At 46.3% G+C, this 72,089-nt stretch overlaps 1 protein-coding gene across 7 annotated transcripts; it reads left to right on the forward strand.

Annotated features, from left to right (window-relative positions):
• Positions 1-16,969: 16,969 nt before the first annotated feature.
• On the forward strand, positions 16,970-51,050 carry LOC135056550 (putative nuclease HARBI1). 7 transcript variants are annotated; one of them, XM_063961881.1, is made up of 4 exons: positions 16,970-17,469; positions 20,049-20,125; positions 28,079-28,474; positions 29,981-30,052. In XM_063961881.1, exons 1-3 carry the CDS (start codon positions 17,447-17,449, stop codon positions 28,471-28,473), a joined length of 495 nt encoding a protein of 164 aa, XP_063817951.1. In that variant the 5' UTR covers positions 16,970-17,446; the 3' UTR covers position 28,474; positions 29,981-30,052. The 7 variants fall into 7 exon arrangements, 1 of the variants encoding a protein (XP_063817951.1); XR_010244009.1 differs by lacking the exons at positions 28,079-28,474; positions 29,981-30,052 and adding exons at positions 39,942-39,990; positions 47,601-51,050 and having other exon boundaries at positions 17,085-17,469; XR_010244010.1 differs by lacking the exons at positions 16,970-17,469; positions 28,079-28,474; positions 29,981-30,052 and adding exons at positions 17,476-18,391; positions 39,942-39,990; positions 47,601-51,050.
• The last annotated feature ends 21,039 nt before the right edge of the window (positions 51,051-72,089 follow it).

The raw sequence follows: 72,089 nt of genomic DNA on the forward strand, positions 1-72,089 counted from the left end.
CAGTATATTATATTTATATATAAGCACTACGCAGCAGTACGGTAGGCCACGGCTGTACCTACCTCTGTGTCGTCACTCGTCGTCCATAAGTATAAGTAATACTATACTATCCATCCATCTACATTGTATACCTGTGGTGGTTTTTTTTTCTTTCTTCATACTAGTTTAGCAGTCTGCTGACACTGTCCACCAGGTCCGTTATACAGTATATTATATTTATATATAAGCACTAAGCAGCAGTACGGTAGGCCACGGCTGTACCTACCTCTGTATCGTCACTCGTCATCCATAAGTATAAGTAATACTATACTATCCATCCATGTACATTGTATACCTGTGGTGGTTTTTTTTTCTTTCTTCATACTAGTTTAGCAGTCTGCTGACACTGTCCACCAGGTCCGTTATACAGTATATTATATTTATATATAAGCACTAAGCAGCAGTACGGTAGGCCACGGCTGTACCTACCTCTGTGTCGTCACTCGTCGTCCATAAGTATAAGTATTACTATACCATCCATCCATCTACATTGTATACCTGTGGTGTTTTTTTTTTTTCTTCATACTAGTTTAGCAGTCTGCTGACACTGTCCACCAGGTCCGTTATACAGTATATTATATTTATATATAAGCACTAAGCAGCAGTACGGTAGGCCATGGCTGTACCTACCTCTGTGTCGTCACTCGTTGTCCATAAGTATAAGTAATACTATACTATCCATCCATCTACATTGTATACCTGTGGTGGTTTTTTTTTCTTTCTTCATACTAGTTTAGCAGTCTGCTGACACTGTCCACCAGGTCCGTTATACAGTATATTATATTTATATATAAGCACTAAGCAGCAGTACGGTAGGCCACGGCTGTACCTACCTCTGTGTCGTCACTCGTCGTCCATAAGTATAAGTAATACTATACTATCCATCCATCTACATTGTATACCTGTGGTGTTTTTTCTTTCTTTCTTCATACTAGTTTAGCAGTCTGCTGACACTGTCCACCAGGTCCGTTATACAGTATATTATATTTATATATAAGCACTAAGCAGCAGTACGGCAGGCCACGGCTGTACCTACCTCTGTGTCGACTCGTCACTCGTCGTCCATAAGTATAAGTAATACTATCCATCCATCTACATTGTATACCTGTGGTGTTTTTTTTTTTTCTTTCTTCATACTAGTTTAGCAGTCTGCTGCTGACACTGTCCACCAGGTCCGTTATACAGTATATTATATTTATATATAAGCACTAAGCAGCAGTACGGTAGGCCACGGCTGTACCTACCTCTGTGTCGTCACTCGTCGTCCATAAGTATAAGTAATACTATACTATCCATCCATCTACATTGTATACCTGTGGTGGTTTTTTTTTCTTTCTTCATACTAGTTTAGCAGTCTGCTGACACTGTCCACCAGGTCCGTTATACAGCATATTATATTTATATATAAGCACTAAGCAGCAGTACGGTAGGCCACGGCTGTACCTACCTCTGTGTCGACTCATCACTCGTCGTCCATAAGTATAAGTAATACTATCCATCCATCTACATTGTATACCTGTGGTGTTTTTTTTTTTCTTTCTTCATACTAGTTTAGCAGTCTGCTGCTGACACTGTCCACCAGGTCCGTTATACAGTATATTATATTTATATATAAGCACTAAGCAGCAGTACGGTAGGCCACGGCTGTACCTACCTCTGTGTCGTCACTCGTCGTCCATAAGTATAAGTAATACTATACTATCCATCCATCTACATTGCATACCTGTGGTTGCTTTTAGTTGTGCGCAAAATATGGAGAACAAAAATGTGGAGGTTAAAAAAATAGGGAAAGATCAAGATCCACTTCCACCTTGTGCTGAAGCTGCTGCCACTAGTCATGGCCGAGACGATGAAATGCCATCAACGTCGTCTGCCAAGGCCGATGCCCAATGTCATAGTACAGATCATGTAAAATTCAAAACACAAAAGATCAGTAAAAAAGTGACCCAAAAATCAAAATTAAAAGCTTCTGAGGAGAAGCGTAAACTTGCCAATATGCCATTTACGACACGGAGTGGCAAGGAACGGCTGAGGCCCTGGCCTATGTTCATGGCTAGTGGTTCAGCTTCACATGAGGATGGAAGCACTCATCCTCTCGCTAGAAAAAAGAAAAGACTTGCGGAAAAAGCACAGCAAAGAACTGTGCGTTCTTCGAAATCACAAATCCCCAAGGAGAGTCCAATTGTGTCGGTTGCGATGCCTGACCTTCCCAACACTGGACGGGAAGAGCTTGCGCCTTCCACCATTTGCACGCCCCCTGCAAGTGTTGAAAGCAGCACCCGCAGTCCAGTTCCTGATAGTGAAATTGAAGATGTCAGTGTTGAAGTACACCAGGATGAGGATATGGGTGTTGCTGGCGCTGGGGAGGAAATTGACAAGGAGGATTCTGATGGTGAGGTGGTTTGTTTAAGTCAGGCACCCGGGGAGACACCTGTTGTCCGTGGGAGGAATATGGCCATTGACATGCCTGGTGAAAATACCAAAAAAATCAGCTCTTCAGTGTGGAAGTATTTCAACAGAAATGCGGACAACAGGTGTCAAGCCGTGTGTTGCCTTTGTCAAGCTGTAATAAGTAGGGGTAAGGACATTAACCACCTCGGAACATCCTCCCTTATACGTCACCTGCAGCGCATTCATAATAAGTCAGTGACAAGTTCAAAAACTTTGGGCGACAGCGGAAGCAGTCCACTGACCAGTAAATACCTTCCTCTTGTAACCAAGCTCGCGCAAACCACACCACCAACTCCCTCAGTGTCAATTTCCTCCTTACCCAGGAAAGCCAATAGTCCTGCAGGCCATGTCACTGGCAAGTCTGACGAGTCCTCTCCTGCCTGGGATTCCTCCGATGCATCCTTGAGTGTAACGCCTACTGCTGCTGGCGCTGCTGTTGTTGCTGCTGGGAGTCGATCGTCATCCCAGAGGGGAAGTCGGAAGACCACTTGTACTACTTCCAGTAAGCAATTGACTGTCCAACAGTCCTTTGCGAGGATGATGAAATATCACAGCAGTCATCCTGTTGCAAAGCGGATAACTGAGGCCTTGACAACTATGTTGGTGTTAGACGTGCGTCCGGTATCCGCCGTTAGTTCACAGGGAACTAGACAATTTATTGAGGTAGTGTGCCCCCGTTACCAAATACCATCTAGGTTCCACTTCTCTAGGCAGGCGATACCGAGAATGTACACGGACGTCAGAAAAAGACTCCACAGTGTCCTAAAAAATGCAGTTGTACCCAATGTCCACTTAACCACGGACATGTGGACAAGTGGAGCAGGGCAGACTCAGGACTACATGACTGTGACAGCCCACTGGGTAGATGTATTGCCTCCCGCTGCAAGAACAGCAGCGGCGGCACCAGTAGCAGCATCTCGCAAACGCCAACTCGTTCCTAGGCAGGCTACGCTTTGTATCACCGCTTTCCAGAATACGCACACAGCTGAAAACCTCTTACGGCAACTGAGGAAGATCATCGCAAATGGCTTACCCCAATTGGACTCTCCTGGGGATTTGTGGCATCGGACAACGCCAGCAATATTGTGCGTGCATTACATCTGGGCAAATTCCAGCACGTCCCATGTTTTGCACATACCTTGAATTTGGTGGTGCAGAATTATTTAAAAAACGAGAGGGGCGTGCAAGAGATGCTGTCGGTGGCCAGAAGAATTGCGGGACACTTTCGGCGTGCAGGCACCGCGTACAGAAGACTGGAGCACCACCAAAAAAACCTGAACCTGCCCTGCCATCATCTGAAGCAAGAGGTGGTAACGAGGTGGAATTCAACCCTCTATATGCTTCAGAGGATGGAGGAGCAGCAAAAGGCCATTCAAGCCTATACATCTGCCCACGATATAGGCAAAGGAGGTGGAATGCACCTGTCTCAAGCGCAGTGGAGAATGATTTCAACGTTGTACAAGGTTCTGCTGCCCTTTGAACTTGCCACACGTGAAGTCAGTTCAGACACTGCCAGCCTGAGTCAGGTCATTCCCCTCATCAGGCTTTTGCAGAAGAAGCTGGAGACATTGAAGGAGGAGCTAAAACAGAGCGATTCCGCTAGGCATGTGGGACTTGTGGATGGAGCCCTTCATTCGCTTAACCAGGATTCACGGGTGGTCAATCTGTTGAAATCAGAGCACTACATTTTGGCCACCGTGCTCGATCCTAGTTTTAAAACCTACGTTGTATCTCTCTTTCTGGCAGACACAAGTCTGCAGGGGTTCAAAGACATGCTGATGAGAAAATTGTCAAGTCAAGCGGAACGTGACCCGGCAACAGCTCCTCCTTCACATTCTCCTGCAACTGGGGGTGCGAGGAAAAGGCTAAGAATTCCGAGCCCACCCACTGGCGGTGATGCAGGGCAGTCTGGAGCGAGTGCTGACATCTGGTCCGGACTGAAGGACCTGCCAATGATTACTGACATGTCGTCTACTGTCACTGCATATGATTCTCTCACCATTGAAAGAATGGTGGAGGATTATATGAGTGACCGCATCCAAGTGCCGTCAGACAGTCCGTACGTATACTGGCAGGAAAAAGAGGCAATTTGGATGCCCTTGCAGAAACTGGCTTTATTCTACCTAAGTTGCCCTCCCTCCAGTGTGTACTCCGAAAGAGTGTTTAGTGCCGCCGCTCACCTTGTCAGCAATCGGCGTACGAGGTTACTTCCAGAAAATGTGGAGAAGATGATGTTCATTAAAATGAATTAAAATCAATTCCTCCGTGGAGACTTTCATTAGCAGCAATTGCCTCCAGAAAGTGCACGGGGACCTGAGATGGTGGATTTCAGTGGGGATGAATTAATAATCTGTGAAAAGGGGGATGTACACAGTGAAAGGGGTGATGAATCGGACAATGATGATGAGGTGGACATCTTGCCTCTGTAGAGCCAGTTTGTGCAAGGAGAGATTGATTGCTTCTTTTTTGGTGGGGGCCCAAACCAACCAGTCATTTCAGTCACAGTCGTGTGGCAGATCCTGTCGCTGAAATGATGGGTTCGTTAATGTGTGCATGTCCTGTTTATACAACATAAGGGTGGGTGGGAGGGCCCAAGGACAATTCCATCTTGCACCTCTTTTTTCTTTCATTTTTCTTTGCATCATGTGCTGTTTGGGGACAATTTTTTGAAGTGCCATCCTGTCTGACACTGCAGTGCCACTCCTAGATGGGCCAGGTGTTTGTGTCGGCCACTTGGGTCGCTTAGCTTACTCACACAGCTACCTCATTGCGCCTCTTTTTTTCTTTGCGTCATGTGCTGTTTGGGGAGTATTTTTTTGAAGTGCCATCCTGCGTGACACTGCAGTGCCACTCCTAGATGGGCCAGGTGTTTGTGTCGGCCACTAGGGTCGCTTAGCTTAGTCACACAGCTACCTCATTGCGCCTCTTTTTTTCTTTGCATCATGTGCTGTTTGGGGACAATTTTTTTGAAGTGCCATCCTGCCTGACACTGCAGTGCCACTCCTAGATGGGCCAGGTGTTTGTGTCGGCCACTTGTGTCGCTTAGCTTAGCCATCCAGCGACCTCGGTGCAAATTTTAGGACTAAAAATAATATTGTGAGGTGTGAGGTGTTCAGAATAGACTGGAAATGAGTGGAAATTATGATTATTGAGGTTAATAATACTATGGGATCAAAATGACCCCCAAATTCTATGATTTAAGCTGTTTTTTAGGGTTTTTTGAAAAAAACACCCAAATCCAAAACACACCCGAATCCGACAAAAAATTTTAGTTGAGGTTTTGCCAAAACGCGTCCGAATCCAAAACACGGCCGCGGAACCGAACCCAAAACCAAAACACAAAACCCGAAAAATTTCCGGTGCACATCACTAGAAATGAGTGGAAATTGTGGTTATTGAGGTTAATAATACTATAGGATCAACATTACCCCCAAATTCTATGATTTAAGCTGTTTTTGAGGGTTTTTTGAAAAAAAAAAACACCCAAATCCAAAACACACCCGAATCCGACAAAAAATTTCAGGGAGGTTTTGCCAAAACGCGTCCGAATCCAAAACACGGTCACGGAACCGAATTCAAAACCAAAACACAAAACCAGAAAAATGTCCGGTGCACATCTCTACTTAATATATCTGCACCATAGTGAAATACTGTTTGAGAAAAAAATATTATTTAATATTTAATCTCTTTGCACTTACAAAGTATAAAAAAATGAAAGGTACATAAACATATAAAATAGGCACCCTATAGTTTCTTATGGCTACCAAAGAGCAAATTGCTGTAGCTCCTCCTTCGCATCCATTCCCTCCTACCAGTGGCACATTCAGGGGGGGTTTCTGAGTGCATATATGGGATTCAGTTAAAATGCCGGCTGTCGGCATCCCGGTGTTCGAGAGACCGACATGCCAGAAACCCGACAGCCGGTGAAATACCAACAAACGGAATCCCGATATCCACAGGGTATTCCCACTCGGTTAGTTGCTCCAAGCCACCAACCGAGTGGGAATTTAACCTGTGGAGAGCGAAGTGAGCAACCGGGCGTGCAGCAAGCCCGCGAGTGTTCTCGCCGCCTTGCTTCCGACAGACGGGATGCCACTGTCGGTATACTGACAGCCGGCATCCTGTGCGCTGGTAAAACATACTGATTTTATACATATATATATATATATATATATATATATATATATATATATATCAATATAACAAAGTGTCCCTGAGACTCCGGGCTTACATTCACCTGGCTCAGGTGCCCTCCCCTCAGATCTCCATCTGTAAATATAGTCCTTGTATGGGCGGCACTCAGAGACTGTAGAAATTAATTTAGATGAAAAAAGCCCTGCAGGGCAAATTTATTCGTGCATTCAGAGTGAGGACAGCACTGAGGACACCAGCTCATGTTTGCCGCTACTAAAAAACAAAAGCTGTTTAGAAAGACTCTGGAAATTCCTGCACGCTGGTTATAGGGAGTTTGGGAATTTCCTGTACCATTTTTATACCAAGTTTAGAATACTAACATTTAGATTATATTAGGTGTGCCTATATGGGAGTCTCCCCATTTTTTTTTTACAAATCTACTGCTAGGACATCGCTCTTACATGTAGAAAACACCCCCGAGGAAGTCTGTTTAGACTAAACATGTTGGGTGATTATCTTAGACATAGTGGGTGGACAGGCTGTCTTAGGAGCTCCTCCCCAGCTGGGGTGGACAGCAAGTCTTAAGAAGATCATATCTCCCATGAATGTCAAGATAAATGTAAGAGTCATACCAGTGGCGGAACTAGCGAGCGGTGGGCCCAGGTACGACAAAATGCTTTGCCCCCCCCCCCCCACATCACATCCAAGTCCACCCCCTCACCCCTGGAGAGGATCTGGTGAGGGGGACCTGCTCAGGGCCAGAGAAATGGATACCTAGCAACAGTGCCGTAACTAGACATTTTTGCACTGTGTGCAAGAAATGGCATCGGAGCCCCACCCCTGCTTGCAAAACAGGGGCAGTGCGCACCGTAGGCGCGCGCAAAAATACATAGTGGCGTGGCTTCGTGGGGAAGGGGTGTGGCCACAAAATAATACCAATTCATAAAACGGTGCATAGTAGTCTCCATTCTTCAAATTCCGCCGCACAGTAGCACCACTACACCAGGTAGAGACCCTTTTACACCTTACAGTGGACAGAATCCTCTTTTTACACATAACGGAAGACAGCGTCCCCTTTTTACACATTACGGCAGACAGCGTCCCCCTTTTTACACATTATGGCAGACAGCGTCCCCCTTTTTACACATTACGGCAGACAGCGTGCACTTTTTACACATAACGGCAGACAGCGTCCCCTTTTTACACATAACGGCAGACAGCGTGCCCTTGTTACACATAGCGGCAGACAGCGTACACTTTTTACACATAACGGCAGACAGCGTGCCCTTGCTAAACATAGCGGCAGACAGCGTACACTTTTTACACATAACGGCAGACAGCGTCCCCCTTTTTACACATTATGGCAGACAGCGTGCACTTTTTACACATAACAGCAGACAGCTGTCTGCCGCTATGTGTAACAAGGGCACGCTGTCTGCCGTTATGTGTAAAAAGGGGACGCTGTCTGCCGTTATGTGTAAAAAGTGCACGCTGTCTGACGTAATGTGTAAAAAGGGGGACGCTGTCTGCCGTAATGTGTAAAGAGAGGACGCTGTCTGCCGTAATGTGTAAAAAGAGGAATCTGTCCGCTGTAAGGTGTAAAAAGGTCTCTACCTGGTGTAGTGGTGCTACTGTGCGGCGTAATTTGAACAATGGAGACTACTGTGCACCGTTTTATGAACTGGTATTATTTTCTGGCCATACCCCTTCCCCACGAAGCCACGCCACTATGTATTTTTGCGCGCGCCTACGGCACGCACTGCCCCTGTTTTGCATGCAGGGGTGGGGCTCCGATGCCGTTTCTTGCACACAGTGCTAAAATGTCTAGTTATGGCACTGTTGCTAGGTATCCATTTCTCGGGCCCTGAGCAGGTCCCCCTCACCAGATCCTCTCCAGGGGTGAGGGGGTGGACTTGGATGGGATGGGGGGGGGCAAAGCATTTTGCCGCACCTGGGCCCACCGCTCGCTAGTTCCTCCACTGTACGTCTCACAAATGGACATTTGGCTCATCAGGGGGGGTTTCCAGGTACTCGGAACCCCCCCCCCCCTGTGTGCACTACTGACAGAAGCTGCTGCTTCTGCATGGAGATCTCTTCAGCAGAGCTCAGTCTCTTCACAGAAATGCTGGAAATTGTTGCTCCTTCTCCTACTCTTCACATGCTGCTGTGACATGGCCCCGGGTGTGTGTGTGTGTGTGTGTGTGTGTGTGTGTGTGTGTGTTTGTCTGTATGTATGTGTGTGTCATATGTAAATATTTATTTTAATTGACACCATACAGTATATTGTATAGAATTGAATGTATATATATATATATATATATATATATATATTATAAGGGCATGGTCATGCCCTTATATTAAGGCTGAATCGAACAAACGGAATTCTCCCATAGGGAACTTCTGAGATGGGGGTATGGTGTTTGAGGGGCTACCTCATAAAAATGATTGGACGTACTGAGCTGAAATTTGGCATGGACACGTAGAATCGTCACCCGGTGCTGCATGCCAAACTTCAGGGCAAAATTATAAAAAGTGAGGAATTGGGAGTAACCTAAATTTTCAACTGTCAGTTTTTTTTATGCGACTTCCTGTTTGGCTTTTGAGCATGGTTTTCCCATGCAGTCTATGAGAAGATTTTTGGGAAGGCATAACTCAGGATAGAGGACAAATAAAGACTTGGGGTTTATTTTATTAGATAGATCTTGTCCCAGTGTAGTGCCTTTAGGGGTTAAGGTTTTTCAGAAAGTTACAGGTTTCTTTTAATTTAGTAAATTATGCCCCATTATAGAGATAGGGAATTTCAATTTGATGCACCTGCGCAGTACATAGCCACCTGCAGGGGGTGTACAGTGGCTTCACCTGGGTGTACTAACATGGACTTTTTCCCCACCTCCTGTTTTTGTTGGTAAACTGGAGAGGAACTGCCTACACTTGGGTGATACAGTGGGGCAAGAGGGTGTTTTGGGGTTACTGGGGGCATAGTGTGACAATAATTAGCCCTGGCACGGCTCACATTAGTTTTATTGTTCGGTTTGAGCGGTGGCAGGTCCAGCTTCTACACCACGTGATCACTGCACAGTCAGCCAGGTGCAGGAAGATCAAAAGTGCTTAGCAGTGTGCAGTATTTACCCCGTTCATTTACATATATGGCTGTCATCATAGACGCAGCCTCACACTGCAGCCAAACTCTGGGTCCTCATCCGCCTCCTCTACATGTTCACAAGCAGCAAGAGCACTCCAATCCCCCCTCCAACCCACCTCTCTGCTCTCCCAATTCTCTGCCTCTCCTCTCTATGCTCCAAGCTAGTGCGGAAAAATCAGCGGTGCATTGCACCAATGCTCATGGCAGCGAGAGGGCCCACAGCTGGCGATACTGGCTGTACTAATAATGAATCTATGTGACTCATTATAGTACACTGCGCAGTCGCGCTGCGGTCCCGTAACCACAGAGGTGGCCGTCCACTTGGAGTAGGGGGAAGGGTGGGGGTGCCTGGGACACCCTTTGCAGTACCAATAAACATGCCCCGCCACCTTCCCCCCCTTCTTCTCCTGTACCATGCTATCCTTCAAGTGTGCTCTCCGTCTCTCCTGTCTGCAGGAATAGGCCCCACCCCCTTCTTCATTCAGCCCGCCCACTTCCTGCCCCGTACCTTGGTTTCTGCCATTCCTGATCTCTCCCATCTGTAGGAATAGGCCCCGTTCCCTTCTTCACTCAGCCCGACCCCTTCTTCCCCTTTACCTTACTTTCTCCTGAGTGTACTCTCTCCCTTCTGTAGGAATAAGCCCCGCTCCCTTCTTCACTCAGCACGCCCCCTCCCTGTGCCTTGCTCTCTCGATTGATTCTATAACGGAGTGGGAGAAGGGACCTTCTGATGTACCTAGGGGAGGAGACACGCCACCAGAGGGAGGAGCTATGGTCAAACAGGGTATCCGAAAAGTACCCTCGCAGGCTCGGTGGCTCGCTCAACTCCGCTTCACTCGTTACCTGATTACTAAAGGTAATAGTTGGTGGCGTGGATGGTAGAGCAACTGTCCCGCTGCCCTAGCTCCTCCCCCTTGTGTCGTGGCACCTCCCCCTGACGGAAAAGGTCCCTTAGGCCACTTGGATCTAGCATCAACCTTGCTCTCTCCTGTCTGCAAGAATAGACCCCACCCCTTCTTCACTTCAGCCCGCCCCATTTTTCCCCTGTACCTTGCTCTCTCCTGTCTGTGCTCTCTCCAGTCTGTAGGACTAGGCCCCACCCCCTTCTTACCCTCCACTGACTCTGCTGCTCTCTCCTGACAAGTGGACCAAGCCTGCCCCCTACACGCTGCTGGTGTCTTCATTGTTACTTAGTCTGGAGCTCCGTTGGGGAGAGAACCCACGTGAGCTAATTTAGAATGAGGAACTCGGATGTTTTAATTTTATTGTGAGTAGTGTAGTGTGGTGACATAGTATGTTGTATGGGAGTATAGTGTATTTATGAAGTGCAGCATATGGGGGGGCTATAGCGTAGTGATGTAGTGTGGCATATGGGGGGTGGTAGCGTAGTGATGTTCTGCGGCGTGAATGGGGTTATGATGTAGTGCATCGTGTAGAGGGGCTGTAGTGTAGTTAAAAAGACCAGGATCTCAGCGCTTACACTGTCAGAAATAATTAATCACAAAATAAATATTACTGCTGTGTGTGTGATGTGGTATGCATGGTGTGTGTGTGTGTGTGTGTGTGTGTGTGTGTGTGTGTGTGTGTGTGTGATGGTGGCATGCAGGCTGTGTGTGTGATGGTGGTATGCACGCTGTGTGTGTGAGATGGTGGTATGCACGCTGTGTTTGTGTGTGATGATGGTATGCACACTGTGTGTGATGGTGGTATGCATGCAGTGTGTGTGTGTTTGTGTGTGTGTGTGTGATGGTGGCATGCAGGCTGTGTGTGTGATGGTGGTATGCACGCTGTGTGTGTGAGATGGTGGTATGCACGCTGTGTTTGTGTGTGATGGTGATATGCACACTGTGTGTGATGGTGGTATGCATGCTGTGTGTGTAATGGTGGTATGCACAGTGTGTGTGTGTGTGTGTGTGTGTGTGTGTGCGTGTGTGTGTGTGTGTGTGTGTGTGTGTGGTGTGTGTGTGTGTGTGTGTGTGTGTGTGATGGTATGCACAGTGTGTGGGTGTGATGGTGATATGCACGCTGTGTGTGTGAGATGTGGTATGCGCGCTGTGTTTGTGTGTGATGGTGGTATGCACACTGTGTGTGATGGTGGTATGCTTGCTGTGTGTGTAATGGTGGTATGCACACTGTGTGTGTGTTTGTGTGTGATGGTGGTGGTATGCACACTGTGTGTGTGATGGTGGTATGCACAGTGTGTGTTTGTGTGATGGTGATATGCACGCTGTGTGTGTGATGGTGGTATGGACGCTGTAGTGTAGTTTAAAAGACCAGGATCTCAGCTCTTACACTGTCAGAAAATCATTAATCACAAAATATATATTACTGCTGTGTGTGTGATGTGGTATGTACGCTGTGTGTGTGTGATGGTGGTATGCACACGGTGCGTGTGATGGTGGTATGCAATTTGCGTGTGTGTGATGGTGGTATGCATGTTGCCTGTGTGTGATGGTGGTATGCACGCTGTGTGTGTGAGATGGTGGTATGCACGCTGTGTGTATGATGGTGGTATGCACGGTGTGTGTGTGAGATGGTGGTATGCATGTTGAGTGTGTGATGGTGGTATGCACGCTGTTTGTGTGTGATGGTGGTATGCATGCTGTGTGTCTGTGATGTGGTATGCACGCTGTGTGTGTGTGTGTGTGATGGTGGTATGCATGCTGTGTGTGTGATGGTGGTTTGCACACTGTGTGTGTGATGGTGGTATGCACGTAGTGTGTGTGTGATGGTGGTTTGCACGCTGTGTGTGATGGTGGTATGCATGGTGTGTGTGTGTGTGATGATGGTATGCATGCTGTGTGTGTGTGTGTGATGGTGGTTTGCATGCTGTGTGTGTGTGATGGTGGTATGCGTGCTGTGTGTGTGTGTGATGGTGGTATGTACGCTGTATGTGTGTGTGATGGTTGTATGCATGCTGTGTATGTGTGAAGGTGGTATGCATGCTGTGTGTGTGATGGTGGTATGCACGCTGTGTGTGTGATGGTGGTATGCATGCTTTGTGTGTAATGGAGGTATGCACACTGTGTGTGTGTGTGTGTGTGTGTGTGTGAAGGTGGTGGTATGCACGCTGTGTGTTTGTGTGATGGTGATATGCACGCTGTGTGTGTGATGGTGATATGCACACTGTGTGTGATGGTGGTATGCATGCTGTGTGTATAATGGTGGTATGCACACTGTGTGTGTGTGTGTGTGTGTGTGTGTGTGATGGTGGTGGTATGCACACTGTGTGTGATTGTGGTATGCACGCTGTGTGTTTGTGTGATGGTGATATGCACGCTGTGTGTGTGATGGTGGTATGGACGCTGTAGTGTAGTTTAAAAGACCAGGATCTCAGCTCTTACACTGTCAGAAAATCATTAAAAATATATATTACTGCTGTGTGTGTGATATGGTATGCACGCTGTGTGTGTGTGATGGTGGTATGCACACTGTGCGTGTGATGGTGGTATGCATGTTGCGTGTGTGTGATGGTGGTATGCATGCTGCGTGTGTGTGTGATGGTGGTATGCATGCTGTGTGTGTGAGATGGTGGTATGCACGCTGTGTGTGTGATGGTGGTATGCACGGTGTGTGTGTGTGTGTGAGATGGTGGTATGCATGTTGAGTGTGTGATGGTGGTATGCACGCTGTGTGTGTGATGGTGGTATGCATGCTGTGTGTCTGTGATGTGGTATGCACGCTGTGTGTGTGTGATGGTGGTATGCATGCTGTGTGTGTGATGGTGGATTGCACACTATGTGTTTGTGATGGTGGTATGCACGCAGTGTGTGTGATGCTGGTTTGCACGCTGTGTGTGATGGTGGTATGCATGGTGTGTGTGTGTGATGATGGTATGGCTGCTGTGTGTGTGTGATGGTGGTATGCATGCTGTGTGTGTGTAATGGTGGTATGCATGCTGTGTGTGTGTGTAATGGTGGTATGCGTGCTGTGTGTGTGTGTGTGTGTGTGTGTGTGTGTGTGATGGTGGTATGCACGCTGTATGTGTGTGTGTGTGATGGTTGTATGCATGCTGTGTATGTGTGAAGGTGGTATGCACGCTGTGTGTGATGGTGGTATGCATGCTGTGTGTGTGATGTTGGTATGCACGCTGTGTGTGTGATGGTGGTATGCATGCTGTGTGTGTGATGGTGGTATGCATGGTGTGTGTGTGTGTGTGTGTGTGTGTGTGTGTGATAGTGGTATGTACACTGTGTGTGTGATGGTGGAATGCATGCTGCATGTGTAATTGTGGTATGCATGCTGTCTTTGTGTGTAATCGTGATATGCATGCTGTGTGTGTGTGTGTGTGTGTGTGTGTGTGTGATGTGGTATGCACGCTGTGTGTGTGTGTGATGGTGGTATGCGTGCTGTGTGTGTGTGTGTGTGATGGTGGTATGCACGCTGTATGTGTGTGTGATGGTTGTATGCATGCTGTGTATGTGTGAAGGTGGTATGCATGCTGTGTGTGTGATGGTGGTATGCACGCTGTGTGTGTGATGGTGGTATACACGCTGTGTGTGTGATGGTGGAATGCATGCTGCGTGTGTAATTGTGGTATGCATGCTGTCTTTGTGTGTAATCATGATATGCATGCTGTGTGTGTGATGTGGTATGCACGCTGTGTGTGATGGTGGCATGCATGCTGCGTGTGTAATGGTGGTATGCACGCTGTGTTTGTGTGTGATGGTGGTATGCACACTGTGTGTGATGGTGGTATGCATGCTGTGTGTGTAATGGTGGTATGCACACTGTGTGTGATGGTGGTATGCATGCTGTGTGTGTAATGGTGGTATGCACACTGTGTGTGTGTGTGTGTGTGTGTGTGTGTGTGTGTGTGTGTGATGGTGGTGGTATGCACACTGTGTGTGTGATGGTGGTATGCATGCTGTGTGTGTAATGGTGGTACGCATGGTGTGTGTGTGTGTGTGTGTGTGTGTGTGTGTGTGTGTGTGGTGGTGGTATGCACACTGTTTGTGTGATGGTGGTATGCACGCTGTGTGTTTGTGTGATGGTGATATGCACGCTGTGTGTGTGATGGTGGTATGGACGCTGTAGTGTAGTTTAAAAGACCAGGACCTTTGTTGCGTGTGTGGTATGCACGCTGTGTGTGTGTGAGATGGTGGTATGCAGGCTGTGTGTGTGATGGTGGTATGCACGGTGTGTGTGTGAGATGGTGGTATGCATGTTGAGTGTGTGATGGTGGTATGCACACTGTGTGTGTGATGGTGGTATGCATGCTGTGTGTCTGTGATGTGGTATGCACGCTGTGTGTGTGGGTGATGGTGGTATGCATGCTGTGTGTGTGATGGTGGTTTGCACACTGTGTGTGTGATGGTGGTATGCACGCAGTGTGTGTGATGGTGGTTTGCACGCTGTGTGTGATGGTGGTATGCATGGTGTGTGTGTGTGATGATGGTATGCATGCTGTGTGTGTGTGTGATGGTGGTATGCATGCTGTGTGTGTGTGATGGTGGTTTGCATGCTGTGTGTGTGTGATGGTGGTATGCATGGTGTGTGTGTGTGTGTGTGTGTGTGTGTGTGTGTGTGTGTGTGTGATGGTGGTATGCACGCTGTATGTGTGTGTGATGGTTGTATGCATGCTGTGTATGTGTGAAGGTGGTATGCACGCTGTGTGTGTGATGGTGGTATGCACGCTGTGTGTGTGATGGTGGTATGCATGCACGCTGTGTGTGTGATGGTGGTATGCATGTTGTGTGTATGATGGTGGTATGCATGCTGTATGTGTGTGTGTGTGATAGTGGTATGTACACTGTGTGTGTGATGGTGGAATGCATGCTGGGTGTGTAATTGTGGTATGCATGCTGTCTTTGTGTGTAATCGTGATATGCATGCTGTGTGTGTGATGTGGTATGCACGCTGTGTGTGATGGTGGTATGCATGCTGCGTGTGTAATGGTGGTATGCACGCTGTATTTGTGTGTGATGGTGGTATGCACGCTGCGTGTGTAAAGGTGGTATGCATGCTGTGTGTATGTGATGGTGGTATGCACGCTGTGTGTGTGATGGTGATATGCACGCTGTGTGTGTGATGGTGATATGCACGTTGTGTGTGTGATGGTGGTATGCATGCTGCATCTGTAATATTGGTATGGACTCTGTGTTTGTGTGTAATGGTGGTATGCATGCTATGTGTGTGTTTGATGGTGGTATGCACGCTGTGTGTGTGATGGTGGTATGCATGCTGCATGTGTTATGGTGGTATGGATGCTGTGTTTGTGTGGGGTGTGGAATGGTATGCCGGCGACCGTGCTCCCGGCGGCCAGCATACTGTAGCCTGAAACCCGACCGCTGGCATAGCGATGCGCTATTTATTCTCCCTCCAGGGGTGTGTGGACCCCCACGAGGGAGAAAAACTGTCGGTATGCCGGCTGTCAGGATTCCGGCGCCAGTATACTGTGCGCCGGGATCCCGACAGACGGCAACCTGAAGACCACCCATTTGTGTGTAATGGTGGTATGCATGCTATGTGTGTGATGGTGGTATGCATGCTGTCTTTGTGTGTAATGGTGATATGCATGCTGTGTGTGTGATGGTGGTATGCATGCTGCATGTGTAATGGTGGTATGCACGCTGTGTTTGTGTGTAATGGTGGTATGCACGCTGCATTTGTGTGATGGTGGTTTGCACGCTGTGTGTGTGACCCATTATAGAGATAGAGAATTTCAATTTGTTGCACCAGTCACAGTGTAATGGCCGCTAGCAGGGGGTGTACAGTGGCTTTACTTGGAATTTAGCTGTTTGTTGTCTTTGCCCCCCCCCCTGCTGCTTTTTGCCTTGCTCCCCTCGCTATGCTCTCTTTGTCCCCTCCCTCTCTCTCTGTCCCCCCATATTCTCTTACTCACTCTTTTATTTATTTATTTATTTATATTTATAATAATTTATATTATTAGCATTTAACCCATCGGCTTGCCGGCCTGTCATCCTATTCCTTCTGAGCAGCAGCAGTTGCCAACAGATGCACTAGATGTCCAGCAGCGAGATGCAGTACATTGTGCACAGCAGCACAAGGTACAGAACAGCTTGAGGGCTCAGCGTCTCACTGAGCAGCCAGGTGAGTACCCACACCTCCAACCCCTCCCTCCGCTCTATTCTCTGCTATCTTTGTCTTCCCTTGCCCAGGGCTGTAACTAGGGGGGCTAGGGGAACACGTGACCTGGGTGCAGAATTCTGGGGGGCGCAGAGAGATCAAGAGAACAGGTGGCAGACCCGACAGAAGCAGCAGCGGTATATAAAACTTGGAGCTCGCGGCAGTGAGAGGCGGACCCGTGGTGGAGCTGTGACACAGACGCTGGCTTTCCCTTGGAGCAGTAGTGAAGCCGCACCTCCCGAGTCTGCCTCTCACAGCCACGGATGTCACTCACCGGTCCTAGCAAGTCTCAGGCACACGGCGATGTCCCAGCTCGCAGCAGCATGCTGACGTCACTAGCAGGCGGCCCGGCCAGAGGAGAGGAGGCAGCCAGCAGAGTCAGTGTGTGCATGCAATCTCTGCTGCGCCCTACCTCCTCTGCAAGTGACCCTTTGTATATAGTGGCTGGTCCCTGCTCCAGGACCAGCCACCCGTGTGCTGCTGCTGCTGTTGTGACCCAGGTGGCATGCCCCCCTTCATCCACCGAGCCCACTCCATGCTGCCCTAGTTTAAATCTAACTGGAGCTCCATAGTAGCACAGAGGTGCTAAAAATGAAAGACACATCTTACTCAAGGTAAGATGTTCTGATGTTATTGTGGGGAATGGGGGCTGTAGTGTAGTTATGTAGTGTAGTATATAGGGTATGTAGTGCAGTGCAGAGGAACATGTAGTATAGTAATGTAGTGCAGTGTATAGAGGGTTATAGTGTAGTAATGTAGTAGCGTATAGGGGGTTATAGTGTAGTAATGTAGTGCAGCGTATAGGGGGTTATAGTGTAGTAATGTAGTGCAGCGTATAGGGGGTTATAGTGTAGTAATGTAGTGCAGCGTATAGGGGGTTATAGTGTAGTAATGTAGTGCAGTGTATAGGGGTATGTAGTGTAGTGATGTAGCGCAGTGTGGCTTATAGGCGGAAGTTTAGTTATGTAGTGCAGCGTACAGGGGAATGTAGTGTAGTGATGTAGTGTAATGATGCAGTGCAGCGACGTTGTGCAATGTATGGGGAAGATGATGTTGGGGAGGCCATGTGACAGAAGTTAAGCACATCTGGGGCAAACAGTGGACATGTGGGGAACACGCTGCCGTGTGCCATATGTCAGATGCTTAGGGCATTTGGGGCACACAGGGGGGCAATATAGTCTATTAGTATCCATTTTATTCTAAATATATGGTAATTTAGTGTGATAATGTGTGTGCGTGTGCGTGTGTGTGTGTGTGTGTGTGTGTGTGTGTGTGTGTGTGTGCGTGTGTGTTGGGGGGGGGGCAAATTGCAGCCTTGCCCCAGGTGCCGAAAATCCTAGTTTCGGCCCTGCCTTGCCCCTCACATTGCTCCTCTTTCACCCCCTCCCCTTGCTCTGCTCATTGCCTGACTCCCCCCCCCCCCCCCCCCCCACCACCACCACTAGTAGCAGTCACCACTGGATGCACTAGATGTCCAGCAGCACATGATGTTTAGCAGCACCAGCACAGAACAGTTCCAGAGCTCTGAGCAGCCATGTGAGTACCCGCAGGTCCATCCTTTCCTGTTCCAACCCCTTCCTCCGCTCCACCCTCTCCCCCCACTCTGCTCTCCCCTCTCCTTCCCCACACTGTGCTTTCCCCATCTGTGCCCCCACCCCCACACTGTGCTCCCTTTTCTGCCCCCCACTCTTGCTCTGCAACCCCTGTTCCAGCTTCACCCCTGTTTCCGAATTGCGTCCTGTACCCCCACCGCCTGTTCTGCTCTCCCCCAGCCCACTCTGCGGTCCTCTTTCTGCCCCATGCCCTTGCTGTATGCTCCCTGTTTCCACTCTGCCCTTACTGTTCTTTTCACCCCTGCTCTGCCCCCCCTTCTTCCTGTTCTGCTTTACTCTCTCACTGACTCTCTTCCCTGTTCTACTACCCCACCCTGCTCTGCTCTCCCACTTCTGACCCTCACCCCTCTCTTGCTGTTTCTGTTTCCTGAATTTGTCCTCCCTCCCTACCTTGTTCTACTCTCTTGTTGTCTCTCTTACCTGATCTCCTACCCCACACTGCTTTACTCTCCTGCTTCTGCACCCCTGCCCTGTGCTCCCTGTCCTGCCCATTCAACCCCTGCTGTGTGCTCCCTGATGCCGCTCTGTGCTCCATGTCATGTGTCCCCACCGCCCGCTTTGTACTCCCCCTCTCTGTGTGTGTAAGGCTGCTATGTGTATGTGTCAGGCCGCTATGCGTGTGTGTGTGTTAGGCTGCTGTGCGAATGTGTGTGTGTGTGTGTGTGTGTGTGTGTGTGTGTCAGGTCGCTGTGCATATATTTGTGTGTGTGTGTCAGGCCGCTGTGCGTATATATCTGATTGTGTGTGTGTGTGTGTGTGTGTGTGCGTGTCAGGCCACTGTGCATATAGTTGATAGTGTGTGTGTCAGGCCACTGTGTGTATACAGTATGTGAGAGTGTGTGTGTCAGGCCACTATGTATATACAATATGTGAGAGTGTGTGTGTCAGGCTGATGTGCATATGTGAGAGTATGTATGTCAGGCCGCTGTGCGTGTATGTGTGTGTTAGGCCACTGTGCATATATGTGTGTGTGTGTGTGTGTGTGTGTGTCAGGTCGCTGTGCATATATGTGTGTGTGTCTGTCAGGCCGCTGTGTGTATGTGTGTGTGTGTCAGGCTGCAGTGCGTATATGTGTGTGTCAGTCCATTGTGTGTGTGTGTCTTCAGGCCACTGTGTATATGTGTGTGTGTGTGTGTGTGTGTGTGTGTGTGTGTGTGTGTGTCAGGCATATGTATACGTGTGTGTCAGGCTGCTGTGCATGTATGTTTAGGCTGCTGTGTGTGTGTGTGTCAGGTCGCTGTGTGTGTGTCTGTTCAGACCATTGTGTAGATGTGTGTGTGTCAGGCTGCTGTGTGTGTGTGGGTGTGTGTGTGTCAGGCTGCTGTGTGTGTTTGTGCCAGGCTGCTGTGCTGTTAGACCAGCCAGTTTTGCTGCAGAGCATCACCTACATCAGCACCAGTGTCTTGCCCCAGTGTTTGGCCCAATAGACAGCCAAGTTCACGGCTTGAGCACCTGCACCTGCTCCCAGTCAATGCTGCATTAGGCCAGGCAGAGGGCAGATCTGTCAGTCGCAAGTGGCTGCTGCAGACGTGTAAAGACATTACAGTAATTACAATACCTCCACTTTCTTACTCTGATAGTAGTTCTGGGCTAGCCTGCCAGTCAGAAGGACCAGCTTGCCTGCATGCCAGAGACTTGCCAGCAATCTGCAACCCAAGTAAGTGGAGTGGGTAGCCCCTGAAAGCTTTGCCCTTTTAGTTTAGTATCTCTTGGGCTGTTTATCACACACTGCACCTCACCTTGCACCCCCACCCCACACACACTTCCCTCCTACACTACCACTCACCCTGCACCTCCTCCCCCCACACACTGCTCTCCTATACTACCCCTAACCCAGCACCAAATCCCACTACACACTGCTGTCCTACACTACCCCTCACCTTGCACCCTCTCCCTGCAAAAACTTCCACTCTACTGTAGACCTCACCCTGCACCTCCTCCCCATACACACTGCTCTCCTACATTACCACTCACCCTGCACCCCCTCCCTGCACACACTTCCCTCCTACTCTACCCCTCACCATGCACCTCCTCCCCCCACACACTGCTCTCCTACACTACCCCTAACCCTGCACAAAATCCCACTACACACTGCTGTCCTACACTACCCCTCACCTTGCACCCCCTCCCTGCAAAAACTTCCACTCTACTGTAGACCTCACCCTGCACCTCCTCCCCATACACACTGCTCTCCTACATTACCACTCACCCTGCACCCCCTCCCTGCACACACTTCCCTCCTACTCTACCCCTCACCATGCACCTCCTCCCCACACACACTGCTCTCCTACACTATCCCTCAAAATGCACCCCCTCCCTGCACACAATTCCCTCCTACTCTAGCCCTCACCTGTACCTTCTACCCACACATACTGCTTTCTGAAACTACGCCTCACCCTGCACCCACTTCTCTCCTACTCTAACCCTCACCCTGCACCTACTCCCCACACACACTGTTCTCATACCCTACCCCTCACCCTGCAACCCCTCCCTGCACACAATTCCCTCCTACTCTAGCCCTCACACTGCACCCCCTCCCTGAACACACTTCCCTCCTACTATAGCCCTCACCCTGCACCCCCTCCCTGCACACACTTCCCTCCTACTATAGCCCTCACCCTGCACTTCCTCCCTGAACACACTTCCCTTCTACACTACCCCTCACCCTGCACCCCCTCACTGCACACACTGCTCTACTCTACCCCTCACCCTGCACTCCCTCCCCACATACACTGCCCTCCTACACTACCCCTCACCCTGCACCCACTCTCTGCACACACGTGCATCCTACTCTACCCCTCACCATGCACCTCCTCAACACAAACACTTCCCCCTACACTACCTCTCACCCTGCAACCTCTCCCCACACACACTGCTTCCTACACTACCCCTCAACCTGCACCCCCTCCCTGCACACAATTCGCTCCTACTCTAGCCGTCACTTGTACCTTCTACCCACACATACTGCTTTCCGACACTACACCTCACCCTGCACCCACTTCTCTCCTACTCTACCCTCACCCTGCACCTACTCCCCACACACACTGTTCTCATACCCTACCCCTCACCCTGCAACCCCTCCCTGCACACACTTCCCTCCTACTCTAGCCCTCACACTGCACCCCCTCCCTGAACACACTTCCCTTCTACACTACCCCTCACCCTGCACCCCCTCACTGAACAGACTGCTCTACTCTACCCCTCACCCTGCACTCCCTCCCCACATACACTGCCCTCCTACACTACCCCTCACCTTGCACCCACTCTCTGCACACACTTGCCTCCTACTCTACCACTCACCCTGCACCTCCTCAACACAAACACTTCCCCCTACACTACCTCTCACCCTGCACCCCCTCCCCACACACACACTGCTTCCTACACTACCCCTCACCATGACCTCCTCCCTGCACACACTGCTCTCCTACACTACCCCTCAACCTGCTCCGCCTCCATGCACACACATCCCTCCTACTCTAGCCCTCACCCTGTAACTTCTACCCACACTTACAGTTCTCCAAAACTACCCGTCACTCTGCACCTCCCCCCCACACACACACTGTTCTCCTACACTACCCATCACCCTGCAACCCCTCCCTGCACACACATCCCTCCTACTCTAGCCCTCACCCTGTACCTCCTCCCCACACACACTGCTCTCCTACACTACACCTCACCCTGCACCCCCTCCATGCACACACTTCTCTCCTACACTACACTACCCCTCACACTGCACCTCCTCCCCACACACACTACTCTCCTACACTACCCCTAACGCTGCACCCCCTCTATGCACACACTTCTCTCCTACACTACCTCTCACCCTACACCTCCTCCCCCACACACTGCTCTCCTACACTACCACTTACCCTTGCACCCCTCCTTGCACACACTTCCCTCCTACTACACTACCCCTTACCCTGCACCACCTCCCAACACACACTGCTCTCCTACTCTGCAACCTGCCCCTTACCATGCATTCCCTCCCTGCACACACTTCCTTCCTACTCTACCCCTCAACCTGGTCCTGCTCCCCACACACACTGCTCTCCTACACTACCCTTCACCCTGCACCTTCTCCCCACACACACTGCTCTCCTCATCTACCCCTCACCCTGTACCTCCTCCCTGCACACACTTCCCTCCTACTCTACCCCTCAGCCTACACCCCTTTCCTGCACACACTTCCCTCCAACCCTACCCCTCACCCTGTACCTCCTCTCCACACACTGCTCTTCTATTCTACCCCTCACCCCGTACCCCCTCCCCCCACACACTGCTCTCCTACTCTTCCCCTCACCCTGCACTCCCTCCCTGCACACATTTTCGTCCTACTCTTGCCCTCATCCTACACCTCCTCCCCACACACATTGCTCTCCTACACTACCCCTTACCCTGCACCACCTCCCTGCACACACTTCCCTCTTACTTTACCCCTCACCCTGCACCCCCTCCCTGCACACACTTCCCTCTTACACTACACCTCACCCTGCACCTCCTCCCCACACACAATGCTCTCCTACAATACCCCTTGCCCTGCACTGCCTCCCTGTACACACTTTCCTCCTACTTTACCCCTCACCCTGCACCGCCTCCCTGTACACACTTTCCTCCTACTTTACCCCTCACCCTGCACCCCCTCTGTGCACACACTTCCCTCCTACTCTATCGCTTACCCTGTACCTCCTCCCCCCACACACTGCTCGCCCACTCTACCCCTCACTCTGCACCCCATCCCCCCACACACTGCTCTCCTACACTACCCCTTACCTTGAACCTCCTCCCCACACACACTTCCATCCTAATCTATCCCTCACCCTGCTCCTACATCCTGCACACACATCCCTCCTACTTTACTCCTCACCCTGCACACAGTACCCTTCTATACTACCCCTCACCCTGTAACTCCTCCCCGCACACACTGCTCAGCTACACTACCCCTCACCCTGTACCTCCTCCCCGCACACACTGCTCACCTACACTACCCCTTGCCCTGCACCCCCTCCCTGCACACACTTCCCTCCTACTCTACCTCTCACTCTGCACATCCTCCCCACACACACATTGCTCTCCTACACTACCCCTCACCCTTTACCTCCTCCCTGCACACAGTGCTCTCCTACACTACCCCTCACCCTGCACCTCCTCCACACACACACTTCTCTCCTACACTACCCCTCACCCTGCAGCCCCTCCCTGCACACACTTCCCTCCTACACTACCCCTCACCCATCACCTCCACCCCACACACACTTCTTTCCTACTCTACCCCTCACCCTCCACCCCCTCCCTGCACGCACTCTCCTCCTACACTACCCCTCAACCTGCACATCCTGCCCGCTCACACACCGCTCTCCTTCACAACCCCTCTCCCTGCATCCCCCCTACACACACTTCCTTCCTACTCTACCTCTACCCTGTACCTCCTCCCCACACACATTGTTCTCCTACACTACCCCTCACCCTGCATTCCCTCTCTGCACACACTTCCCTCCTACTCTACCCCTCAACCTGCTCCTGCTTCCCACACACACTGCTCTCCTACACTACCCTTCACCCTGCACCTTCTCCCCACACACACTGCTCTCCTAATCTACCCCTCACCCTGTACCTCCTCCCTGCACACACTTCCTTCCTACTCTACCCCTCAGCCTGCACCCCCTTCCTGCACACACTCACCCCGTACCCCCCCACACTGCTCTCCTACTCTTCCGCTCACCCTGCACCCCCTCCCTGCACACATTTTCCTCCTACTCTTGCCCTCACCCTACACCTCCTCCCCACACACATTGCTCTCCTACACTACCCCTTACCCTGCACCACCTCCCTGCACACACTTCCTTCTTACTTTACCCCTCACCCTGCACCCCCTCCACCCCACACACTGCTCTCCTACACTACCCCTTACCTTGTACCTCCTCTCCACACACTGCTCTTCTATTCTACCCCTCACCCCGTACCCCCTCCCCCCACACACTGCTCTCCTACTCTTCCCCTCACCCTGCACTCCCTCCCTGCACACATTTTCCTCCTACTCTTGCCCTCATCCTACACCTCCTCCCCACACACATTGCTCTCCTACACTACCCCTTACCGTGCACCACCTCCCTGCACACACTTCCTTCTTACTGTACCCCTCACCCTGCACCCCCTCCCTGCACACACTTCCCTACTACACTACACCTCACCCTGCACCTCCTCCCCACACACAATGCTCTCCTACACTACCCCTTGCCCTGCACCGTCTCCCTGTACACACTTTCCTCCTACTTTACCCCTCACCCTGCACCCCCTCCGTGCACACACTTCCCTCCTACTCTATCCCTTACCCTGTACCTCCTCCCCCCACACACTGCTCTCCCACTCTGCCCCTCACCCTGCACCCCCCCCCCCACACACTGCTCTCCTACACTACCCCTTACCTTGAACCTCCTCCCCACACACACTTCCATCCTAATCTATCCCTCACCCTGCTCCTACTTCCTGCACACACTTCCCTCTTACTTTACCCCTCACCCTGCACACAGTACCCTCCTATACTACCGCTCACCCTGTACCACCTCCTCGCACACACTGCTCACCTACACTACCCCTCACCCTGTACCTCCTCCCCGCACACACTGCTCACCTACACTACCCCTTTCCCTGCACCCCCTCCCTGCACACACTTCCCTCCTACTCTACCTCTCACTCTGCACATCCTCCCCACACACATTGCTCTCCTACACTACCCCTCACCCTTTACCTCCTCCCTGCACACAATGCTCTCCTACACTACCCCTCACCCTTTACCTCCTCCCCCCACACAATGCTCTCCTACACTACCCCTCACCCTTTACCTCCTCCCTGCACACAATGCTCTCCTACACTACCCCTCACCCTTTACCTCCTCCCCACACACACTGCTCTCCTACACTACCCCTCACCCTGCACCTCCTCCCCACACACACTGCTCTCCTACTCTACCCCTCACCCTCCACCCCCTCCCTGCACGCACTTCCCTCCTACACTACCCCTCAACCTGCACATCCTGCCCGCTCACACACCTCTCTCCTACACTACCCCTCTCCCTGCATCCCCTCCCTGCACGCACTTCCCTCCTACACTACCCCTCAACCTGCACATCCTGCCCGCTCACACACCTCTCTCCTACACTACCCCTCTCCCTGCATCCCCCTACACACACTTCCTTCCTACTCTACCCCTACCCTGTACCTCCTCCCCACACACACTGTTTTCCTACACTATCCCTCACCCTGTATTCCCTCCCTGCACACACTTCCCTCCTACTCTACCCCTCACCCTGCTCCTCCTACCCACACACACTGCTCTCCTACACTACCCTTCACCTTGCACCTTCTCCCCACACACACTGCTCTTCTACTCTACCCCTCACCCTGTACCTCCTCCCTGCACACACTTCCCTCCTACACTACCTCTCACCCTGCACACTGCTCTCCTACACAACCCCTCACCCTGCACCTCCTCCCTGCACACACTTCCCTCCTACACTACCCCTCACCCTGCACCCCCTCTTTGCACACACTGCTCTCCTACTCTACCCCTCAACCTGCACCTCCTCCCCACACACACTGCTCTCCTACACTACCCCTCACCTTTTACCTCCTTTCTGCACACACTGCTCTCCTACACTACCCCTCACCCCAAATTCCATTTCTGCACATTGTTCTCTTACATTACTCCTTACCTTGCACCCTCTTTCCACACATTACTCTCCAATTCTCTTCACTCCCTTGGAGGGCTGTCATCCAATCAGTATCAACTATTGTGGGGGCCGCCTACACATTGGCTGAGAGTGGAACGTGTAGCCCCTTTAAAAAATGGCATCCTGAGCTGTGATTGGCTTGCTTACGGTGCCATCTTATTAAATCAAGGTGACCACCGGAAGACAATAGTGGCTCATCATGTCATTGTCCCCTTGTGATCACTTAAATTAGCCTGTGTGAGGCAGGGACATGATGTCTGACAGCGGAGGAGGAGCTGAGATGACCTCCTGAAGACTGCAAAGAAGTCCCGGGCCAGTATTTACTAAAAATCCGAGTTTGGCCGATTTGTGTTTTTTTTTTCTAAGTCCCAATCCGGGAATTCACTAAGCACCAATCTCGGCAGTGTCTGGTCTATTCGTAATGGTTTGCATGACAACGTTCCGAAATACGAATGAATAGACCATCGGTCAAACGCTGCTGTTATTTCATAGAATACGGGAATTCACTATTCATTCGTATTTGGGTGTTAGTCTCTGAGTGCTCAAATGCGGTCGTATTTTTTTGCGATTCGTTAAAAAAAGCGGCAAAAAAATAAACCTGCTTTTTTCAGTCGTGTTTACATGTGTTGCAAATAAAAAATTACTCACACCTGAATTAGGATGCCTATAAAAGGATGTCAGGCCCATTTCAATACACCTACACTCAGAAATGGCAGCAGGACTGTGGGCCAGTGATCTTTTGTGTGCTGTGGGATTCCTCAGACTCAGACATCAGCCTGTAAGTACCCAGGGCCAAGAAACTGAACATGGTCAGTAGGTTGTACAGGTTCCGCGGAGGCTGCGCAGGCCTCGTTTTTTTAGGGGGGCGTTTAAACTTGAACGCATTGTCCGATGATAAGGTCATACAGATGTTCCGTCTAAATCGTAACAACATTTTCCGTCTGTATGACATTGTCAAATTGGGCCTAGACCCTGAGACAGCACGCTCTCGCCCTGTCTCAGGCCTGCACAAACTCCTGGCTGTGTTGCACTTTATGGCTACTGGCAGCTTTCAGGCTGTGTCTGTGGATGTCATAGGAATCTCACAGCCCTCATTTTCAAGAATCTTAACACAGGTGATGTATACCTAACGACCTCTTCTGTTTTGTGTTTGTTTTAATTTCTCGGTGGCCAGTTCTGTCCTAAAATCTCATGTTTATTGTTCTTTAAAATGTTCACACAGGTGTTGGCTGTTTTGCAGCCCGACATCGAGGCCTCAATCAGCTTCCCTACCCAGGAGTCTCAGTGGCATGCAGTCAGGGTAGATTTCTATGAGCTGGCTGGCATGCCCAATGTGCTTGGAGCCATAGATTGCACACACATTCAGCTGAGACCACCTAGGGGCAGGCAGCAAATATATACAAACCGCCATTTTGAACACTCCACAAATGTGCAGGTGGTTTGTGATGCAAATCTCAAAATAATGAGTGTTGTTGCTGGTTACCCTGGGGGCTGCCATGACTCCTTCATCCTCAGTCAGTCATCCCTCTTTGATAAATTTGAGGACGGACAAATGCCAGATGGATGGCTGCTGGGTATGTAATTTGATATGTGTAGGCCTGCGTATACTTTGTCCAAATACAGGTGCAGATGTATTAACCTGTAGAAGGCATAAGGAAGTGAGAAACCAGTGATCTGTGCAAGGTGATAAAGGCACCAGCCAATCTGCTCCAATATGTAAATTAACATTTAGGAACAGATTGTCTGCTGCCTTTATTACCTTGCACATATCACTGGTTTTTCACTTCCTTATGCCTTCTACAGGTTAATACATATGCCCCACAGTGTGTTACTTATGTGTTGCTGTATCTTAACATGAATCACGTTACTATATCTGTATTTTAGGTGATGGAGGATATGGCTGTTTCTCTTGGCTTCTAACTCCATTGTCCCGACCTGATACCCCTGCTGAACACAATTACAATAATGCACATAAGTCCAAGCGGAATGTGATAGAAAGATGTTTTGGTGTGCTGAAATCTAGGTTTCGGTGTCTGGATAAGTCTGGTGGCCTTTTGTTGTATAATCCCTCCAAGGTGACTCAAATTGTGTTCTGCTGCTGCTTTCTTCATAACATGTGTTTGCAACAACATCTGCCACATGTTGAGGAGGAGGAGGAGGAGGAGGAGGAGGAGGAAGAAAGCAGCCAGAAAGCAGAGGAATTAGAGACATCTAGTGATACTTGGAGTACTGATGTAGGGAGGCAGGTTAGGCAACAGATCATCAATCGCTATTTCTAAGGTAAACTTGGTTTGCTTATTTCATTTGTTGTGTATTCATAAATAAATGTTTTGCCTTTTTTACCAAAATCCATTACTCAGAATGTGTCTGTCTCCTTGACACATACAAACATACCCTCACTATATGAAAAACAAATGTCGCATGTGTATTGTGTGTATTTTTAATCTCAAAACAACAGATTATGAGTGGCATGCATTAAGTCTGGATAAGTGATCGTAAACTTGCAGTGCTAATTTCTTACAAGCCCACATCATCCATTTAGTATTTCACTTTATCATTGTGTGTAACGTCCTAATGCACAGGTTCACAAACTCGGCCCTCAGGACCACACACAGTGCATGTTTTTCTCGTAACCCAGTAGAAGCACAGGTGTATGAATTACTCACAGACATATGTTAAAAGGTTCACAGGTGGAGCTAATTATGTCACTTGTGATTCTGTGAGGAGACCTGCAAAACATGCACTGTGTGGGTTCCTGAGGGCCGAGTTTGAGAACCTGTGTTCCCAAAAAACACTCCTCAACATATAATATGTTAGCCTTGAGGAATACATGTGTCCCTATGTGTGATGCACCATCATATTTAAGACTCACAAACTTACTGTAATCAGGAATAATTTATTTCCTAATGTTTGATGCTGTAAACTTGATGATGTGTAAGTAAATACACAGTTTGCCACACATATACATTATTATACACAGTTTTTGTTTTTTGTTGTAAAAGTACATATTTGTTTGTTTCAGCATCATGTGTAAAAACATGCTTAATAATTTTTTACACACACTAACATGTCCCAACAATACTGACATTCATTTGGACAATGTTTTTCAAACAAAATAAAGGCAACATATTACAAGCTTTTTACGCAACTCGATTGTGTTCTTCTTGTAATGTTGTATAGATAAGATAGCTAAGCTATGTATCACTAACATTGTAATTTGGATTGTCTGCAGGCAAAGAGAATGATTGGAATCTAGAAAGAGTAATGATTAGAAAAAAATCAAGTGGTCAGTTTACTTCCTGCTAAAGACATTCTGCCTGGCTGGCAATTATTGTATCTGCAGGCAAAGAGAATGATTGGAATCTAGAAAGAGTAATGATTAGAAAAAAAATCAAGTGGTCAGTTTACTTCCTGCTAAAGACATTCTGCCTGGCTGGCAATTATTGTATCTGCAGGCAAAGAGAATGATTGGAATCTAGAAAGAGTAATGATTAGAAAAAAAATCAAGTGGTCAGTTTACTTCCTGCTAACATGTATGTGTGGCTCCATCAACATTTCCCTCCTCCAATACCAAAAAAAATGTTCATTAATAAATGTGTGTGCTAAATTTATGTTTTTTTTGGCCCACTTATAATTAATGATGTTGAAAAAAGGGTCAAGGAGCTAAGTGTTATATTTTTTAGCAACAAAAACACTTGCTAACTATTTTGAGTTACTTATCACAAATGTCTAACTTGTTTTTTTCACTTTTTTTTGGTGGCTGCTTGTCCTGCCCTTTGCCTTTAGCACTGTCATGTTGTCATGCTCTGGTGGACCGTCTTGGTGGTGATGAGACTGGCGTGATATTTGGAGTCGTCTTGGTGGTGATGAGACTGGCGTGATATTTGGAGTAGTCGTACCAGAACTGCTGCTTGTTTCCTGTTGGTGCATGCATCTGAGTGTTTCATTCAGGTTAGTGAGGGTGGCATTGAGTTCATGTGTAGCAGCATTTTTATTGTCTACTATTCAGATTAAACTTTCATTAATCTTTTGATTGTTTTGAAAAATGCTCATATAACTTTGCTGTTGTCTGTGCTGTTCTTCCATTATGCGCTGTAAGTTGCCCATGACCTGTGTAATGTCTGTACGCATGAGTTCCATGGTATTGCCTATTCTGGTTGTTTGTTCATTTTGTCTACTCAGATTTCTTGATATTCTTCTGAGGTGAGATGGTAGGCTTGCAAACATTTGTGTCTGCTTACGCAGGCAATCTTTATTAGTGGCCTGCTGTCTAGCCCAAATAGTCCAAAACACCTGATCAGGGCCTTGTGTTCCTGGTGTTGTTGGGCTGTGTTGTGGTGGTGGTGTGCTTTGCTGTGGTGGTGTACTCACAGGTGCTGGGGGGATCATTCCTTGCATTAATGGCTGCATTTCTAAGATGTTTGTCTCCTCCATGTCACTGTGTTGGTGTTGTTGTGGAGGGATGCTGTTCCCAGGACTCGAAGCTGAAATGTTAAACAAATCTCCGTTAGCTATCCATATGTTTGTGAAATGTTAAAAAATCACTACACATGTAACACATGTCATTCACTGTTGCTTTCAACTATTCTGGCTAGCAACATCATCACTCAGCTTATATACATACTTATGCCTGTTTGAGGCAAATGTGTCAGGTTACTTAATTATGAAAGCAAACACTTTAGTTTTATTGTAGCTCACACATACTCCACCATAAAAACACATTGGCATACATAATGTGTTACCTTATAGCTTTGTTCAAACAAACATAGTAATGTTTTTATATGTATTTTGCAATGTTACCTCAAGCACACATGTGAATTTTGGAAAAACAACCTTACTTTTTGCAAACAAACCAACATGCTTTTTTGTTGCAGCACCCAATGTCATACTGTATGGCTCAAGTGGACATACATATCTTTACTGGATGTGGACAAGGCCATTTAGCTTGGATTCCATTTCAGCTTTTACTTACTGCAGTAAGTATTTTAGTTTTGGATGTGTTTTGACTTAATGCGGTTATGACTGATTTTGATTATGTTCTGACATTTTACACATTTTTTTCAGTTTGATACTCACAATCAAGATGAGGGGAGTGTGGATGACGTCTTGGAGGTGTGTCCAAAATTTGGAGTGGGGGTACAGAACATACGGATGATAATCTTTGTGGCGGGGTAGCCTGCTGTGTTTGTGCCGGGACATACGACCTTGCTTTCTTTTCGGCCACATGTTTTTTGTGGTGATGTCTTACAGAAGTGCCACTTCTGCTGCTCCATACTTCTTTTGATGGCCTTTTTAATGAAAGTGCAATTTTGTTATGCCCATTCCCTTACAAGCATACCCTATACTACAATGGACACTTTACCTGCTTCCGCAGCATCATCATCATCAGATGTGATAGGAGTTACTGGCCGATGAGTAGTACTGCTTTTTTCAGACACTGTATAAAATAAATTATGTAAAAAAATCATGCTATTGTATATACATCCACCCATTATGCTTATAAACATTTATTATTTTAGAAATGCTTGGTTTTTATTTAAAACAAACATAAGGACCAGAAATAAAAAAATAAAAAAAAAACAATGACCAAAACACATATGCACTATGGCAACATCAACACAGGAAAACATGTACAGGACACTGACATAGGCCACAAGTTCAAGAAAAGATTTAAAAAAAAACACACACAACTTAATTTTGTATTGGAAGGAAAAATATTACAGATGCAATATATAATTTGCTCTGTGATGTGGCACTCCAAAGACACATTACCACTATATGAGCAAAAACAAAATGCAGCAATTTATAAAAAAATTACACTGCAGTGGTGTCACGGTACAAATACAAGCAAAAAAATAAAATAAAATATTGTTTTTTAAATTAAATAATTAACATTATCTAAAGATGACATTACACATGTAAGTGGTTTCCAAACCACTTTCCAGTACTCCAGCCTCTAACATGACAACCACTTTTTAAAAAAAATTGCACATGGATCACTTAAATATAAAACATAGTCACAATTATTTTTTTTTAAAACTCCCAAAAGAAAACATTATTGCAGGACAATTCAGAGACACACCAAGTCCAAACTACACATGCAAAATATCTGTCTGAAAAACACATGACATACAATAAAGTAAGATGTTACATTGGCTTTTATATAAAACATTAACCAAAACAATGTATTTGCTGACACACACTTGAAGATGGGAGTACTATGCAACGTCACATGACACAAATTACAACACAAAAAAAAGAATGTAAATGCAAATACACATGCTCACCATTCTTCCTGGGCCTATCTGAATCCCGGACAAGGGTTGCAGAGACAACTTCTGGAGGTATTACACTCCGCATGGGCTCCTCCTACTCCAGATAACTTGCAATATAGGGCTGCCCACCACCGGTTTTCCGAGCCGACTTGGCCTCCTTGGCCATTTTGGACTTGACACGTCGCTTTATGTCATAGTACCGTTTGCGGCACGTGTCCTCCGTCCGCTTGACCACCCCCTCACTATTGACAGCAGCAACTACTTTCGCCCACAACACCGTCTTCCTCCGTGTTGGCACCTTGGCGGACTCAGGGCCAAATAGCTGCCTCTGATACTTCATCAGCTCACGCACCAATGCCACATTTTCTGCAAACCTAAACTTAACATTCCGCCCAGTCTTAGTAGTGGTGCGTGGCTGCGGAGAACTCTGACTGTCACTATCACTTGAGGCTGCTGCAGCAACCTCACCCACCTCCTCCACCTCACTAACCTCACTAACACTCACCTCCTCCACCTGACCAACCTCCTCCCCCTCACTCACACCCTCCACCTCTGAGTCACACATAATTGTGTGTCTAAACAGTTAACACAGGGGAAAAAAAAGACAAACAACACACTCCTCCACTACCACTACACAACTTACACCCCCCCCCCCCCCCACACACACACACACAAACACTGACAAGGGACTATAAAGAAAAATAACTTGGACTAAAAATGAGACAAAACCACAAAATACAAGACAACAAGAATGACAAGACGACTTTCAAACACAATACCACACTCAGAAATCGCTACCACCACTCCTCTTCAAACCACAAATTCACCTACCTCCACAGCACAACCTCCCTCCTCCTCACCACTAACTAAACCCACGAGGTGCAGACGGTTTGGGGCATATTTATATGGTTGCGCACAGACACTCCTACCATCTGAAACACAACCAATCACGAACGGGGATGAAAATCGAAACTGAAAGTGAAAATGCGGCCGCGAAAAAAAAAAAACCCTGCCGCAAACGACAATAATGGCCGTAAATGTGCCCAAAAAAAATGACTGGCATCGACATCGGAAAATACGAAAACCATAAAGGCGACTGCTTCGTAACTTTGCGTATATGGATTCAAAAAGTTGCATGAAAATGCACCCGATACAAAACGAGTTTAAACACTACACAAACCGACTCAAACACGAATATTAGTAAATATTGCCCCTGGTTGGGTGGTGTCTGTGCAAGAGAGCTTAAAGGCCGCTGCCCCCTATGTGATGATAGAGGAAGAAGATACCACAAGCCTAGGGGAGGTGGCAGCTCCCTAGGTGAAGATCAAAAAAGATGCAGCAAGTCCTAGGGAAGTGGTGGCTGCACAAAAGAGTTTAAAGGCCGCTGCTCCCCAGGGGGTGTACTCAGAGTAGCTTCACTTGGGTGCACTAACATGGCTTTCCCCACATCATTTTTATTTTGTACAGTGGAGGTGAGCTACGTATTTCTCAGTTATACAGTGAGGCAGGGGGGTGTTTTGGAGCTAGTGGGGCACAGTGTGATTGTAATTAGCCCTGGCACTGCTCACATTAATGAGCCTTCATCATCTGGTTCGAGTGGTACTGTTAGACCCCGTGATCAAGGCACAGCTAGTAACTCGTCATGCTGTACATCACTCTCTCCCCTCCCTCCGTAGTCTGCTTCTATGCTTTAAGCAGCCTTGGACAGCTCCCTCTCTCTCGCTCCCATCATCAGCCGCAGCGGCTTCCTCTCCCTTCTCCCTGCATCAGCCATCACCGGCTTTCTATCCACAGCTCTCAGCACCAGGAACACAGGCTGTCTTTCCCCCGCCTCCGCATAGTGGTCACAGGCTGCTGCCGCCTCCCGTCTCCCTACATCAGCTGCTGACTTTCTCTCTCTCGCTCCTGCCTCCAGCCTCAGTCACAGGCTGCTGCCGCCTCCCCCCTCCCTGCATCAGCCGGCACTGGATGTCTCACCTCCGCTTCCAGCACCATGCACACTGTCGGTCTTTGCCCTCCAGCATCAGTCAGAGGCTGCTGCCACCCACCCCCTCCCTCCATCTGCCGCAAAGGCAGTTAAAAGTATAAACAATTCTGTTTGGTAATTAAAATAATTTTTGCATTTTGCACAGAACAATGATGTTATACAAACCATTCAATAAACATTTAAGAAATCAAATGTTTATTCTTACAGTGAAATTTTACATTTCTGAATTTAAAAATAGATAAATTGAAAAACAGCTATGAAATTCCATAGACAAAAAACCTTACGGTTTCACATATGTTCCATTAAGTCTTCTTACACATGATCTGGCATTTCAGAAACCTGTTGTAACTCTTCCACTCAAACTACAAAAAGCAATTAAATTCTGATCATCAAGGCAGACGCCTTAATGGACGTGTTCCTTGTGCAATACAGATATGGTATGCCATCACAGCCTGTGGGTAAGTGCAGATTCTCACAGAGTGAGATTGCTGTCACTCACACAATGGTGGAGCTGCTCATTCACAGATTTGTGTGCTCATTGGAATACACACATGCAGTCTATGCACCTGAAGGTCGGAGTAGTTATGTGGTGCTGCCATCCCACACAGTGCACACAACCATCCCATTCCGTCACCACAACAATCCCACCTTGTTACAACATCCTTCTCACTCCATACATCCATCTCATTTAGTCTACACATTTAGCTCCCTCAAACATCTTGGTTAATTGCTAAAGCTATAATACCTCATCTACGGTCTATGCATCTACACTTACTTACCATATACGCCTCCATGGTGTTCTGTCTTCCCAGTAGCGTAACTAGAAATTTTTCTCCCCCAAGCCAAAAAATTCTTTGGCGCCCCCCCCCCCCCCCCCCCCCCCCCGCCGCCGCATAATTGGGAGCAAGAAAGGGATAAATATGCGCGCACCGAAGGCGCGCGCAGCAAAAAAAGGGCGTGGTTTTGTTGGAATGGGCGTGGTTTCTCATAAAGGGGCGTGGTATTGCAGGAAAAGACTACCTTATACCCCAGTTTTGCAACCTGCACACCCAGACGTTAGCCACCACAGGAAAGAAAAATAATCCTGATTCATGCCCCTTACATTATTTGTCATTTTTCCTCCTTATAGTAATGCCCAGTATACATTATGCCACATACTGCAATGGCCCTTAGACATTATGCCGCACACAACAATGCACATGACACAATATGCACACACTGTAATGCCCCCGACACATTATGCCACACACCGTAATGCCTGTGACACATTATGCCACACACCGTAATGCCCCCGACACATTATGACAGGAATCGCAATGCCCGTTATACATTATGCTACACACTGCAATGCCCCTGATACATTATAGCACATACAATGCCTGTGACACATTATGACACACACCGCAATGACCTTGAGATATTATACCACAATGCCCGTGATATAGTATACCATACACCGTAATGCCTGTGACACATACCGCAATGCCCTGCCCGTTATACCCTATGCCACACACCGCAATGCCCGTTATGTATTATGCCACACTGCAGTGACCCTGAGACATTATACCACATACCACAATGCCCGTGATATAGTATACCACACACCGTAATGCCTGACACATTATGACACACACCGCAATGTCCGTGATACATTATGCCACACACTGCAATGACCCTGAGACATTATACCACATATCACAATGCCCGCGATATAGTATACCATACACCGTAATGCCTGTGACACATTATGACACACACCGCAATGTCCGTGATACATTATGCCACACACCGTAATGCCCATTACACATTAAGTCCTACAGTAAGGCTTCTAATTACTTTTCAATTACCTTCTCGTTGTCAGGGGTTTCATGCACTGGGTGTCATGCTCGTTGCCAGGTGTTTCATGCACTGGGTGTCATGCTCGTTGTCAGGTGTTTCATGCACTGGGTGTCATGCTCGTTGCTAGGAGGTAGTCCTTGTTGCTAGGGCTGTGCTCCCAGTGCCACATATGTCCCCAGTGCCAGATATTCCCCCACGGTGCCAGGTACTCACATGCCCCCGGTGCCAAATATACCCCCCCCCCATGTGCCAGGTACACATATACCCCCCCCCCCAGTGCCAGATATTCCCCCAGTGCCAGATATGCCCCCAGTGCCAGATATTCCCCCAGTGCCAGATATTCCCCCCCAGTGCCACATATGCCCCCAGTGCCAGATATTCCCCCCATGCCAGATATGCCGCCAGTGCCATATATTCCCCCCCAGTGCCACATATGCCCCCAGTGCCAGATATTCCCCCAGTGCCAGATATGCCGCCAGTGCCATATATTCCCCCCCAGTGCCAGATATTCCCCCCCAGTGCCATATATTCCCCCCCAGTGCCAGATATTCCCCCCCAGTGCCATATATTCCCCCCCAGTGCCAGATATTCCCCCCGAGTGCCATATATGCCCCCAGTGCCAGATATGCCCCAGTGCCAGACATCCCCCCCCCAGTGCCAGATATGCCCTAGTGCCAGATATCCCCCCCCCAGTGCCAGATATCCCCCCTAGTGCCAGACATCCCCCCCAGTGCCATATATGCCCCAGTGCCAGACATCCCCCCCCAGTGCCATATATGCCCCAGTGCCAGACATCCCCCCCCCCAGTGCCAGATATGCCCCAGTGCCAGATATCCCCCCCAGTGCCAGACATCCCCCCCCCCAGTGCCAGATATGCCCTAGTGCCAGATATCCCCCCCCCAGTGCCATATATGCCCCAGTGCCAGATATCCCCCCTAGTGCCAGACACCCCCCCCAATGCCATATATGCCCCAGTGCCAGACATCCCCCCCCCAGTGCCAGATATGCCCCAGTGCCAGACATCCCCCCCCCCAGTGCCATATATGCCCCAGTGCCAGACACCCCCCCCCCCCAGTGCCAGATATGCCCCAGTGCCAGATATCCCCCCCAGTGCCAGACATCCCCCCCCCAGTGCCAGATATGCCCTAGTGCCAGATATCCCTCCCCAGTGCCATATATGCCCCAGTGCCAGATATCCCCCCTAGTGCCAGACATCCCCCCCACCCCCCCAGTGCCATATATGCCCCAGTGCCAGACATCCCCCCCACCCCCCCCAGTGCCATATATGCCCCAGTGCCAGACATCCCCCCCCCAGTGCCATATATGCCCCAGTGCCAGATATCCCCCCTAGTGCCAGACATCCCTCCCCCCCCCCCAGTGCCATATATGCCCCAGTGCCAGACATTCCCCCCAGTGCCGCCGCCGCAGCTTGTTGGAGGGACACGGAGGGCGCAGCGTGTGCCTCTCCTGTGTCCCTCCTGCTGCATCATCTCCGGCGGCCGCGGGTCTGATAGGGGGAAGTGCCGGTTCGTGAGCCAATTAGAGCTCACGAACGGCACTTCCCCCTATTAGACCCGCGGGCCGCCGGAGATGATGCAGGACTCAGGAGGGACACAGGAGAGGCACACGCTGCGCCCTCCGTGTCCCTCCAATAAAAGGCGGAGGGAAGGAGAAAGCAGACTGACATGCGGGCGCTCGTCCGCATGTCTGTCTGCTGTAATCAGTGGCGCCCCCGCAGCCCCTCGCCCCCAAGCCACCGCGAGGGCTGCGGGGGCAGTAGTTACGCCACTGTGTCTTCCCCAATCCCTACTGCTGTGTTCTCCTATCTGTGCTAGTCTGTACTAACTTATCTGCACCATCTGTCTTTCCCCATCTGTGCCTTGTCTGTACCACCATTTCCTTCTCTCTGTGCTGCTCAATGTTTCCCTCATTAACGTCACTCTGCCTCCTCCCATACATGCCACACTGTCTTCTCTCCCATCTGCACCTGTTTTCTGCCCATCCATGCCAGGGTTTTCAACCCATCTGCATCGATGCCCCACCATCTGCACCACTCTGGCTCCCTTCCCATATGTGCTGCTTAATCTCCCCCTATCCAGACCACTTTAACCCCATTCATTTGGCAGACATCGTCGAAAATATCAGGAAAGTATCGGGGTAATTGTTAGGGTTATGGCCGGGGAGACGGGTAGCCCTAGCCACCACCCCCAAGGAATAGGCCTAGCTGCCACCCCCCCAAGAGTAGGTAAAAGTACTGACCCCCTCCGATGTCAGGGCTGTCTTGCCCTCATCCATGCTGCTCTGCCCCCTCAACTGCTCTCACCCCTCTCCATCTGTGCTGCTCTGTCCCTCGCAGCCACATGTGCTGCTCTGTCCACCCATCCACACCGCTCTGTCTCCACACCATCTATACCACTGTCTTTCCCCTATCTGCACTATTCTCTTTCACCCATCTGTGCCACTCTCTTTCTGTTGCACTCTGTCTCCACCCCGACTGCATCACTTTGTCTTACATCGACCCATCTGTGTTGCTTTGTCCCCCCATCAGTCCACATTAATCTTCCCCTATCCACACACTTATGTTCCTCCATCCACACTGCTCTGTCTCCTCACTCCAATCAACACCACTCTTACCTCATCTGAGCAGCTGTCTTTTGCTAAGACCTTCAGTTGCATAGACTGCATCTGTGAATGAGTAGCTCCACCATTGTGTGAGTGACAGCAATCTCACTCTGTGAGAGTGCTGAATCTGCACTTACCCACAGGCTGTGATGGCATACCATATCTGTATTGCGTCTGCCTTAATAATCGGAATTTCATTGCTTTTTGTAGTTTGAGTGGAAGAGTTACAACAGGTTTCTGAAATGCCAGATCATGTGTAAGAAGCCATAATGGAACATATGTGAAACCGTAAGATTTTTTTGTCTATGGAATATATATATATATATACTGTATATATATATATATATATATATATATATATATATATAGATGTTTGGCGGCACAAAGAGAGGCTGTTAATGTAGATTTAAGTTCAATTCTTTATTAGGTCTATGTTTATTAATTTACTAAATATTACTATTGTGTCTTTTCTATAGAAATTAATATAACATATCAGCTCAATACGACAGATTTTTTTATCAAAGGATTAGGGGACTCATTACCAATATTTCTAATTCTTTTACTGGCCTATGTCATCATTATCTGTGGGAATGTCACCATCATTTGCATTATTTGTGAGAATTCTCGCCTTCATACTCCTATGTACATTTTCCTTTTAAACCTGTCTGTAATGGATATTGCTTCTTCCTCAGTTACTCTTCCTAAATTATTAATCATGCTAATTACACAAAACAATGTAATTTCATTTACAGAATGTATTATCCAGATGTTTCTCTTTATTTTTTGTGCTGGAACTGAGTTCAACATACTTGCCGCCATGGCATATGATCGTTATGTGGCAATCTGTCACCCACTTCATTATGGTGTCCTTATGAGTTTAAGACGCACAGGTTACCTGTCAGCTATAGCGTGGGTTGTTGGATTTTTGGACCCAATCGGACACATTGTCATTATATCTAAAATGTATTTTTGTTCTTCTCATTTAATAAACCATTTTTTCTGTGATGTTTTGCCATTATTACAGATCTCTTGCAGTCATGTATCAGAGGTGGAAATTTTAAATTACATTGAAGGTGCAGTATTGGTACTTACTACATTTCTGCTTACTTTTGTATCATATATCTTCATTATTTCCTCTATAGTGAAGATAAAGTCTGCACAAGGCCGTATGAAAGCTTTCTCTACCTGTACATCACATCTGACCTGTGTCATTATGTATTATGGAACAATAATATGTTTGCACATGAGGCCCACATCCAATTATTCTCCAGAAGAAGACATGTATTTTGCTCTTTTTTATGTTGTGTTGGTTCCTATACTAAATCCTTTTATATATAGTTTAAAAAATATGGAATTCCAAGAGGCTTTAGCAAAATCTAAGAGCAAATTATTCTTTAAGAAAAGCAACATTTTAAATGTCTTCTGCATTAAATGCTAAAATAATTAACTAACAAATTAAATGAAGAAATAACAATGAGTAACAACCACACAATATTACACTTTTGCTGGCATTGCCATTCTCTGTACAAAGCACCCAATGGTAGCTGACTAAGCAGCAAAGTTAGAAGAGGGGTAGGCTGATCCCGCACCATATTACAGGAGGTATATTAATTATTTATATAGATATCATATAACCAACAATATGTGATTGTAGATGTAGTCGGTGAACCCTAACTATGAAGTGTAGATTGTAGTTGGTGGTGCTCCCTGGGGGGTCAATTTAAAAAACAAGTATTAAACCTGAAGTCCTGACAGATTGCAGTAACAGAGACTAACCTCTTTTTGGGTGTCACTCTTATTTATAAAATGTAACTTTTATTAGCTGAGAAATGCTGCTCAGTGACAAGTACTGATTTACATTGTCCAGCGAATGGGGTGTGAGGAAGATTATTGATCTGCCGCAAATGATGAGAGTGAAAAAAATGCAAACACAAGATAATCATTTGTTATTAGAAGGAATCTGTGTTATGGAAATATTGCATATGTCTGTGGAAATGGCAGAAGGTAGAGGGAAAGAAAGTGGTTGTTTGCATGGGCGCACAAGTATAAGAGAGATTCTTGAAAATTGATATCATATTAAAGCTGTCCCAATATTGGGATATATACAGTGAAATATAGAGGTTAAAATATTTTATTTGACATATACATATAGATAGATGAGAAAGTTAGAATAATGTAAAAAATATAGATGTTAAAAAGCAAAGTCCACCTCCGTATCTCTTATATTAATTATTAATGCAGTGTAACCTGTTCAAGCCATTCAGGGACTGTCAGTTTAATGCTGTGTGGTTACACACCATAAACCTCAGACTCCTTAGACAATGTGATCATCTGTCACAGTAATGGGTATATGTCCAGTACTGGGTTATATTTGTTGACTGTTTAATCTGAAATCACCACATGTCATTGTTCTTCTTCACTGGCTATTTATCAACAAAGGTGTCAATTCATCTGTGGTTGCATGTTCTTATTTATTTACTATATTGTAATTGTGTATATTCACATTTCAACTGCAGCCTGTACCACCTTTTATTCTGTGGTTGGTGTGTTACTCTTATAAGCCCCTCAATTGATGTTATGGATAGATCCTTATTATTAAGGGATGCCCTTACGAAAGACTATAGGGAATTAGGCCAGAAACTTAAGGCAAGGACATCTAGGGTAATAGTCTCCGAAATATTACCTCTGTCACGCGCTAGCCAAGTGAGGCAGAGGGAGATTATGGAGGTAAATGTGTGGCTTAGAGACTGGTGTAGGAAGGAGTTCTTGGAACACTGTATGGACTACTCAGTTAGGCACCATCTTTGTGTTCTTGGAACACTGGGTGGACTACTCAGTTAGGCACCATCTTTTTTGTCGCGATGGATTGCACCTGAATAAGGAGGGGGCTGCGGTGCTGGGGGGCAGGATGGTTAGAAGGTTGGAGGAGCTTTATAGGATACCACTAAAACAAACGGGCAAGGGAAATACAAAGCTAAAATGTATGCTTGTGAATGCAAGAAGCCTGTCAGGTAAAATGGGGGAATTGGAATGGCTTGTTTCAAAGAATCAGTATGATATTATAGGAAACATGGTGGGAAGACTTTCACGACTGGGTTGCAAATTTGGAGGGATATTCTCTTTTCAGGAGGGATAGGGCTACCAAAAGGGGAGGAGGGGTATGTCTATATGTTAAACCATCTCTATACCATACTTAAAAGAGGTTATTTATGTGGGGATTGGAGATAACATGGAGTCGCTATGGGTTGAGATCACAAGTGGGGGTATTGAAGCAAAAAAAATCATCATAGGCACGTGCTACAAACAACCGGATATTAGCATACATGAGGAGGAACAACTCTTGCAACAAATTGAAAAAGCTGCGGGAATAGGGGACATCCTAGTGATAGGGGATTTTAACTATCCTGATATAAATTGGAGTAACGATTCATGTGTAAAAGCTAGTGGCAATATGTTCTTAAATATGCTAAAGGATCACTACTTGACTTACTTAGTCGAGGAGCCAACTAGAGGTAAAACTATTCTGAACCTAGTTATTACCAATAATTTGGACATTATATCAAACACTAAAGCTGGGGAGACCTTGGAAAACAGTGATCACTATATGATCACATTTGACATCAGCTTCAAGAAACATAGCTATAAGGGATCAACCAAAACATTAAACTTTAGAATAACTAACTTTAATATGCTGAGACAGGCACTAAACAACATTGACTGGGAAGCTTTGTTTCATAGCAAAAACACAACGGAAATTGGGATGCTTTAAAAGGGGTGCTAAATAGCAATATTCACAAATTAATTACCATGGGCAGTAAATGCAGGAGTACTAAACTAAAACCAATGTGGCTTAATAAAGAGGTCAAAGAAGCAATGGCTAAAAAGAGGTGTACTTTCAAAGCATTTAAATCTAATGGAGGGGAGGAGTCATTCCAGTACTACAAGGAATGCCATAAAAGGAGCAAAAAAGCAATAAGAGCAGCTAAAATTGGAAAAGAAAAGCAAATCGCTATAAAGAGTAAAACCAATCCTAAAAAGTTTTATAAATACATAAACAGTAAAAGGTTAAAAAAGGAGAATGTAGGCCCATTAATAGACGACTGGGGGCCTTGATAAACGATGACAAAATAAAAGCGGAAGCACTGAACAATTATTTTTTTTCAGTGTTCACCAGGGAGGATCAGACGGTTATAGTAGTGCATAACGACAGTGAAGGTAATGACTCTTGGCTAGATGCTTGTTTAAGTGAGGAAGTAGTCCTGGAGAGACTAAGTAACATAAAAATGAATAAATCACCTGGTCCAGATGGTTTTCACCCGAAGGTTACTAGGGATCTTAGGTCACAGCTAGCAAGACCCTTATACTTGATTTTCTATAGTTCAATTACATCAGGCATGGTACTAAAGGATTGGCGTATAGCTGAGGTAGTGCCGTTATTTAAAATGGGAACTTAAAATCATCCTGCCAACTGTAGACCAGTCAGTTTAACCTCTATAGTGGGTCAAATATTGGAAATAATTTTGGGGGATATCATAGAAGATTATCTGCAGACTACTAAGATTATTATCAAGAGTCAGCATGGGTTTGTGAGGGACAAATCATGTCAAACTATCTTAATTAGCTTCTACGAGGAAGTGAGCGAAAATCTTGACCAGGGAAAAGCAGTGGATGTGGTCTATTTAGATTTTGCAAAAAAGCCTTCGATACAGTGCCTTACAGGAGACTGATCATCAAATTAAGGGAGCTTGGCCTAGGAAATACTATTTGTACATGGATAAGTAACTGGCTGGATAACAGGGTACAATGAGTAGTGGTCAATGGGATGTTCTCCAACTGGGCACCAGTAGTCAGAGGAATACCACAATTGTCTGTACTCGGCCCGCTACTGTTCAATATATTTATTAATGATCTAGAAAAAGGCCTGGAAAGCACAGTGTCAATCTTTGCAGATGATACTAAACTGTGTAATGTAATTAATTCTGAAATTGATGTGGAGTCTCTACAGAATAACTTTTTAAACTTGAAACCTGGGCGTCTAAATGGAGAATGAGGTTCAATATAGAAAGAGGCAAAGTTATGCATTTTGGGATTAAAAAACAAACTTGCATCCTTCACATTAAATGGGGAAAATATAGGGGTAACAGTAGTAGAAAAAGATGTGGGGGTACTCATAGAAAATAGGCTTAATAACAGTACACAATGTCAGAGTGCAGCAAAGAAGGCAAGTAAGGTGCTTGCGTGCATAAAACGGGGTATGAAGACAAGGGACGAGGATGTAATTCTGCCGTTGTACAAATTATTGGTACGTCTGCACATGGAATATTGTGTTCAATTTTGGGCACAACATTATAAAAAAGATATTGGGGAACTCGAAAGAGTTCAAAGGCAAGCTACTAAACTAAATAAAGGGTTAGAGACACTGGAGTACGAGGAAAGGCTTACTAGGTTAAATATGTATACACTAGAAAAGAGGTGTCTAAGAGGCGACATTATTAATATCTTCAAATATGTAAAAGGTCATTACAAGGAGTTAGCAGGGGATTTGTTTATTAAAAGAACTCTGTATAGGACATGTGGGCACTCGCTGAGGCTAGAAGAGAGAAAATTCCGTACACAATGTAGGAAAGAGTTCTTCACAGTAATGGCAATAAAGATTTGGAACTCCTTGCCTGAGAAGGTAATAATGGTGGACTCTTTAAATGCATTTAAAAACAGACTGGACAAATTTCTAACTGAAAAAAGTATCCAAGGCTATAGCATTTAATAAATTGACATTAATTATCTTGGCGTGATATGAATTATAGTTGTTAATTGGTACTAAACCATTGCTTCAGCAGGTACATTATAAGATGCACAGCTTAATACAGAATACAGGTTGAACCCAATAGGCATTTTGCCTCTTTTCAACCTCATTAACTATGTAACTATGTATTAAACAAAAACAATTGTTGCCAATGTTTCCACAGCTTGTGTGTCACTTTTTCTCAGTTGATGTAATAGATAAACTGTTACTATTAAACAGCAACCATTGTTGCCAGTGATACCACTCTTACTAATTTAGTGTTGTATTTCATTGACATCACTATGAAAATTGTTTCATATTGACTGCCCTTGTCAAAATGTGAGCCTCATATGCATATTTATGTATTCATGTTGATCAGGGAGTATGAGGTGAACGCTACCAAGTTTTCTCAATTTCTAAACAGGGTATATGTTGTTAATTCAAAAGCCACCATTTGACATTAATATAGCACTTAAATTCACAACTTTAATTGCTGTTTCATTGTGTTGGGACTATACCAATAGTTGTTATACAGTATGTGCATCACGCTGCTATTTTAAATGTGCTATGTATGCAATCAAGACATTTCAACAAGGAAAGGGTTCTGTTTGGTAATTCAGCCACTCGTGTGCTTCCTTGCACTTTAATCCTAATGCCAGTATTGGCACATTTATTTACATACAACCCCTAAAATGGATACATGGGATATATCAATATACCACCATATAGCGTCCATCAATATTGTTTATACTATTTGTGGTTGGTAGTCACATTTAATATAAACGGTATATAAATCAGACAACAATGTTCATGTAAGGAGTAATCAGACTGCTTGGTACAGTTGCCGTTTGTTTTCATATAATATTAGCAGCACCAGCTACTCCATTGAGCTTAATATAGGTACCCCTTATTCCAATGATTTACTGACAGTACCGGTTACTTTATTGCATTTGACACAAATATCATACTGACAGTACCAACTACTACATTAAGCTATAATAGCGATCCTCATATTGATCCAGTACACATAACAATACATTATTTATACAGAGAACATGGTGGACTCGCTGAAATGCCTACATGCACATTTCAACATATAAACAGCTTTAACGAGGCTGAGTTAAAAGGTTACACTGCATGAATAATTAATACAAGAGTTACAGAGGTGGACTTCGCTTTCTAACATCTATATTTTTCAAATTTTTCTAACTTTCTCACTTATCTATATGTATATGTCAAATAAAAAATTTGAAACTCTATATTTCACTGTATATATCCCGAGATTGGGACAATTTTTACATTTGAGAATTAAAAGCTAAGTTTTAATATAATATACTGTAAATTTTCAGGAATCTCTCTTATACTTGTGTGCCCATCCGAACAACCGCTTCTTGTTCTTTTAAGCCGCTCATAACTTTATTGTGATTACATAAACCTTTTATTTAAGCTAGCTTATCACTAAATAAAACCACACCACACACTGAAATGAAGACACGGACACAGTAGCTGGAGTTAAAGGTCAGACGATGTTTATTAATCGCTGACCAACTCTTTAAACTAATAATTGAGGCCGAATTAGAATTGAATAGAATATATATTTAACTTTAGTTTGGAGGATGGCAAACAGAAAACCGCTGCCAAACACCAGCACCCGTCACCTAGATGAAAACCACCAAACCAAGGAGGGGAGTACACATACCCCGCCTCCTTCCCGCATAACCCGCATTGTGCTGGCCTTACCCCTCTTTCTCTGGCAAACGTTCGGTTCCCGCAGGGGAACGTCTAAATGTCCAACCGCAAGAAAAGGACACACCTGCCGTCCTTCTAAAGAGGGAGCCCCACAATGACCACTTATGCCTGTGTGACAGCTGGTTGGCAGCGATTTCCCGCCAATCTGGCTTTCAATAGCCCACAGCAAGAACAAAAACGTAGACGCATTCTGGGAGGGCGGGCGGGCATAAACTGAAAGGCAAGAGGAAGTCTAGCAAAATGGCCACCCCCTATATACTAACCTAAGACCCTCCTCTTCATCTTGATGCACAAACCTCTAATCCAATAGGAAAAAACCAACCGGGAAAACTGATCTGCCTAGCAACTGCTTAGTCATTTAACAACCAATCACAAAAAGTTGATCGCTTATATGGCCTCAGGCTTATGCAGCCTTCAGCTTATCTTCTCTACTTATAATTACTTGGATAAAATAGGGCTGCAACCCCGAAAACCAAAACCTAATCAAGGTATAATACAATCGGGGTTAAAAAGGTGAACCAAATTCACCAATAGTGTGCAGAGATAATTTTTTCTCTCTTTATGAAATGGCAGAAAGGCAATGTGAGGTTTATGGCAAAACGCTATTGATTCCCATACTAGATGGAGCCACTGTCCAGGTTGCAATGTGTAATTAAATGGCACAGGACCAGGAAGTACATTTCATGTCTTACAATAAGGTTGTACAGAGTGACACTACATGTGTGGCTATGCCTGTGGCTTTAATCATTGAGCTATGGGAGTTACAAAAAGCAAGTAGGGGGGAGAAAGGTAGGACTTAACTTATTATGCATGCCTCTGAGACTGAAGAATGTCCCCACAAGGGTATTTCATTTATTTATTGTGATTCCCAGAGTGTCACTACTATGTTTTACAATGACAAGAAATACCGGAGTGTCACTTATGAATATGTATGTGATGAGAAAACATCCATTGCAAATTATGTCTACTGTTTACTTGCGTTTGATGAAACAGGGGTGGGATACACACTGACATTGACAAACAATGAGCCATCATACATGGCTTTGCACATGGGACATACAATAGCAGACAAACTGAATTTTCAATTGTTGTTTGATAACAGAGAACAACAGAGAAAACTTTGGGATGTAAACACTTTGTTTTGTATTGCAGGGAAGTGTATGCCTATTGTGGATAGTAATGAAGATCAACCCCCCAAAAAACGGTCAAAACCTTATCAATGGTTTTAGATACAACTGAAAGATGTGCAGTTACCAATGGCAACCACATAGACTGACATGGAAATTGCTGAAGGCAAATAGATTGTGCATACCAGAGAGACTCAGACACAGACTCTGATAAATGGACAATGGTACTCGCAAAAAAAAAGAGGGGGGAATGAAACTACAAGGCCCTTATTTTGGGGTTGGTATTGGGAGACCGACATTTGGGATCCCGGAGGTCACCATACCTGCCCCGGGATCCTGGTCTGAAGAATGGAAGTGGGGGAGAGCGCAACAAAGCCCCTTGTGGGTTCACTGCACTCACCACGCAGTGCGCTCGGTGGCTCGCTGCACTTGCCACATGTTCTATTCCCACTCTGTGTGTGTCGTGGACACCCACTAGTGGGAATAGTCCCTGTTAGTCGGCATGCCCAGTGCTCAGGATTCTCGCTTTGGGATAGTGACTGGCGGTCACATAACCACATCCCCTTATTTTGTACCTGTCATACTGCAGCCTGCTTGCTGGACTGGTCAAATTCAAACAAATTTTGCCACAGGTAGGAAAACTGTCTTGATTGGATTTCACTATCAGTATTGGTTAATGGACGAAAGATATTTGTGGACTCTTGCTGCAGAAATGAAGCCATCTTTTCAGGCTGTCAGGCAGACAGGAAATGGGGCTAACCAACTTTCTGAACCATTGGCTGCATTGCAAGTCACGGAAAAGACAAAAGGCCCTGTAAATCTTCACACTACAAACTGGACATTTGACAAGAAACCTTTATGGACTGCTGTTCAACACTGGAAGTGCAACATGGGATATGTTACACAATGAATAGAATGGACTGAGTACAGAATATGGTGTGCAATTCATTGCAGAGACATTGGATGCAAGAACTGTTAAAACTTACTGGAGCTGAAGCTATATGCTAGCAAGCTAATTGCATTACTCCAAACTATTGTCAAAGACATTGCAGAAAACTTACGTTTACCGACAGCTAAAAATGTGGCCTGTTTTGCTTGTAACTGCAGAAGACCTTGTGTACTTTGAGATAATAAATGCAAGCAAAATAATATAATAAAGAGATAATAAATGCAAAAGAACAAGCTGCAGCCTATTACACTGCCCAACAAAAAAATAAAAAACAATTTGTTTGGTGCCTGGAATGTTAGTATTGATTTTGGGCATATTGGGCATGCTAATTCCAAATATGAAAAGTTTTTCTCTATCAGCTATACTTTTTGCACATGCCAAGGCCACAGCATATCACCATCTGGGCGACCTTCAGTCTGAGCAGGATGTCATTCGTCCTTGTTGTCAGAAACTTTCTTGGCAACCACAAAGCTCAAAACTATGCTGAGCTAGAAAACACCATGCTCATTAATTTCAGAGACCTTGGATGTAATAGGAGCATAAAAGTTCATTACTTACACAGCCAATTGGACCATTTCCCAGAAATTTGGGTGATATGAGCAAAGAGCTAGGTGAAAGATTTCACGGGGACAATAAAACAATGGAAGATCACTACCAGGAAAGATGGGATATACATATGATGGCATATTACAGCTGGAATTTACAAAGAGACTGTCCAAACAAAGTCCATTCAAAAATGTCCCACAAAAGAAGCTTCCTAAACTATTTTTTTTTCATTTATTTTTTCATTTTATTATTTAGAAGAAAAAGTGTTATTTGACTCACTATAGTGTTACTGTAATGTATGTTTTATTGATGTCACTAAAATATTCTAGAAAATATTTTTAAAATATGTTTTTTTTTTATTTTTTATTTTTATTATGTGAATCATAGGCCTATTATGAAATAGGGTAACACAAATCAGATGATGTTTATATCGCTAGCATAAATACCAAAAATTCCACATGGGCAAGCTCAGAGTTAGAGTCTGACAAAGTCCTTGTGACAAAACCGGTAGGTGCGTGGCTTGACATGAATGGTGATCCCGGTCTAAGGACTTGATGGCGAGCTTGCCCGTGTGGGATTTTTAGTATTTATGCTAGCGGAGGTTTAAACCGCCACCTTTGGTATGCCTTTATCGATGTGCTCTGTGAATGAAGTTTATTAAAGTGTTACTCTTTTAATGCACTATTGGCGCCTCCATTCATCTCTATTTTATAGAATATAAAGATATATAGATATATATATATATATTGTGACAAGAACACTGGGATAGTGTTTGAGGGCAGGTATGTTTGTCCCAGGTTCATGTCTTACATGTTTTAGAAAATGAAAACTTCTAGGAAAATGCTTTTGTTTTGTTGAATAAAAAACAGGTAAGGGCTTTTTTGGGAATAACTGGGTACTATAGACGGTTTATTCCCAATTTTGCGACCACATCGGTGCCGTTGTCAGACCTTACCAAAGGGAAGCAGTCAAATATGGTGAAATGGATCCCTGATGCAGAAAAAGCGTTCCAAGCGTTAAAAGTGGCTTTGTGTTCACAACCGGTATTGATAACACCAGATTTTTCAAAAGAATTTGTGGTACAGACAGATGCCTCACAGGTAGGTATAGGCGCTGTGCTGTCCCAAACCAGAGATGGGGACGAACACCCTATCATTTATTTGAGTAGGAAACTCAATGAGCATGAAAAAAGGTATGCCATTGTGGAAAAGGAGGCTTTGGCCATTAAGTGGGCACTAGATACCTTGAGATATTACCTCTTGGGTAGACAATTCAGACTAGTGACAGATCATGCCCCTTTAAAGTGGATGTATGTAAATAGAGGCAAGAATGCTCGTGTAACTAGATGGTTTCTAGCGTTGCAGGATTTTAAGTTTACTGTCAAACATAGACCGGATACACAATTGGCCAACGCAGATGCATTCTCCCGCATCTTCTGTTTGGGGGTTACAAGTGTTCCGGCCCCTAGGTCGAAACAGGGGAGGGGGATATGTGACAAGAACACTGGGATAGTGTTTGAGGGCAGGTATGTTTGTCCCAGGTTCTTGTCTTACATGTTTTAGAAAATGAAAACTTCTAGGAAAATGCCTTTGTTTTGTTAGAACCTTTTCAGTTTTCTGGAAAAGCTGGATAAGGGCCCTGAGAGAGAGATAAGGCGAGTTCCAGACATTGGGCCCAGTTTGGATCTTTGGCCTCACAGAGGGCTAATCAGGGCTTTCAGCTGTGCAAGAGCCTTATAGGGCTTCTAGCCTGATTAATGTGTGCAGACTGCCTGGGAAGACTGCAGGATCTCTGTGAGAGAAACACGCTTCCTGATACAAGTGAGCTATACAGTGTTTACTGGAAAACTCTGTGTTTTTTGTTTAGTGATAGTTAGGAACATCTTGTGTTTAGTTAGTGCCGGACAGGCAAGGTATTTTCTTTTGGTGTTTGTTTTATTTTCAGTATAATAAAACTGGCTGGGGCCAGTTGTACCAGAAACTGGACTTGTGTGGTTCCTCAGCTGCTGCGTTCTGCCAGTTACCCCAGGAAACGGAACCTTGTATCCTTACAGTGTTACAATATATATATATATATATATATATATATATATATATATATATATATATATATATACATACAGTGGGGCAAAAAAGTATTTGGACAGCCACCAATTGTGCAAGTTGACCCACTTAAAAAGATGAGGGAGGTCTGTAATTTCCATAATAGGTACACTTCAACTGTGAAGACAGAATCTGAAAAAGAAAAAAAAAGGAAATCACATTGTATGATTTTTAAACAATTTATCTTTATTTTCTTGCAAAAAATAAATATTTGAACAATCAAAAAGTTTAACTCTAATATAACCTCGGTTGGCAATTACAGAGGTCAAACGTTTCCTGTAGTTCTTGACCAGGTTTGCACACACTGTAGCAGGTATTTTGGCCCACTCTTCCATGCAGATCTTCTCTAGATCTGTCATGTTTTGGGGCTGTCGCCGGGCAACACGGACTTTCAACTCCCTCCACAGATTTTCTATTGGGTTGAGGTCTGAAGACTGGCTAGGCCACTCCAGGACCTTGAAATGCTTCTTACGGAGCCACTCCTTAGTTGCCCGGGCGGTGTGTTTGGGGTCATTGTCATGCTGGAAGACCCAGCCACGTTCCATCTTCAATGCTCTTACTGAGGTAGGAAGGTTTTTGCCCAAAATCTCACGATACATGGCCCCATTCATCCTCTCCTTAATACGGATCAGTCGTCCTGTCCCCTTTGCAGAAAAGCAGCCCCAAAGCGTAATGTTTCCACCCCCATGTTTCACAGTGGGTATGGTGTTCTTCATCATTCTTCTCCCTCCAAACACGGCGGGTGGAGTTTATACCAAAAAGTTCGATTTTGTTCTCATCTGACCACATTACATTCTCCCAACCCTCCTCTGGGTCACCAGATGGTCACTGGCAAACTTTAGACGAGCCTGGACATGTGCTGGCTTAAGCAGGGGGACCTTTCCGGTGCTGCAGGATTTCAATCCATGACGTAGTGTGTTACTAATGATAACCTTTGTGACTGTGGTCCCAGCTCTCTTGAAGTCATTGACCAGGTACCCCCGTGTAGTCCTGGGATGATTCCTCACCGTTCTCAAGATCATTGATACCCCATGAGGTGAGATCTTGCATAGAGCCCCAGGTCGAGGGAGATTGTCAGCGATCATATATTTCTTCAATTTTTTAATAATTACGCCAACAGTTGATCTCTTCTCACCAAGCTGCTTGCCTATTGTCGAGTAGCTCATCCCAGCCTTGTGCAGCTCAACAATTTTGTCCCTGGTGTCCTTAGACAGCTCTCTGGTCTTGGCCATGGTGGAGAGGTAGCAGCCTGGCTGTTTGAGGGTGTGGATAGGTGTCTTTTATACAGATAACCAGTTCAAACAGGTGCCATTAATACAAGTAACGAGTGGAGGATAGAAGAGCTTCTTAAAAAAGATGTAACAGGTCTGTGAGAGCCAGAAATCTTGCTGCTTGGTAGGTGTCATGATCCTGCCATATATCCTTTCTGCCTCTAGGTGTCACTCTCTGCCTCCTGGTCTGTCTAGCAGTTCCCACTCTGTGACCTGGCAGCATTGATTACCTAGTTATGTGCAGCTGTGGTTTGCACCTGGGAAGCTGCTATTTATCCTCTGTTCACAAGCACTCCTGTGCCAGTTCATCAAGTCTACCTTTGAGGCTGCAATCTCTCAGCTCATTTTTAATGGACTACTGAGTAGCTGGCCTGCATTCTCCCAGTACTCAGGTAACCTGCATTCTCTCAGCTCATCGTTAAGGGACTACTGAGTAGCTGGCCTGCATTCTCCCGGAACTCAGGTAACCTGCATTCTCTCAGCTCATCATTAATGGACTACTGAGTAGCTGGCCTGCATTCTCCCAGTACTCAGGTAACCTGCATAGCTGACCTGCATTCTTCTGGTACTCAGGTAACCTGCATAGCTGGCCTGCATTCTCCCAGTACCCTGCTATCCTGCATAGCTGGCCTGCATTCTCCCAGTACTCAGGTAACATGCATAGCTGGCCTGCATTCTCCCAGTACCCTGCTATCCTGCATAGCTGACCTGCATTCTCTCAGCTCATCATTAATGGACTACTGATTAGCTGTCCTGCATTCTCCCAGTACTCTGCTATTCTGCATAGCTGGCCTGCATTCTCCCAGTACTCAGGTAACCTGTATAGCTGACCTACATGCTCCCAGTACCCTGCTATCCTGCATAGCTGACCTGCTTTGTCCCATTTCATCACTAATGGTCTACTCATGGTAACTACAAGTAACAGAGTAGCTGACCTGCATTCTCCCAGCACTCTGGTATCCTGCATGTTCACAGCTACTTGCTGACATACCTGGTCTCTTATCTGTTGATAACACAGTTTATGCCTATGGATTCTGTTAGTTTGCATTTATAAATCTATATACATTTCCTTTTGTCTCTGTATACCTCATTTCATGTACCTCCTGCGCATGCCCACACAGAGAAGCCTAGTATCCGTGACTGTAGGTGTCCAAATATTTGTTTTCCACAAGAATATACAAGTAAATTTTAAAAAATCATACAGTGTAATTTCCTGTTGTTTTTTTTTAGATTATGTCTCTCACAGTTGAAGTGTACCTACTGTATGATGGAAATTACAGACCTCTCTCATCTTTTTAAGTGGGTCAACTTGCACAATCGGAGGCTGTCGAAATACTTTTTTGCCCCACTGTATATATAGATGCTGTATGTCTGTAATGGGCAGGCTATAATGATGTTGCACTATAAACACCAGGCACATGTAAACTCACCAGTCCCAGCACAGCTCTTGCCCAGTCAGGGGTAAGAGGACACCAGTAGTCACCAGCAGCTAGTCAGAGGGGTCTTGGCATGGCCTTTGTGGGGTGTAGGAGGAGCAAAAAAAGGACCTGCCAATCCATCAGCGCGAAGTGTATATATAAGGCAGTTGAGCCGATTATGTGCCTCCTTACCCGCAGCCTCAGTGCTGAACCCTCCTCCTTCCAGTCACTGCAGTGCTCACCCCTTCCTGCCGGACTGATTCACCTTTTCGCCCTGCTGGTAATTGGCTACACGTGTCCCCAGGGGATGGGGTCAACGTGCCGGCTGTCGGGATCCCAGGTGCTGGAATACCAACATCAGAATCCTGACACCCTTCAGAATCCCGACATCGGAACTCCGAATGTGTCAGGATACCGACACCAGAGTCCCAACGGTCAGCATCCCGACCGTAAGTATGGGCTCAAGGTCAGGTGTAGGATAGGTGGGGGGGTTAGGTTTAGGTGTCAGGGGTGGGTTAAGGTTAGGCTATGGGTGGGGAGGGTTAGGGGGTGGGGAGAGTGTAAAACTCCCCTTACTTACCCCTGTCAGTGTTTTGATCTTCGGGTTCACGTTGTCGGTATTTCGAGTGGCAGGATCCCATGCTGCTGTATAACATACTGATTCCATTCCCAGTGCCTCCACTCTGAGTGCTGCAAGACCGTCTGGTGGTTCCTACATCCATTTCCTGGCTATGGCAAGTAAACTGGGGTTGCAGCACAATATATGGAGGAGGGGGTGCAGAGTATGCGGTATATGGCGGAAGCAGTATATGGATGAGGGATGTGCCCTGTATATAGGGGGCACTATATGGAGGGATATGACGGTGCAGTGTGTATATAGGGGCAGTATATTGTGGAGGGTTCAGTGTACATAAGGAGTGTGTGTATGTCCTTGTTCATCCAGTGGCTCCTGTAGCACCACAGAGGTAAGAACCAGCGTAAGGTTAATGTAACCATAAGTGGAAATAAAACAAAAGGATATAAAATCCAGTCTATTTTGAATATGAAAGTTTATATAAATGGCAACTGCCACACCAAAAACCTACCCCTACCCCCACTCTCTCTCCAGCACTCTCTCTCTATATTCAGCAAGTGTGAAACAGATCAGTGTTTTACATAATTAGCATCAGGCTGTAACATCTCGCCGCATGATCACTTTCATTTTTATTTGTTCTGTGTGGCGGCCTTCAGTGGCCACCGGTGCACATAACAGAGGTGAGGAGCAGTTATCCTTTTATAATATAGAATTGGGGTAAAGGTGTATATTTTGCCATCTGGCAAATACTTTGAAAATAAATCAGTGGGGAATTATATTTTTAAGACAGATTTATTATATTATAATAGATATTGAGATGTTATTATTGGGCCTGCTGATATCAGTTCTTTAACTAAATGTTTGAATATGAAGAAGGCAGAGTGACTAAGCATAAATTACTTCTTTACTTATAACTAGTGATGTTCACCGGACATTTTTCGGGTTTTGTGTTTTGGTTTTGGTTTCGGTTCCGCGGCCGTGTTTTGGATTCGGATGCGTTTTGGCAAAACCTCACCGAAATTTTTTTGTCGGATTCGGGTGTGTTTTGGATTCGGGTGTTTTTTTCAAAAAACCCTAAAAAACAGCTTAAATCATAGAATTTTGGGGTCATTTTTAGAGATGAGCGCCTGAAATTTTTCGGGTTTTGTGTTTTGGTTTTGGGTTCGGTTCCGCGGCCGTGTTTTGGGTTCGAACGCGTTTTGGCAAAACCTCACCGAATTATTTTTGTCGGATTCGGGTGTGTTTTGGATTCGGGTGTTTTTTTCAAAAAACCCTAAAAAACAGCTTAAATCATAGAATTTGGGGGTAATTTTGATCCCAAAGTATTATTAACCTCAAAAAACATAATTTACACTCATTTTCAGCCTATTCTGAACACATCACACCTCACAATATTATTTTTAGTCCTAAAATTTGCACCGAGGTCGCTGTGTGAGTAAGATAAGCGACCCTAGTGGCCGACACAAACACCGGGCCCATCTAGGAGTGGCACTGCAGTGTCACGCAGGATGTCCCTTCCAAAAAACCCTCCCCAAACAGCACATGACGCAAAGAAAAAAAGAGGCGCAATGAGGTAGCTGTGTGAGTAAGATTAGCGACCCTAGTGGCCGACACAAACACCGGGCCCATCTAGGAGTGGCACTGCAGTGTCACGCAGGATGTCCCTTCCAAAAAACCCTCCCCAAACAGCACATGACGCAAAGAAAAAAAGAGGCGCAATGAGGTAGCTGACTGTGTGAGAAAGATAAGCGACCCTAGTGGCCGACACAAACACCGGGCACATCTAGGAGTGGCACTGCAGTGTCACGCAGGATGTCCCTTCCAAAAAACCCTCCCCAAACAGCACATGACGCAAAGAAAAAAAGAGGCGCAATGAGGTAGCTGTGTGAGTAAGATTAGCGACCCTAGTGGCCGACACAAACACCGGGCCCATCTAGGAGTGGCACTGCAGTGTCACGCAGGATGTCCCTTCCAAAAAACCCTCCCCAATCAGCACATGATGCAAAGAAAAAGAAAAGAAAAAAGAGGTGCAAGATGGAATTATCCTTGGGCCCTCCCACCCACCCTTATGTTGTATAAACAAAACAGGACATGCACACTTTAACCAACCCATCATTTCAGTGACAGGGTCTGCCACACGACTGTGACTGATATGACGGGTTGGTTTGGACCCCCCCCAAAAAAGAAGCAATTAATCTCTCCTTGCACAAACTGGCTCTACAGAGGCAAGATGTCCACCTCATCTTCACCCTCCGATATATCACCGTGTACATCCCCCTCCTCACAGATTATCAATTCGTCCCCACTGGAATCCACCATCTCAGCTCCCTGTGTACTTTGTGGAGGCAATTGCTGCTGGTCAATGTCTCCGCGGAGGAATTGATTATAATTCATTTTAATGAACATCATCTTCTCCACATTTTCTGGATGTAACCTCGTACGCCGATTGCTGACAAGGTGAGCGGCGGCACTAAACACTCTTTCGGAGTACACACTTGTGGGAGGGCAACTTAGGTAGAATAAAGCCAGTTTGTGCAAGGGCCTCCAAATTGCCTCTTTTTCCTGCCAGTATAAGTACGGACTGTGTGACGTGCCTACTTGGATGCGGTCACTCATATAATCCTCCACCATTCTATAAATGTTGAGAGAATCATATGCAGTGACAGTAGACGACATGTCCATAATCGTTGTCAGGTCCTTCAGTCCGGACCAGATGTCAGCATCAGCAGTCGCTCCAGACTGCCCTGCATCACCGCCAGCGGGTGGGCTCGGAATTCTGAGCCTTTTCCTCGCACCCCCAGTTGCGGGAGAATGTGAAGGAGGAGATGTTGACAGGTCGCGTTCCGCTTGACTTGACAATTTTGTCACCAGCAGGTCTTTCAACCCCAGCAGACCTGTGTCTGCCGGAAAGAGAGATCCAAGGTAGGCTTTAAATCTAGGATCGAGCACGGTGGCCAAAATGTAGTGCTCTGATTTCAACAGATTGACCACCCGTGAATCCTTGTTAAGCGAATTAAGGGCTGCATCCACAAGTCCCACATGCCTAGCGGAATCGCTCCGTGTTAGCTCCTTCTTCAATGCCTCCAGCTTCTTCTGCAAAAGCCTGATGAGGGGAATGACCTGACTCAGGCTGGCAGTGTCTGAACTGACTTCACGTGTGGCAAGTTCAAAGGGCATCAGAACCTTGCACAACGTTGAAATCATTCTCCACTGCACTTGAGACAGGTGCATTCCACCTACTATATCGTGCTCAATTGTATAGGCTTGAATGGCCTTTTGCTGCTCCTCCAACCTCTGAAGCATATAGAGGGTTGAATTCCACCTCGTTACCACTTCTTGCTTCAGATGATGGCAGGGCAGGTTCAGTAGTTTTTGGTGGTGCTCCAGTTTTCTGTACGTGGTGCCTGTACGCCGAAAGTGTCCCGCAATTCTTCTCGCCACCGACAGCATCTCTTGCACGCCCCTGTCGTTTTTTAAAAAATTCTGCACCACCAAATTCAAGGTATGTGCAAAACATGGGACATGCTGGAATTGGCCCAGATTTAATGCACACACAATATTGCTGGCGTTGTCCGATGCCACAAATCCACAGGAGAGTCCAATTGGGGTAAGCCATTCCGCGATGATCTTCCTCAGTTGCCGTAAGAGGTTTTCAGCTGTGTGCGTATTCTGGAAAGCGGTGATACAAAGCGTAGCCTGCCTAGGAAAGAGTTGGCGTTTGCGAGATGCTGCTACTGGTGCCGCCGCTGCTGTTCTTGCGGCGGGAGTCCATACATCTACCCAGTGGGCTGTCACAGTCATATAGTCCTGACCCTGCCCTGCTCCACTTGTCCACATGTCCGTGGTTAAGTGGACATTGGGTACAGCTGCATTTTTTAGGACACTGGTGACTCTTTTTCTGAGGTCTGTGTACATTTTCGGTATCGCCTGCCTAGAGAAATGGAACCTAGATGGTATTTGGTACCGGGGACACAGTACCTCCAACAAGTCTCTAGTTGGCTCTGCAGTAATGATGGATACCGGAACCACGTTTCTCACCACCCAGGATGCCAAGGCCTCAGTTATCCGCTTTGCAGTAGGATGACTGCTGTGATATTTCATCTTCCTCGCAAAGGACTGTTGAACAGTCAATTGCTTACTGGAAGTAGTACAAGTGGGCTTACGACTTCCCCTCTGGGATGACCATCGACTCCCAGCGGCAACAACAGCAGCGCCAGCAGCAGTAGGCGTTACACGCAAGGATGCATCGGAGGAATCCCAGGCAGGAGAGGACTCGTCAGACTTGCCAGTGACATGGCCTGCAGGACTATTGGCATTCCTGGGGAAGGAGGAAATTGACACTGAGGGAGTTGGTGGGGTGGTTTGCGTGAGCTTGGTTACAAGAGGAAGGGATTTACTGGTCAGTGGACTGCTTCCGCTGTCACCCAAAGTTTTTGAACTTGTCACTGACTTATTATGAATGCGCTGCAGGTGACGTATAAGGGAGGATGTTCCGAGGTGGTTAACGTCCTTACCCCTACTTATTACAGCTTGACAAAGGGAACACACGGCTTGACACCTGTTGTCCGCATTTCTGGTGAAATACCTCCACACCGAAGAGCTGATTTTTTTGGTATTTTCACCTGGCATGTCAACGGCCATATTCCTCCCACGGACAACAGGTGTCTCCCCGGGTGCCTGACTTAAACAAACCACCTCACCATCAGAATCCTCCTGGTCAATTTCCTCCCCAGCGCCAGCAACACCCATATCCTCCTCATCCTGGTGTACTTCAACACTGACATCTTCAATCTGACTATCAGGAACTGGACTGCGGGTGCTCCTTCCAGCACTTGCAGGGGGCGTGCAAATGGTGGAAGGCGCATGCTCTTCACCTCCAGTGTTGGGAAGGTCAGGCATCGCAACCGACACAATTGGACTCTCCTTGTGGATTTGGGATTTCGAAGAACGCACAGTTCTTTGCGGTGCTTTTGCCAGCTTGAGTCTTTTCAGTTTTCTAGCGAGAGGCTGAGTGCTTCCATCCTCATGTGAAGCTGAACCACTAGCCATGAACATAGGCCAGGGCCTCAGCCGTTCCTTGCCACTCCGTGTGGTAAATGGCATATTGGCAAGTTTACGCTTCTCCTCCGACAATTTTATTTTAGGTTTTGGAGTCCTTTTTTTTCTGATATTTGGTGTTTTGGATTTGACATGCTCTGTACTATGACATTGGGCATCGGCCTTGGCAGACGACGTTGCTGGCATTTCATCGTCTCGGCCATGACTAGTGGCAGCAGCTTCAGCACGAGGTGGAAGTGGATCTTGATCTTTCCCTAATTTTGGAACCTCAACTTTTTTGTTCTCCATATTTTATAGGCAGAACTAAAAGGCACCTCAGGTAAACAATGGAGATGGATGGATTGGATACTAGTATTGGATACCTGCCGACTGCCGACACAGAGGTAGCCACAGCCGTGAACTACCGCACTGTACACTGGTTGATAAAGAGATAGTAGTATACTCGTAACAACTAGTATGACACTATGACGACGGTATAAAGAATGAAAAAAAAACCACGGTTAGGTGGTATATATTATAATAATAATACAATTATGGATGGACGGACTGCCTGCCGACTGCCGACACAGAGGTAGCCACAGCCGTGAACTACCGCACTGTACACTGGTTGATAAAGAGATAGTAGTATACTCGTAACAACTAGTATGACACTATGACGACGGTATAAAGAATGAAAAAAAAACCACGGTTAGGTGGTATATATTATAATAATAATACAATTATGGATGGACGGACTGCCTGCCGACTGCCGACACAGAGGTAGCCACAGCCGTGAACTACCGCACTGTACACTGGTTGATAAAGAGATAGTAGTATACTCGTAACAACTAGTATGACACTATGACGACGGTATAAAGAATGAAAAAAAAACCACGGTTAGGTGGTATATATTATAATAATAATACAATTATGGATGGACGGACTGCCTGCCGACTGCCGACACAGAGGTAGCCACAGCCGTGAACTACCGCACTGTACACTGGTTGATAAAGAGATAGTAGTATACTCGTAACAACTAGTATGACACTATGACGACGGTATAAAGAATGAAAAAAAAACCACGGTTAGGTGGTATATATTATAATAATAATACAATTATGGATGGACGGACTGCCTGCCGACTGCCGACACAGAGGTAGCCACAGCCGTGAACTACCGCACTGTACACTGGTTGATAAAGAGATAGTAGTATACTCGTAACAACTAGTATGACACTATGACGACGGTATAAAGAATGAAAAAAAAACCACGGTTAGGTGGTATATATTATAATAATAATACAATTATGGATGGACGGACTGCCTGCCGACTGCCGACACAGAGGTAGCCACAGCCGTGAACTACCGCACTGTACACTGGTTGATAAAGAGATAGTAGTATACTCGTAACAACTAGTATGACACTATGACGACGGTATAAAGAATGAAAAAAAAACCACGGTTAGGTGGTATATATTATAATAATAATACAATTATGGATGGACGGACTGCCTGCCGACTGCCGACACAGAGGTAGCCACAGCCGTGAACTACCGCACTGTACACTGGTTGATAAAGAGATAGTAGTATACTCGTAACAACTAGTATGACACTATGACGACGGTATAAAGAATGAAAAAAAAACCACGGTTAGGTGGTATATATTATAATAATAATACAATTATGGATGGACGGACTGCCTGCCGACTGCCGACACAGAGGTAGCCACAGCCGTGAACTACCGCACTGTACACTGGTTGATAAAGAGATAGTAGTATACTCGTAACAACTAGTATGACACTATGACGACGGTATAAAGAATGAAAAAAAAACCACGGTTAGGTGGTATATATTATAATAATAATACAATTATGGATGGACGGACTGCCTGCCGACTGCCGACACAGAGGTAGCCACAGCCGTGAACTACCGCACTGTACACTGGTTGATAAAGAGATAGTAGTATACTCGTAACAACTAGTATGACACTATGACGACGGTATAAAGAATGAAAAAAAAACCACGGTTAGGTGGTATATATTATAATAATAATACAATTATGGATGGACGGACTGCCTGCCGACTGCCGACACAGAGGTAGCCACAGCCGTGAACTACCGCACTGTACACTGGTTGATAAAGAGATAGTAGTATACTCGTAACAACTAGTATGACACTATGACGACGGTATAAAGAAAGAAAAAAAAATACCACGGTTAGGTGGTATATATTGTAATACAATTATGGATGGACGGACTGCCTGCCGAGTTCCGACTGCCGACACAGAGGTAGCCACAGCCGTGAACTACCGCACTGTACTGTGTCTGCTGCTAATATAGACTGGTTGATAAAGAGATAGTATACAATACATACAACAATATACTACTATACTGGTGGTCAGGCACTGGTCACCACTAGTCACACTGGCAGTGGCACTCCTGCAGCAAAAGTGTGCACTGTTTAATTTTAAATTAATATAATATTATGTACTCCTGGGGACTCCTGCTATAACAACCTGCAGTGCTCCCCAGTCTCCCCCACAATTATTATAAGCTTTGCCTTTTATACATTGATGTGCAGCACACTGGGCTGAGCTGAGTGCACACAGACTGAGTCACACTGTGTGACTGGCTGCTGCTGTGTATCGTTTTTTTTCAGGCAGAGAACGGATATAGCAGAGAACGGATATATTAAAATAAATAAAAGTTAACTAACAACAACTGCACTGGTCACTGTGGTAAACTCTGTCTGACTCTGCACAATCTCTCTCTCTCTTCTAATCTAATTTCTAATGGAGAGGACGCCAGCCACGTCCTCTCCCTATCAATCTCAATGCACGTGTGAAAATGGCGGCGACGCGCGGCTCCTTATATAGAATCCGAGTCTCGCGAGAATCCGACAGCGTCATGATGACGTTCGGGCGCGCTCGGGTTAACCGAGCAAGGCGGGAGGATCCGAGTCTGCTCGGACCCGTGAAAAAAACATGAAGTTCGTGCGGGTTCGGTTTCAGAGAAACCGAACCCGCTCATCTCTAGTCATTTTGATCCCATAGTATTATTAACCACAATAACCATAATTTCCACTCATTTCCAGTCTATTCTGAACACCTTACACCTCACAATATTATTTTTAGTCCTAAAATTTGCACCGAGGTCGCTGGATGACTAAGCTAAGCGACACAAGTGGCCGACCGCTAATTGGACTTTCCCTTGAAAAATACCTCAGGACCGGTAACTATATCCATCTCTCGGACCGTTGCCTATGGTTCCTGTCCAAATACTGTATTTTCATCGTACTTTTATTCATAGAGGAGCTTAATTGTGAGCCCACATTTTTGACCATTTGAAGGGGTTGTATTTATCCTTTTTACTTCATACCTGTTGATGTGTTAACAGATTATATGCACTGGTTCATTATTGATTTGTATACGTTTTTTATATATATGCTGACCTCTTGTTTAAGAGGACTTGCTGCAAATCAGCTAAAGCATATTTTAATAATAAAAAATGTGCTCTTTTAGATCACCATATGATACATTTGTCAATTTAAATAAGAATTCATCTAAGCGCTGTTTTTCTTTGGTAATTTCTAGGCCCCAAACAGCACATGATGCAAAGTAGAAAAAGAGGTGCAATGAGGTAGCTGGATGACTAAGCTAAGCGACACAAGTGTGCGGCACAAACACCTGGCCCATCTAGGAGTGGCACTGCAGTGTCAGACAGGATGGCACTTCAAGAAAATTGTCCCCAAACAGCACATGATGCAAAGAAAAAAAGAGGCGCACCAAGGTCGCTGTATGACTAAGATAAGCGACACAAGGGCCGACACAAACACCTGGCCCATCTAGGAGTGGCACTGCAGTGTCAGACAGGATGGCACTTCAAAAAAATAGTATAGAGTGTAGATGGATAGTATACTTAATGACGACACAGAGGTAGGTACAGCAGTGGCCTTCCGTACCGTACTGCTATATATACTGGTGGTCACTGTGTCAGCAAACTGCAAAACTAAAATGCACCACAGGTATAGAGTGTAGATGGATAGTATACTTAATGACGACACAGAGGTAGGTACAGCAGTGGCCTTCCGTACCGTACTGCTATATATAGTATACTGGTGGTCACTGTGTCAGCAAACTGCAAAACTAAAATGCACCACAGGTATAGAATGTAGATGGATAGTATACTTAAGGGTGGTCTTCTGTATGCCGGCGGTCGGGCTCCCGGCGCTCAGCATACCGGCGCCGGGAGCCCGACAGCCGGCATACCGACACTTATTTTCTCTCGTGGGAGTCCACGACCCCCATAGAGGGAGAATAAAATAGTGTAGCGCGCCACCGTGCCCGTAGCGTGGCGAGCGCAGCGAGCCCGCAAGGGGCTCATTTGCGCTCGCCACACTGTCGGTAAGCCGGCGGTCGGGCTCCCGGCGCCGGTATGCTGGTCGCCGGGAGCCCGACCGCCGGCCAGCCGTAGTGAACCCATACTTAATGACGACACAGAGGTAGGTACAGCAGTGGCCTTCCGTACCGTACTGCTATATATACTGGTGGTCACTGTCAGCAAACTGCACAACTAAAATGCACCACAGGTATAGAATGTAGATGGATACTAGTATACTTAATGACGACACAGTGTCCTACTGTACCGTAATGCTATATATTATATACTGGTGGTCACTGGTCAGCAAAACTCTGCACTGTACTGCTCCTATATAATATTATACTGGTGGTCCCCAGTCCCCACAATAAAGCAGCACACTGAGCACAGATATGGAGTGTTTTTCAGGCAGACAACGTATACTGGTGGTCACTGTCAGCAAAACTCTGCACTGTACTCCTGCTATATAATACAGCTGCTCCCCAGTCCCCACAATTAAGCAGTGTGAGCACAGATATATGCAGCACACTGAGCACAGATATGGAGTGTTTTTCAGGCAGACAACATATGATATTACTGGTGGTCACTGTCAGCAAAACTCTGCACTGTACTCCTCCTATATACAGCTGCTCCCAGTCCCCACAATTAAGTAATAAGCAAGCACAAAATATTTGCAATGCATCAACATAAACGGAGAGGACACCAGCCACGTCCTCTCCCTAACATTTCCAATGCACGAGTGAAAATGGCGGCAAGGCGCGGCTGCTTATATAGAATCCGAACCTCATGAGAATCCGACAGTGGGATGATGACGTTCGGGCGCGCTCGGGTTACCCGAGCCATACGGGAGAATCCGAGTATGGCTCGGACCCGTGTAAAAAGGGTGAAGTTCGGGGGGGTTCGGTTTCCGAGAAACCGAACCCGCTCATCACTACTTATAACTACTCTCATTACTGCACCAAAAACCAAAGTTTTATATTGGATCTTCCTCAGTGCAGAGTGAGAGGATATTGACATTAAATGAGACTTTAACATTTCATGCATTAAAGAGACAATTGACTCAAACATGCTGTGATCTTACACAGGTAAATTTCATACCATTGGGGACTGAATATGTCACTGTGTTTATTATGGATGATGTATTTGTATGGTACACTCTGTGTGCATGGGCAGTATACCATGAATGTTGCTTTGGCTGTGATAAGCAGGGCTGTAACTACGTGTTTGCCAGCAGTGCCTTGCCCACAATGCATATGCATTGTGGGCGAAGAACCGATGGCAGCACCCACTTGGCCACACTGACACCGCAGGGTTATTGTCTGTGTAGGCGACGATTGGAAGCTGCAGCGCCTGACTTACTGTCCCTCATTAGGCTCTGCCCCTCCTGACTTCCCATTCTTAGATGCCCTCCCCACTCTCGTTTCCCCATTACATGGTCCAGTCCATGCTTACATGAATGACGATATAACGTCATTACATGGGACACTGCTCCGGCTCTTCCCTGTTCTACCTCTCTTCCGACGCAGCCGCCAAAGAAGAACCAGAACAGCCAACCTAGAAAGTACGAATGGGGCCACTGGGCACAACTTAAACACAAGCATCAGCAAGCTCCAGCACCACTGTCCGTTTCCTGCCTACAGTGACCTTTCTCACCCATGTGGCAGCCATCGCAGAACTCAATCATGAACTGGAAGAGACAACTCAGTGACACTCACTGGCAGCAACCTGCATTGTGGTAAACAACTTTATTTAATGTGGTGTAGTAACTCAGTGTATTTTTATTTTAAATTCTAAAGAAATCCTCTCTGTCTCTCTATTTTTGTCTCCTTGTCTCTCTCTCTCTCTCTCTCTCTCTCTCTGTGTTTCTCTCTCCCTGTCTCTCTTTTTAGTGTGTGTGTGTGTGTGTGTGTGTGTGTGTGTCTGTATCTCTCTCTCTCTCTCTCTCTCTCTTTGTCGCTATATATAATCCAAATACAGGGATCCCTGAAGTCAGGACGTATGGTCATGAAATGTTGAATTTAAACCCTGTGTCTCTTGGTCTGGTTCATTCATTTATTGTCAGGAGAGCTGTCTGTGGTATTTGTATTGCTTGGCATTTGTGGAAAGTCAGCCTGCAATGCTGCTGTATTTGGGGGAGTCCAGTCTGTTTTAGACTATTATAGATAATATATATATATATATATATATATATATATATATATATATATATATATATACTGTATATATAAATTAGGGTGCATCAAATGCCCATGAATTTTTAAAAGTAAGAAAAATGATTTGTCCCCATGCTACATTTTTTTTAATTGTTAAGGATATATTGCATACCAATTTAGAAGAATCTGAGATGATATTTATGTGGCCCACCATGCCCCTGAAGATGAAAGATTTCTATTAATTTCTATTTTTCTATTTATTTTATTTTATTTCTATTTATTTCTATAAATTTCTATTTATTTTATCTGAAAAAGAAATAATGATTTGATTAATGATTTGTGATTTGGATGGAAACAGCCACGATAGGCCCATGAGGCTTCATGCTGTCCCCTTTCTTTGTTATGTTCTTATGTTCTTAAATCAATGTAAGACACGCATTCATGGCACACATACAAAAGTTGGCTTTGTTTTGCTAAAGTTAGTTGTTTTGTATAATACAATACACGTGCTTTAATACCAAGATGCAGACAATTTTTGGGTGTGGAGGTGGACCACCTAAGTCAAATCGTACATCAAAAAAATTTGCACAGTTGTTTCTATGCTAAAAAGGTACATTTTAAGAATAGGGACAGCAAGCATTCCGAATGTCGGGGCATTTGATGCACCCTAATATAAATCTATACACACACATATACCGACATCTAGGATCTAATTTTCAGTGGCACTAACCAATAGATATGCTGCAGCAATGCCCTACCTCATGCAATGTGTGGGTGCAGGGGTTGAGGGTAATGGTGGGATTGAGGGGGGCCCCCAGAGATAGTGTACAAGGCCACACGATTTCTGTTACTGGCCCTACACACTATCTCTCTCTCTCTCTCTCTCTCTCTCTCTCTCTCTCTCTCTCTCTCTCTCTCTCTCATTTGCGTATTGTGTAAAAGAGGCTCTACCTGGCATATTGTAAAAAAGGGGTATCCACCTGCCTTAATGTGTAAACGGGGGCTCTACCTGTAATAGTGTGTGACAGGGGAGGTACCTGTGACGTAATGTGTGAATGGGAGCTCTACTTCCCGTAATGTGTAAAAGGGGGCTCTACCTGGCATAATTTGAATAATGAAGACTACTGTACATTGTAATATGAATTGGTATTATTTGTGGCCATAACCCTCCCCCATGAAGCCACGCCCCTATATTTTTTTTACCTGTATATGCATATGCTTTCATTTAATTCAATGTAATGAAGACTTATGCATTTATCTGTTGTGCTGATCCCTCCTTCATTACTGAGCCTCTGGTGGAGTCGTGATATTGGTAACTGTTTTATATGTGACTTATTAGATCGAGCACCCAATAATTTAAAGAGAAAGTGGGTGTGGCTTTTTTTTTTGTTTATTGTATGTATGTATGTATGTGTGTATATATATATATATATATATATATATATATATACATACAGTGGCGGATCCAGGGGGGGGGGCACTCGGGCCCGTGCCCCCCCTGTCATTTGTGGCCCATTAAGTCTCTGGGCAGAGGATTTTTTTTTTTTCATTTGTGCCGGCCCGGCCCCAGCAGGCTGTCAGCGCACGCTGATTTGACAGCTGCCGCTGGGACCAGAGCCGGCTCACGCCCACAGTGAGTGCAGCCCTTCCTCCCTCCTCCTCTCCTGTTGCACTGCATGTGACCAGCAGGCAGCAGCGCACGGAGGCCGGGAGACGGAGCGGGCTGCGGGACAGGCTAAGGAGTCAGGCAGCGCGTAGTGGTGGACCCTGGACCGCGTGGACTGGATTTCACTTCCAGACAGCCCAGGCTCCCCAGCGGCCACTCAGAGAGGAGACAGAGGCGCCAATCGAAGCAGGCAGAGGCAGCAGCACGGAGACAGTGACTCACTGTGTATATCAGCCTGGCACAGTGAGTATGCTGTTTGCTGTATCGCGGCTGCCAGCCTGTGCCAGCTACCTTTAACGTGTGTGCGGCTGGCACTAAGGGGGGGCGATACGGTCTATATGTAGTATATGGTGGTATGTGCCTCTCACACCCTGCCCCTCACACGCTGCCTCCTGGCCCCTGCCCCTCACACACTGCCTCCTGCACCCTGCCCCTCACACGCTGCCCCCTGCACCTCACACGCTGCCCCCTGCCCCTCACAAGCTTCCCCCTGCACCCTGCCTCTCACACACTGCCCCCTATACACTGTCCCTCACACGCTGTCCCCTGCACCTAACATGCTGCCCACTGCCCCTCACACCCTGCCCCTCACACCCTGCCCCTCACATGCTGCCCCCTGCACCCTGACCCTCTCACACTGCCCCTCACACGCTTCCCCCTGCACCCTGCCTCTCACACACTGCCCCCTTCACCCTGCCCCTCACACGCTGCCCCCTGCACCTCACATGCTGCCCCTCACACGCTGCCCCCTGCCCCTCACACGCTGCCCCTTGTAGTGGGGACATTCCCCATTTCTGGAAGCGCATGCACCGAAGCCGCACGCAAATACACTTGCCCCTTCCATGGTGCCCCCCCTATCATTTTCTTCTGGATCCGCCCCTGTATATATATATATATATATATATATATATATATATATATATATATATACATATATATATATATATATATAAACAAATAGAAAACCACAGCACTCGCCACCCCAGAAGTGGGGTGCAGTGTCCGCACTCACCACTAATAGGGTGGGGTGCATGTAGCATGTGTGTGTGTGTGTGTGTGTGTGTGTGTGTGTGTGTGTGTGTGTATATATATTTATATATATATACTGTACTTAGAGATGTGCGGCGGGCACTTTTCGTGTTTTGTGTTTTGGTTCTAATTCCACTTTCGTGTTTTGGTTTTGGCTTGGTTTTGCCAAAACCACCCTTTCGTGTTTTGGCTTTGGTTTTGGATATAGATGATTTAAAAAAAACAACAACATAAAAACAGCTAAAATCACAGAATTTGGGGGTAATTTTGCTCCTACAGTATTATTAACCTCAATAACATTCATTTCCACTCATTTCCTGTCTATTCTGAACACCTCACAATATTGTTTTTAGGCCTAAAAGTTGCATCAAGGTGGCTGTATGACTAAGCTAAGCGAAACAAGTGTGCGACACAAACATCTGGCCCATCTAGGAGTGGCACTGCAGTTGCAGACAAGATGGCACTATTCAAAAACTAGTCCCCAAACTACACATGATGCAAAGAAGAAAAAGAGGTGCAATTAGGTAGCTGGATGGCCAAGCTAAACGACACAAGTGTGCGGCACAAACACCTGGCCCATCTAGGAGTGGCACTGCAGTTACAGACAGGATGGCACAAAAAAATAGTCCCAAGACAGCACATGATGCAAAGAAGAAAAAGAGGTGCAAGATGGATTTGTCCTTGGGTCCTCCCACCCACCCTTATGTTGTATAAATAAGACATGCACACTTTAACAAACGAATCATTTCAGCGATAGGGTCTGCCACACGACTGTGGCTTAAATGACTGGTTTGTTTGGGCCCCCACCAAAAAAGAAGCAATCAATCTCTCCTTGCACAAACTGGCTCTACAGAGGCAAGATGTCGACCTTATCATCATCCTCCGATTCCCCACCCCTTTCACTATGTACATCCTCCTCACAGAGTATTAATTCATCCCCACTGGAATCCACCATCACAGGTCCCTGTGTACTTTCTGGAGGCAATTGCTGGTAGGTCTTCCTGGAGGAATTTATAATAAATTTTGATGAACATCATCTTCTCCACATTTTGTGGAAGTAACCTCCTACGCCGATCACTGACAAGGTTACCGGCTGCACTAAACACTCTTTCGGAATACACACTGGAGGGGGAAAAACTTAGGTAAAAATAAAGCCAGTTTGTGCAAGCGCCCACAAATTGCCTCTGTTTCCTGCCAGTATATGTACGGACTGCCTGACATACCTACTTGGATGCTGTCACTCATATAATCCTCCACTATTCTTTCAATGGTGACAGAATCATATGCAGTGACAGTAGACATGTCAGTAATCGTTGGCAGTTTCCTTCAGTCCGGACCAGATGTCAGCTTTCGCTCCTGACTGCCCTGTATCACCGCCAGTGGGTGGACTTGGAAATCTTATCCTTTTTCTTGCAGTCCCAGTGATGGGAGAAATTGAAGGACTTGCTGTTGACGGGTCATGTTCCGCTTGAGTTGACAATTTACTAACCAGCAGGTCGTTGCACCTCTGCACACTTGTGTCTGCCGGAAAGAGAGATACAACGTAGGCTTTAAAGCTAGGATCGAGCACGGTGGCCAAAATTAAATGCTCTGATTTCAACAGATTGACCACCCATGAATCCTGGAAAAGCGAATGAAGGGCTCCATCCAGAAGTCCCACATACTTTGCGGAATCGCTCCGTCTTAGCCCCTTCTTCAATTTATCCAGCTGCTTCTGCAAAAGCCTGATGACGGGAATGACCTGACTCAAGCTGGCAGTGTCTGAACTGACTTCACGTGTGGCAAGTTCGAAGGTTTGGAGAACCTTGCACGAGACGGAAATCATTCTCCACTGTGCTTGAGTCAGGTGCATTACCCCTACTTTGCCTATATTGTAGGTGGATGTATAGGCTTGAATTGCCTTTTGCTGCTCCTCCCCGCTCTGAAGCATATAGAGTGTTGAATTCCACCTTGTTACCACCTCTTGCTTCAGTTGATGGTGGGGTAGGTTCAGGAGTGTTTGCTGGCGCTAAAGTGGCCTGCAATTTTTCGGGCCACCGACAGCATCTCCTGCACACCCCTCTCATTTTTCAAAAAATGCTGCAACACCAAATTAATTGTATATGCAAAACATGGGACATGCTGGAATTTGCCAAGATGTAATGCACGCACAATATTGGTGGCGTTGTCCGATATCTCAAATCCACAGGATTGTCCAATTGGGGTAAGACATTCTGCGATGATGTTCCTCAGTTTCCGTAAGAGGTTGTCAGCTGTGTGCCTCTTATGGAAAGCGGTGATACAAAGCATAGCTTGCCTAGAAATGAGTTGGCATTTGTGAGATGCTGCCACTGGTGCCGCTGCTGTTGTTGCTGCGGGAGGCCATACATCTACCCAGTGGGCTGTTACAGTCATATAGTCCTTAGTCTGCCCTGTTCCACTTGTCCACATGTCTGTGGTTAAGTGGACACTGGATACAACCACATTTTGTAGGACACTGGTGACTCTTTTTCTGACGTCTGTGTACATTCTCGGTATCGCCTGCTTAGAGAAGTGGAACCTAGATGGGATTTGATACCGGGGACACAGTACCTCAAACAATTCTCTAAGTCCCACTGAACTAATGGTGTCAAGGCCTCAGTTATCTGCTTTGCAAAAGGATGATTGCTGTCAATTTTCATCTTCCTTACAAAGGATTGTTGGAGAGTCAATTGCTTACTGGAAGTAGTACAAGTGGTCTTCCATTTTCCCATCTGGGATGACGATCGAATCCCAGCAGCAACAGCAGCGGCATCAACAGCAGGCGTACCACTCAAGGATCCTATGGAGGAATCCCGGTTAGTGGACTCCTCAGTCTTGCCAGTGACATGGCCTGCAGGACTACGGATGTTCCTGACTGAGGAGAGAGTTGACGTTGAGAGAGTTGGTGGTGTGGCTTGCAGGAGCTTGGGTATAAGAGGAAGAAGGGATTTAGGTGTCAGTGGACTGCTTATGCTCTTACCCAAAGTTTCACAACTTTACACTGACTTCTGATGAATGCGCAGCAGGTGACGTATAAGGGAGGATGTTCCTAGGTGGTTAACATCCTTACCCCTACTTATTACAGAGTGACAGAGGCAACAGATGGCTTGACACCTGTTGTCCGGATTTGTGGAGAAATAATTCCACACCGAAGAGGTGGCTTTTTTGGTATTTTGCCCAGGTATCACAATAGGTTTCTTCGTCCCAAGGACAACAGGTGTCTCCCCCGTTGCCTGACTTAAACAAACCACATCCCCATCAGAATCCTCATCGTCAACTTCCTCCTCAGAGCCAGCAACCCCCATATCCTCATCCTGGTGTACTTCACAGTGACATCATCAATTTGAATATTAGTGTCAGGATTCTGATTTAGTCTGTTCCCGGAAGGGGCACT

The sequence above is a fragment of the Pseudophryne corroboree genome, chromosome 3 (genome assembly GCF_028390025.1).
Source record: "Pseudophryne corroboree isolate aPseCor3 chromosome 3, aPseCor3.hap2, whole genome shotgun sequence".
Lineage (NCBI taxonomy): Eukaryota > Metazoa > Chordata > Amphibia > Anura > Myobatrachidae > Pseudophryne > Pseudophryne corroboree.

Excerpts from the sequence above, each read along its gene's own strand:
- LOC135056550 (XM_063961881.1), top strand. The coding sequence starts at position 17,447 with ATGAAAGACACATCTTACTCAAG. Across the intron at positions 17,470-20,048 it reads AAAGACACATCTTACTCAAG|TAGTTCTGGGCTAGCCTGCC; the intron begins GTAAGATGTTCT and ends TTACTCTGATAG. Across the intron at positions 20,126-28,078 it reads GCCAGCAATCTGCAACCCAA|GTGATGGAGGATATGGCTGT; the intron begins GTAAGTGGAGTG and ends TCTGTATTTTAG.